This window comes from Topomyia yanbarensis, chromosome 3 (genome assembly GCF_030247195.1).
Source record: "Topomyia yanbarensis strain Yona2022 chromosome 3, ASM3024719v1, whole genome shotgun sequence".
In the NCBI taxonomy this organism is placed as follows: domain Eukaryota; kingdom Metazoa; phylum Arthropoda; class Insecta; order Diptera; family Culicidae; genus Topomyia; species Topomyia yanbarensis.
This window is the reverse complement of record NC_080672.1, coordinates 74,854,866-74,925,341: the sequence shown is the minus strand read 5'-3', so window position 1 is coordinate 74,925,341 and position 70,476 is coordinate 74,854,866. Positions and strand designations below refer to the sequence as shown.

Here is a 70,476-nt window from a genome sequence, read left to right as displayed (position 1 = left end):
TTTTCCTGATAGGAAGGATTGGGGAAATGGTAAGGTTAGGGGTAAGGAAAATAACGACAAAGAACAATTAACATAGATCATTCTACGCCCCCAATGGATGCTGAACGATCTGCATGTGCTACAATAGCAGGAATAAAACTTCCAACCTCCGGAGGGATTTAGAATTTTTATTTAAGCAGTGAGCGGATATCCCAAGTAACAATTGAAGTTTTATAGCACGCTACAACTGCAATCTAAGTTTTATGAGTGGCTATAAAACTATCGTAAAACCTCAATTGTTACTAGGGATATCAACACCCCCGTGCACAGTGGATCCATTCCATACAAGAGCTGGACAAAACCTCAAAAGTAGTTGAAAAAGACTGAAAATATCATCTAAGGGTAATTTTGGTGCGCTGAATTCGATTTTTATTATTAAATGGAAATTGGACTGCCTTGGGTGGCTATGAAAGTTTTTTTTTATTTTGAAAAAGTAAATTTTATTAACTTTTCAAAACAGATGCTTTGTAAGTGAACAGAAACATTTTGATTTGCTAGGGTAGTCCTTAGTAACGATTTAGCTATGGTGGTTCCGATTTATCGAAACCTGGTGAATAAAAAAAATGATGTAATTTTATACATTTGTTTGTAGATCTTCAGTCCAATCTGAATACCATCGTAAAAAAATCATCCCTTCATAGCTCTTTAAGAGATAATCCTCATGTACTAATTTATGAACGCTGCGTTTAGAATAGTTATAAAAGATAGCACACCTCAAGGTGATTGATGGAATGCCTTAAATTTTTGTTTTATTGGTTTATTTATTTATCGCCAAAACTATTGAAAGATGACAGGTTTGTTTGATTTTAATGAAGATCTCAACTCATGCCCTACTATGCTCTAGTCACAGTTGCTCATACGATGCATACTGCAGCTAAGCCGTTCAATACATTTCCATTGATTTTTAATTCCAATGATGATATGAATATCTCTCCTTATTGGTACTGACTTGGTTTTTCGTGCAAAAATATCTTGAGCATACTTTGCACTGCTTGTGTATTCTTTGAAATAGAGACGTGAACGTTTTTGCATGAATCTCTCGTCAATTTGGAAGTGAATTATTGAGGGAGGTTTTGAATTTGATCTTTGATTGTGATAGATTCAGTAGGGAGTTTCCACCTGAAAATAACCGTTGCATCACTGGCCAATAACTAAAAATCGGGTAGAAAAGAACACTTCACACACTCACGCATTTACCTTACATCGGTCATCAGTAAATCTAACGACCACTACCTACCAAAGAGATAGGATTCATGGAAAGATATAAAAATAGTTGCAGTTAGTTTGCATCGTTGGCTATTTATTCGAATATTTCTATATTGCAGATAACTTAAAATGTAGAAAGCCGAGCCATAGTTGCAAGACGGATAAGGCATACTTATATTTATATCGAGAAAATCGCCCCAAACCCTGAATTTACAAGCAGTGTTCAGAAAAATAAATCCACCGGAGAATAATAATGCAAAACTTCATGAAATCAAAAAATACCATGCGTCCCCATGAAAAAACTAATTTTACAAATGACCAAATATTAACCTTTGGCGCAAAACGGCGCAAGATGACACTATGATTTTTGAAAACTCGTTAACATTCTGCGTCAGTTCTACCAGATGAGATCCTTCAACACGCTTTTACCGATAAAGAGATAACACTCTGAATGTAAATATGTCCGCGTTAAACAACATAGTTATGTTGATTTCATTGGTAACTTTTTAAATGCTCATCATTTATAAAATCGCAAAACACCATTGAATTCCTGAGATGATTTTCTATTAGAAACGCCTATATGTGTTGCTAAATTATCATTTTAGTACCTATTAAAGCGAGATGAATTAGAATGAACAAAAACTTTTTGTCACTTAAATTCTTGCAGATTTCTAAGATCTTGCACGGCTAAAAAAAATGTAGCACTTATATTTTTCAAAAAATTGGCGGGTATAAATTTAGGTATGGTACGTTTAGGGGAAAATATAAAATGTATGAAAATCGATAATAAATTTTGGGGGTTTTGTCCGGCCCGGACCCACTGTGCCGTGATCCCCAGATAACAGAACGATAACACCCCCGAAGAGATATTGTCATTCAAATACGGCTAAAACTATAGCTCTTTACCACACTGGATTAGGAACAATTGCATATCCTTCAGTTTCAGCTCTCTGTACATAAGTTCATCTATATATGGAGAACCAAAAATCCGGATACAGAATTGCATTACTACAGGGCAGTTGCATATCAAATAATATGAAGTTCCGTAATCGGATTCACAATGATCACACGAATAATACTCAGCACGCTGAATAGTAGCCATGTGATAATTGAGTTTGCAATGTCCAGTCAGTGAGTAGGATACTGCAGTTGTGCTTGGAAAAATGCAACGAATTCGTTGACGTTTTCGGACTCACATCCGGCAGAAAAGTCTTTGTTTGAACGCAAGTTTGCAAGCTACGCCAATGATTGGCATGCAGCCCAAGAGCTAATCTTGTGCTTTATCCAACTTATCGACATTGGTAGAGCTGGTTCTGGACCAACGAAGTCAGTCGCAGCACCAGCTCTAGCCAATTCGTCCGCCCATTTATTTCCAATAATATCGGAATGAACGGGTACCCATGGAAGGATGATAGTATTTGTAAAGCTAAGTTCTTCGATTTGAGTTCGACATGCGATTACTAATTTCGATCTCGAATCTGTCGAACCAAGTGCTTTCAGGGCAGCTTAACTGTCAGAGTAAAAATAGATTGTTTTAGCACAAATTCTCTGTTTAAATGCCGATTGGACGTCACACAGAATCGCAACGATTTCTACTTGGAATACGGTACAGTCATCTCATTTCACGACAATGGACACCAGCACCGGCTCGGCCCTCCAACGAAGAACCGTCAGTATAACAAACTACGTATTCTTCAAGTTGGCGCTCCATCCAGCGAGACAGCCATTCCTCATGAGGAGGAATTCTCACACTGAAAGTTTTAAAAGGAAAACAGCGTGTAAGGTAACTGGTAAGGTCACTGAGAGAAAGTGTATACTCATCCCAAGTAACCATTTGGGGGCCACAGGCTTGTGTGGTTAGTTGCACGACCTATTGGGTTTCTGTTCCAGAGTCCTGTAATCTTGCATGGTATGTACAAGAAAGTGCTTCTTGTTTCAGAAACTCATGTAGTGGTTTTATGTTCAAGAGTGCCTCTAGAGCAGCAGTAGGTGTTGTCGAGAACGCGCCACTCATCGCCATCGAGGCCATCCTCTGTAGGTGGTTTATCTTTGATTGGATTGCCATGACTTCTCCCTTCTGTCACCAAACAAGCCACCCGTATACCAGTATTGCTCCAGCAATTGTTGTGTAGATCCCACTGTATGTACTTGGGTTTGAGTCCTCAACATTGGCCGAAGGTCATGCAAGCTTTTTGATTTTAGAGTAAAAGAACTGCAACGGACGAGCTCTGGTTATAATGCCTCGTAGTGCGAAAAGCACCATTGATGTTTTATTTGGATTTACTGAGAGGCTAACATAAAGACACCATTGCTCAACAACACATAAGGCTCGTTGCATCATATCAAAAAGTGTGTTAATACAAATACCGGTGATCATTACATGATAATCATCTACGAAACCATATGTCGAAAAACTGAGCTCATTAATTTTTCCAACAAGCCATCGGCGACAAGGTTCCACAGAAGTGATGACAGCACACCACCTAGAGGACATCCGCAGACACTCAGTTTCCTATCTCTACTTGTCTACCGACAATTGAATGTCAGATAACGACGGCTCGAGCCAGTTTTCCAACTCATGCTTAATACCATCAGAGCAGATAGTTACATCTAACACCTCTTCTCAGTCAGATCGTGCAAATCTTGAGAGATTTCCTACATTGAGTATATGCAGATTTGTACTGCTTAAGTAATCCATCAATTCGGTGCCTCTCAAGCTAGTTATTCGTAGAACATGTCTGTGTTATTATTTTTGGTATTTATTTCTTATCTAGTGTTTATTGAAACCATGATGTGGTACTCAGTCGTTGGTATGGAATACCTGAATTTAGTATTTCGTAGTTATTTTCTTGTGCTCGGGTACCGGCTTTGAGAGGATATCCATTTCTGCCACATTATGATACAACTCTTTTGAAATAATCAGAAGGTGCGTTCATTATGCGGCAAATATGCCGAATAATAAAAAAAATCCTGTTTATGTTATCAACAGTCATATTGATCGTGACAGCACAAATATCGCGAGTTAGGAGGTCGGTCATAAGACATGCGTTCCAACATAGAAGTTAACGTTCTGGAAATACGTTTCTTGAACCAAAGCTAGGGAAGCTTTTATTTATTTATATGAAGATTAATTTGTGCTACTCTAACCATACTTAATCGCAGCACTATACATTTCATCATCAGCACTTAGGGACCATCCATAAATGACGTATCATTATATGGGGGAGAGGGAGTTTTGTATTTTGTGATGATGTGTGACGACAGGGGGTAGGGGGTCACGCCATGCTACGTAATTACCAGGGGGTATTTAGAGTTTTGTGACGAAATGCTACTATGGGGGAGGGGGTGTTGTAAATCACTCAAAAATGCTACGATCCCTTATTGTACAGCAACTAGAATATACTAAACACGTTGGCTTTTAATAGCATATAGCGAAGTCCGTGTCAGAAATTCGCTTAATGTAGCCAGGGTGAGACCCACGACACACCGTGCGCAACTGACATATTTAGTCCTGGCAAGCATTCAGTCCTCGGCACGGAGAAACACCTTGACTTGAGGACTACTGTTTTCAGTCACTTCTTACGACAGAGAGAGGGACAATTCTTGGCTGAGGTACTTCAACCCGTCGGATTCCACACGGCTTCTAGGCTGTTTTTGTCAGCAGGAATATAATAGACTATTGTCGACTTCCTAGTAGACCACTGCCACAGCTGTAGTTAGTCGCCTCTTACGACATGGGTACAGAAACCCAGTGAGTCAATTCGTTGTTGAAATACTTCGAGAGATTTCAGCCGACGCATATCACACTTATCTGTGATCTCCCAAATTGCAAAAGCATGATATCGAAGCTTTATGGAAAGATATCCAAGCTCCCAGTTCCAAACCTCTGTTAAAGCTCGCGTCAAAGCTTATTCAAATGGATCGACTGGTCCATTTGTGATCTAATTACGGCTCATAGAAAACCCATTGAAAATTATGCAAATGGCGAGTGACTTGTCCAAACGGTATTCTGCCGTAATCGATTGAGATGAGGTTGTTCTTCCTTATCTCGTTTGTTTTTTGTAATCTGAAGCAAGCAAACGCGATTGTTCGAGATGAGCTCTTTACGCTATAGTACCGCGTATATGTACCTTCGCGGGATGTGGAGATTAACGGTGTTGTCACCGAATCGAGTCTGACTGTTGAGGGCAGGCTGAAATACGGTATTAGTCGTTTTAAATATTCCGCACTCCAGCTGGTAAAGATAATCAAATGCGAGCGATTGTGTTCGATATCATTCGAAGAGGATAAGACGGTATATTTCTCACAAAACTCCTTTCGGGTTACTGTTCGCCTTCTTCTATCAAATGCAAACAAGGATTTTGTTATCTTTAGTTGTAAGAAAATATCAAATAGGGTAGACGAGTCCTTATTCATCTCATTAGTCAGGATGTCTATTTCGTTGATAACTCGACTTATAGTGACTGGATTGCGCTTAAATATGTATCGCCATCGTTCCTAAGAAGCAGTACAGTTGCTATTTTTGCCTGGAAAATGTAAAATGGTAGCGTTTGATCTAAGCGAAAAGTCGAGTACAACGTACCCTTATTCATCCTACCATTTAAACTATTGCTTAAAATTGGGATAGCATATACTGCTCTAACTAATGTGTTCAAATGGGTGGGATGAATAGAGGAGCTAAGATGAATTAGGGAACAGTAACCCTAGTAAATCCTAAATTTATGGGGGCTTAGGAGTTTTCATTTCCTTAATCGAGTTCTTTCCTTTTATGTATATTGAAATATTATCATTTTTGGAATAAATTTGTAAAACTGTCCCAACTAGGCCTTCCTCCTAAAGTTGGAAAAATAATTATATTTTGGTTTAAACTCTTGTGAATACTTTCAAAGTTTTTTTTTCTCGAAACCCACTTCAAAGAGCCGGAGAGGAGTGGAGAGTTGCATTTTGCATACAACTAAAAATTTGTTCTACTGTATAGATTTTGTTGGTTATTCGGAAAATTTGAGACTAAGAGAAACGAAAGCAATGAAATTGAAAGACGGATAGGTATTCTAGAGCGAATTAGTTTTAAACTTAGAACGGAAAACTAGGACTATGCCGGCTTATATGGACATGATCGAAAGGAAATGTGAAGAATCCTTTGCCTTCTGCTAAGTAAGAGTTGGGCGTTGCACCCAAGTCTACCGCATGGTCTATGGTAGAACATAACTCATCATCATGTTTTACCGCCGATTGTTATTTAGGACTAAAATGTGTTTGATATTAAGAAAAAAACTCAATCTATTTTGCCTTCTCGTTTTCGAGATCAAAATTACGACCAATCAAAATTTTTGAAAATGTATTAGAAAACAGGGTAAAAAAATCCTTTACCCTCTGAAGAGAAGTGGAAAGGCGTATATTTCGGCATTTAAACACCCCAGTTTATAGAGACCATTTGCGCAAAGAGTGAAGTCAAAAAAAGTCTACCTATCGATCGAGCACAATTGGAATCCATCTCTGATACCTCTGCAGCAAAGCTGAATTTGCTCGATAGGTAAACTTTTTTTGGCTTCACTCTCTTTGCGAACCTTTCTACTAACACTAGTGTCGCGTCAAATAAACTAACTGAATAAAAAATACTTTTCATGCCACAAAGACGGCAACGCACATCAGTACTAGTGCCCACCGCTAGATGACATCTTCCTAATCATAACGTGGAAGTTAGTAGAGCAAAAAAAATGATAACACCGTATACTAATATTTCACTTGAAGACTATAAAAAGTCAAAGTCTCACCTGAGGTGATAACCCTACTCAATGAACTACGTAATTTCATTTTATAAATTCTTTATGGAAAATGTGATAATTTAAACGACTAATAACACAAGTATATGATCAATTTTTTACCCAAATATGTTATGTTTTTTGGTGCATCATTTCTCATGATATTCAAAAAATTGCGAAATTTTCAATCTCCAAGCAATTTTTGAAAAGTTTCACCAATGCTCAGTGCAATGTTTGCCGCTTGGACAGCACTGTAATAACAAAAGTTTCGGTTGGATAGGTAAATTAAAATAAAAAGCGATAAAATTAAAATTATTAAAAGATTTTTTTGAAGAAAGCTCATTTTGGTTTTGTTTTATAATTAGGGGGAACTTCTCATTCAAATGACCAAAAAGTAAACAAAATTTAGAATTTCTTTGTAAGTCAATGAAAAACATGGAAGGAAACAGTTTTAGGATCCAAAAAGCTTATATTTTCGTCGACATTTTTGGCGTCCGTGGTGACGTTCTGTCTAAGGTTAGGTGCGCGTGGAATTCCAAAACTGCCTACAGCCTACTACCTCAGGATCGATCTAACACAAAACTAATTATAAGGCTCTAAATAAAATTAAATTTATTGAAGGAATGACCCAAGAACAGGTAAACAACTTCAAACTGGACATAATGGTTCGATCTTTAACTTTGAGATCGATTTTTTAGCCCCTTTGCCCTTTAAGGGGTTATACTAAAAGTAAGCTAACATCGTGATTTTTAAAAGAGTTAGGGTAAGGTGGGGTAAATCCGACCATTGGGTAAACCCGATCCCCCTCTGTTACCGAAAATCAGAAGCACTACGCGAACTAATATCAATGTTGTCGTGTAGAGCATCGAAAATAATCATAATGGTGGTAAGACAGTATTTTATTAATCTACATTAAAATGCTCATGCGACAAAAAGTGTGTTTTTACAATTTTTTATTTGACTTTTGTGCATCATTGACTACAGGATATTTCTGATTCTTAAAGTGATTACATAATAAATGTAAGTGGATTTAAATTCTTTGATTTAAGTCCTACAAAGTGCATAGATGAATTTAGTTCAACCTTTTTCATATATTTTTTAATTGCATCGTAATGAAAAATGACGTGGTGAGGCAAATCCGACCTCAAAATATTGGGGTAAATTCGACCGCTTTTTGCTAAGAAAATTTTTATTTATCATATTGAAATATATTTTTTTTGTTATTATTTATTATTTTTTTGCAAAATGATTCATAATTACAAACGAAAGACACAAAAACGTGATGATTATAGTATTCGTCGAGCAATTGCTCCGAATGCAAATGGGAATATCATTACGTGCTACTGCTCGTGATTTTAGCATTCCAAGATTGATATTGAACTCCATTTTCTTCATGTTACAATTCAATAACACAACATTCATTGATTTATCATTGAAAATCCATAAAATTTGAGTAATATCTGCACTAAATCAACCAAAAACATAGGGGGTCGGGTTTACCCCACCATTTTTGAAAACAGCAAAAATAAACATTTTTGTAAAACGCTTATATCTCAAGATATTCCGAAGATTTAAATAAAATGCTATATATGGAAAGTTGTTCAGGAGTCTAATCTTTAATTTGGTATATAAAACGACTTGATCCGATGTAAAATGAGCATTTTACAGCCAAAACCATTTACTAGGTCGGATTTGCCCCACCTTACCCTACTATATTCAAATTCTCTTTGAAAAATTGAAAATCAATTTGTTGGTAGTACTATCGAAGAAAATAAAATCAAGATGTTTAAAAAATATATTGGAAATTGTCGTAGTTATTGCTCTTCCCCCGAAGCGCATTTTTTCGCAGACGCTTGGGGTGAACACTCTTCCAGCTAAACCAAAAAAGTAAAAAAAAATATTATTCCAAAAAAGTAAAAAAAAAAATTGAAGAAAAATACACTGTGGCGTATGTGAACGGTTCGGTTTCCCAAAAAGAAATTGTTTAAACAAAAAGCAATGTTGACAAAAAATTGTTGTTTAAGATATTCAAAATATTAAACAAAAATGCATTGCAAAGTAACAAAAACTTTTCAATGATAAATGGGCCATTCCAGTACACGAGAATATAAATATGAAGATTTTAAAACAAAAACTTATGAAAATCGGTTGAGTAGTTTTTGAGATATCATGTTCACTGCAATGGTCCTTTTCCTGTGGTTTGAAATCTACAGCACCGATCTGGATGAGATTTCACACAGATATTCCCGATAGTATGTACTTTCAGAATATGCAGTAACATTTTTTTCGATTTTTTGAGCCTTAACTTTGTATAAGTCATCACTAAAAATAGTGAATACGAAGAATTTTTAGATTTTATATGTAATTGCTCCAATGAAACTTTTTTGATGTGCGGATCGAAAAACCCATTTAACACAATATAGTATACAATATAGTATACCTTTCAAAAAATAAAAAGAAAAAAATCTAATTTTTTGAAAATTTAGAATGAGACCCTCCTCTTAATAAGTAAAAATGAGCGAACAAATATCTATTGTACTCGGTATTTTTCACGGTATCTTTTTTCGTCATTTTGCATCCTACAATCATTATTATACTGTATAGCTGTCTGTGGTATCACAAAAAACATAATTAATGTGATAATTTGTTACTAACTAACTAGCAACATCTAACGAGCCGGGGAAAATCCCTATTTCATGTATTCGTAAGAACAAATGAACAAAAATATAATTGCTTTGACACGGATCTTTTTCTTTATTATCACTATATGATTCGGCATCCAGGATGGCTTAGGTCGCATCTACCAGCACAACACATGCCAATGAATATTTTACACACTGTGTCAACTTTTTTCTCAACTAATTCACACTTCCCTTCCTCTTCAATTTTCAGGGTCATTATCAGCTACCGCGAAACAACAATATAGCAAGAGGATTTTCGTCTGTGACTCAGTCAGCAAGGCACAGCCACAGCTGGAACCGCCGGCTGTCGTGTGTGCCGATTCGACGGGACGAAGTCCCGAAAGAAACAATCATCGCCGCTCTAATCATGCCAAATGCAGCGCTATAGGATTACCGCGCCGCCCGGAATAACATGTGATAGTAATTATTGCTCGATGCCTCCGACTGTGATACAGGACAAACAGAAGAACTGTCCCGCAATCAGTAATTTGTCCGTGTGCGCTTCGTGTACGTGATTTCAACCGCCGCGATCAGCCGGCTGTTTAGTTTAGTGTTTGTTGTTAGTAATTGAGATAGTCTTCAGCACACAATGAAGCTATCAAAGTATATCGACTGGTTGCAGATCCGTGCTTTGCTCAAAAAGGATTATTTGGTGCGGATACGACAACCCGTAAGTATGCATAGTGGTTCCATTGTTTACAACAACAAGTAAAGATTGGATATCGGTCAAGGAAATATTTTTTAAAGCTGACACCCTAAGATGCATTTTGATATGTCGACCGGAATCTCGACAAGCCCGCAAAAGAGAGCCTCTCTTTGCTTACTTTCTCTTCAGGCAATAACTTTGTCGCTTTGATGTTTATTCGTTTCCTCTTTGCATAAAATCCTAGCCGAAACCATTTTTATTCAATAAATACTGAAAAATTGCAGAAAAGTTTCAAAATAGCATTAATGATCGAAAGAGAAATATACAAATACAAGCTCTCATTTACAATCAAATCGTTTTAGATTGGGTGTGGTAGATTTTACAAAGTTCAGAATGCTATCACCGAATTCTGGATCCAGCTAAAGCGAAGGATAATTTATATTCGCACATTCTCAGGGTTAAAACAGATTATCATAAAGCAATGCCATTTTATGGCCTTGCCGCGATCTTTGCGACGCGCGTGGCTTCTTTATATAGTATCAACAAACCATGGAATGCGCGTTTGTCTAAGCGCCTATCGCTATTAGAGGCCAATTAAAGTGATACCGTTCTTTCTAGACGCCAGTCTGATTAATCTACGCTGCATACAAAAGAATCTCAGATCAGTCAGCATGTGTTGTATTCGTTCGTATGACTGAACGGCTTGTGAATAAATAATAATATGTTTATTACCATCGAACGTTCAAGCCGCTCTCAGCTGATAACACGAGAACTGGGCCAGGATGTGATGAGCCTTTCTAAAAATGACTATACTTAACATTGACAGGTCTATGATTCGAAAGGTCATCATCTGTACACTCGTTGATACTGATATGTTGTTTTCTATGTTGCATTCAAATTAAAACTTTACTGATTAAATTATGAAACAATCTCGGAGAAAGGAGTGCTTCTGAACAATCGTATTTTTTCCAGCTAAACTCTATCACAGAGAACAGACGTCCATCTCGATGAGAAAGTTAAGTAAAAATTAAAGGCCTATTCAAAGGTAGTTGGGATATCATCACCACGTGCACTACTATCGCCATTTCGTTTTGTGGTGAATTGATCGCTGATCACATAGAGATTTCTAAATCGTCAATCTAATTATACCTCTAGTACCGACACGACGTACGGTACAATAAATGTTCATGATCTTCGTAAACCGTATGTGCGCAAAATTTTAAACATTTAGATTTTTTCCTTTTTTATTTCGACTATATGTAATCACAGTTTCTTTTTTACATTTAAACGACATTCAATTAGCTAAAGATTACTGGGTAGGGAAAGTTAGAGCCATAGTACTCAAGTGAGAGCAAGGATGTGAGGTATACAGATCGGAAAACTAGAAGTGGCAGGGTCATTAGAACTGGCTTAATACCTTATTGGCTTATTTTTTGTCTTCTGCTGATGGGGGTCGAGCTTAGGCAGCATAACTACGAATCACTCAAGTCCACCAGCATGTCTCCTGGTAAAGACAGACTTGTCCCTCTTTACCGTGAGAACGACTATATACTACACATTAGACTGGTTCAATTTTTGACTTTTAGCTCCACCAGGCTCTACTGAACCCTTTTATTGCCCCTAGTAATTGTGCAAATTTTGGTACCAATCGGTTGCGTCTACGGACCCTCCAAAAATTTCAAAGTTTATATGGAAATTAGTATGGAAAATCGGTTAAAATTGAAAATAAATTCTTAAAAAATTACCTCATTAATCAATTTATGAGAACACTATATATTTCTAAAGGTATTCTTCTACTAAACACATTCATGTAACATTGTAAGTTTGTAAGTTTGTAAGTTCGCTGAGAAAAGTTATTAACTAAAGAAGCATCATGACTTCAAAACAAGTGGATTTTATTATTAATCATAGCAACCCTGTTTGAATAGCTGTATCTGCCATACAGGAGCGGTGAGTGGTAAGCCTAGTTTACATTTTGTATAACGATGGAGCTTTTCAAACAGGGTTGCTATTAATAATAAAATCCACTTGTTTTGAAGTCATGCTGCTTCTTTAGTTAATAACTTTTCTCAGCGAATTTTCACAAACTTACAATGTTTCACGAATGTGTTCAGTAGAAGAATACCTTTAGAAATATATAGTGTTGTTACGAATTGATTAATAAGGTGATTTTTTATGAATTTATTTCCAATTTTAACCGATTTTCCATACTAATTTCCATATAAACTTTGAAATTTTTGGAGGATCCGTAGACACAACCGATCGGTACCAAAATTTGCACAATTACTTAGGGCCATAAAAGGAATCAGTAGAGCCTGGTGGAGCTAAAAGTCAAAAATTGAACCAGCCTACTACACATCCTTACTCTCACTTGACTACTATGGCTCTAACTTTCCATAAATTTCCCTACCCCGTAATCTCTAGCTAATTGAATGGCATTAAAATGTAAAAGAATAGACATTCAGATCGAACGTAAATTAACAGGAACCTGAAACTCACCGGAAGTAGCACACACACACAAATGATTTTTCAAAAGGTCAATTTGTTCTTCGATGTCCAAATTCAACTTACAATTTTTAAATGTGAATCAACGGATACGGTGCATCGGGTTTCTCTGTGAATTTTCCATACACTAAGGTTTATTTTCACATGTTTTTGCACAATTTTTTTACACGACTTTTTACAAGTTTTTCGCCTTTAAATGCGGTTTTTTGCACGGATTTCACAAATACCGCAGTTATAACAAAAATATTATAAGTTCCTTTGAAGGCAATAGACGCCAATATTTTGTTTTGACGTAGGACTACGTCTTTGTTTTCGATATGGGGGTGCACTTTGCAAATTCAACAAAAATGGTATGTAACGAAAAGTGGTCCAATTTTAAACGCTTATAATTCAGCCATCTTACGCTAAATTTTCATTTTTTTGCGCATATCGCTCAGAAATACTTCTAAGAATAGATTCCAATAGATAAACCCAAAGATTTTTGATATCATGGCATTAAAATTTTAAATAATGTTCAGCATAGTTAAAATACCACGCATTTGCACACAGAAGGCTGCGCTTCCCTAGTCTGGCACGACAGATTTATGTACCTAACGCGCAACGCTTCTATGAATGATGTCATCATCGAGTATTTAAAGAGCAGATTGGGTCGGGCAAGCTCAGTTGCCTCTTGGACAGCAGGCAGAGCAGAGCATTGCGCTGCATGCTCCCACAGCCAGTGTAGCAGAGGCTAGCGTCGTGGTACTAGTTGTCTCTTTCGCACCATCCATCATCACCAGCGTTGACTCATTTTGCTTGGTGCGTATCTTCCATCCGTGTACGAACACGATGTACTGGCACAACTTTTTGATTCAAGCACGGTACACCGTTCGCTTGGGTTTATTGTTTGAGGCGAATGTGTAGGTATATCCAAGTGTTGCGTGTATGATAGAAATCTGAGCTTTCGTTGCGCGAAGCGAAAGCTTTCGGTTTTTCTTTGCGTTGTCGTCTCCATGACAGGCTAAGGAGATGAAAACTTTCTTAGTAACAAATTCACGCGAATGGATAGAAGAAAGTGCAACGAAGGTTTATTATTTACGTTTCATCAATTTATTGATTCCATGAGATTCATTTCCACTCAACCTATCCCACTTTGATTCTACCAATACATAGGTACTACGAAGCCTATTTATGAATGGATGCACTGTTAGTTAAAAAATCGCTGAAGAATGCATCTAAGTCCATCCATAAAACTATTTTTGATTCTTGTATATGTTTTGCTTCGATATATGATTAAGATCACTACATTCGCTACATTTATGTGTACTTTAGGAAAATTACAATAACGGCAAAATAAAACTATAAAGCTTGTCCTATACAAGAACTGTGACTGTATTGTCTAAAACATGATTTTTAAGCATCGGTCTGGTTGTTTATCGCACACAATACAAAACTTTTTAAAATTTTAAAGCAGTTCCAGATATTAGTTCGGTTTTCCATCGCAGTTATCTGTCTGCTTTCTTTAATCGGATTCGATCGCTCATTTTAAAGCAGTTCCAGATATTAGTTCGGTTTTCCATCGCAGTTATCTGTCTGCTTTCTTTAATGGGATTCGATCGCTCATTGTAAATAAAATGACCTGATGAGCAAGACGGTTTGATTCATGAAGTGAACTGTAGAAAGAAATGTTTGATTAATTATTAATCCAAATGTGTAGAAAGAAATGTTTGATTAATTATTAATCCAAATGTAATAAGAAATTAAATATTTCACGTATTGCAGTCCTACGTCTGCAATTCGTACAACCCCATAGGGCTGTCCCTAGTAGTTTTTCTTGTACACATATGGTAAATAAAATCAACGGTCCCAAATAGCTTCCCTGCACTGGCAATATTCACTGATAACCATTATCTCTCGATCTGAGAGCTAGGATAAGAACAGCTGCAAAACCAACCGAATGATTCCAAATGTCTCCAGTTTATTGGGTGTTATATGAAAACTGCCGGATAGGTTGGTTTAAATAATATCAGTTTGATCGCGACATTCCATATTCCCTGTTATGTAGGATGCTAACTCGACAGGTTAGTCACTGTTTAGCGTCCAGGTATGAAGCTATGTTATTCGTGGATTAGAAACTTTTTAGTTTATTTATTTGACACGGCTCAATGCGTTAGCTTACCTGAGCCGTGGTTCTTATAATATTTACAATGTGTATTCGTAAAAATCTTCTTTCTTGCAGGAGATCCATTAGCTGCATTGCCTGTTGTTGCTTTGACGTCACTTGGTCTGCTTTCTCTCGGTTTATCGTCTTCGTCCATGCTGTCCTCGCTATTGGTGTTGTATGACTTTTCACGATTACTTGGTTTAAGTTGTTTGTGGGATCTACGGGTCACGATCGTGTGGCCATGTTTTTTTTGTCATTTAGGTGCATTGCGTGATTTCAGATTTGATTGCGTCTTTTGTATTGAAAGTTCGGGTATGAAGGAATAGGTTCCGTCGTTCGCATTCTCATGACAGGAACACCATAGGAAATACCTAAAAAATTCCCAAACTTTTAAACTTTATGGATTCCACCGTTACGTATTCCGACATAATAGTTGTAATGAATTAATTGGTAGTATAAATCGTACAGACGCACATCAATCTTATCATTGTCAATATAAACGGGTACCTTGATTCTAACATTGTCATGCACAACGACGTGTTGCACGTTGTTTTCCATGGCAAAACTTTCCACAAATTAGTACAACACTACGAGTGTGATGAAATCGCATGAAGACGACTTCCGTAAGTCTAATTGTTGCACTTCGCAAACACTAGGGCGGATCGGGCAGTGTTTAAAACAGACGGCCATTGTACTGTACCGAAGATTGTTCAAATTTCGCTGCTGAGTTTCAAACGTTTTGAAATACACCATCGATAACGCACCGATGAAAGTAACGGTGCTTTATTGTTCACACTGACTTGGGATAACTGTTATTTTTTGATTACTTTGCTTGCTTATAGCACCGGCACGGTGCATGGAATACCGACTGTAGGTAGAAACGTTCGTCTGATTCAATGCACTTTCAACAAGCAGAGCGATTTTAGCTTCCGATCCAATCAAGATGAAAAAGTAGACAAATTAGGACCGGTACTGACCGTGACCCGGATTCTATAATCACCAACTCGAGAGAGCGCTCAATGAAGTTATTCCACGATAGTTATAAATGTTTCGCCATTTCCTTTTTTATTGAATATAATTTCAGTAAGACAATATAATGCCACTAGCAAGTAAACGCAAGAAGGAGCACAGTCACCAAAACGTCGATGTGTCTTTTCAAAGGTACCAAAGCGAATTCTTCGGGTCTCGAATTGAAAGACGATTTAATGGGTTACATACCTTCTTATTTTTCAAAAAATCGAATTGAGAATATTTTCTCAATTTTTATAGAGATCCGAGAAATAGATCGATTTTCTTAATTTTTTTTTCAATTCATCGTTATTAATTTTTCTCGTACCTTAACGATTCCTTTTTTATGCATAAATTTTTGTTTTGTAGATAAGAATTATTAAATACAATTTTTAGAGCTTGAAACAGCGATTTTTAGGGAAAACGTTTCCGAATTCAGGAAAAAATATTATTTATTCAACTAATCGTTAAGGTACGAAGAATACTCATTAGACTGGTTCAATTTTTGACTTTTAGCTCCACCAGGCTTTACTGATTCCTTTTATGGCCCTTAGTAATTGTGCAAATTTTGGTACCGATCGGCTGTGTCTACGGGCCCTCCAAAAATTCCAAAGTTTATATGGAAATTAGTATGGAAAATCGGTTAAAATTAAAAATAAATTCTTAAAAAATCATCTCATCAATCAATTCATGAGAAAACTATATATTTCTAAAGGTATTCTTCTACTGAACACATTCGTGAAACATTGTAAGTTTGTGAAAATTCGCTGAGAAAAGTTATTAACTAAAGAAGCAGCATGGCTTCAAAACAAGTGGATTTTATTATTAATCATAGCAACCCTGTTTAAATAGCTTCATCGTTATACAAGTGTAAACTAGGCTTACCACCCACCGCTCCCGTGTGGCAGATGCAGTTATTGAAACAGGGTTGCTATGATTAATAATAAAATCTACTTGTTTTGAAGCCATGCTGCTTCTTTAGTTAATAACTTTTCTCAACGAATTTTCACAAACTTACAATGTTCCACGAATGTGTTCAGTAGAAGAATACCTTTAGAAATATATAATTTTCTCATGAATTTATTGATAAGGTGATTTTTCAAGAATTTATTTTTAATTTTAACCGATTTTCCATACTAATTTCCATATAAACTTTGGAATTTTTGGAGGGTACGTAGACACAACCGATCGGTACCAAAATTTGCACAATTTTCAGGAATCAGTAAAGCCTGGTGGAGCTAAAAGTCAAAAATTGAACCAGTCTAATACTCATATACTAATAGAATTTTTTGAGCTTTGGAATTTTAGTTGATCTATTGGTCTTTAATTGTGATCATCGCAAACCTCTTAAATAAAAAAAGGGTTTCGGGCAAAAAGTCATAACTCTACCTATTATCAAAATATTTTTATAAATTTATGCTTGTTTATTTAACTGAAAAATGTACTACCAAAATACTCTAAGTTTAATGCACTAAAACCATTACTTTACACCTTTACGTAAATTCAAACTTTCTTGACATTTTTCGCACAAAAAGGAACCCCTTAAGCCAAGTAGAAGCCGTTGGTATTCGGTCCATGAGTTGATGGGTCGAAATCTAGTCCAGATAGTGGCAGCCACCTCTCTGGTCTCGGTTTTTGGTTTCGTAGCAGAAATAGGCTGACGGAAAATAACTAGAACATGAAGAAACCCACCCCTAAACTTACTAACAAATATCCTCCTCCCGTGGTACTTGTGGAGTGCGCTATAGTATATACGGCAAGTATAGGACTAACATTCCTCTTCCCTTTCCTTCCGCGATCTACGTTCGGGCCTGGCCGGCTCCGGTATTGATCAATAAACACTTTAAGATTACCAGGAGTCGCACATTGAAAGATGTTTCGCTATTCACAAGCATAATTATCTACTGCTTCCTTGTGCAACTTGAGCTAGTCCAGATCAATAACGGAGTAGCAGCAAGGGGTGGTCACCTAATTATGGTTATTAAAGCTCAAGCTCACAGGTGAGTTTTAATAACCATAATTAGGTAAACAGTAATTCAATATGCATCCAGGTTAAGGTCTTCACATTCAAAATTTCCCAGTTCAAATTCGGTTTCACCATATTTGAAATTTTCGGGTTCCATCCTGGTCTTATCAGAATAAATAACCATCGACCATTTCTAAGTCCTATAGAAGCACCAGAGCTATAATGCCCAAACCTACATGCTGTCTCATTCCAGTGGATGACCATCGTCCAGTACGCGTGGCCCTGTTTGGTTTTCCTGTCGTTGTACATTCTGCGGAACCGGTTCCAAGCGGAAGAGATCGGCGACTGTCAGTTCCCGACCCGGCAGCTGCAGAGTAATGGAATCCTCCCGTTCTTCCAGTCGTACGTCTGTACCATCGAAAACGAGTGCAGTAGTCCGCAGAAGTTCGAGGAAGTCAGCCTCTTCGAGCGGGCCCCCGTAACACCCCTACTGGACATTATTCAGATTTTCCTGGATACCCCGCAAATCTACGATCCGGTGGTGAACTTAGCTCGGGAAAGGAATCTAATAGGAACGGTCACCGCTATCGTTACCAATCCGCGTTTCAAGGAGATTGAAAGTAAGTTGGTTTACAAATAATTTTCAGAACTTGTGAACTTATGTTGGCTTCTGCTTCCAGGGAATGCCGATAAGCTAGTCAACATGTTCCCCGAGATCCAAGCGATCGTCGGAGAGAGCTTCAACATCGAAAAACTGTTCGCCGACAATCAGATGTTTTCCAACTCCGGCAAAATATTGTGCGGCAAAGCATTTCCCCGAAGTGATAACATTCGGTTCATCAACAACGTACTGTACTCGCAGGACTTCAACGGGGCAGATCCGGACGAGCTGGCGGCAATGCCGACGCCATACTGTAAACAGCTGTACCTTGATGTTACCAACAGTAACAACGGGAAGATAACCTGGAAAACGTTGAAGCCGATTCTGCAGGGCAAGATTCTGTACGGACCGTCCAGCAAGAGAAATGATGAAATCGTTAAATTCGTAAGTTTTATTATGTTATTCACAAGTTCGTTTATATTATTTTCTGAAATTTAGGCTAATCAAACCTTCGTTGACATGGGTCGTCTGCGGGACTTCTTCAAAGGGCTGAACACTACAGTTGGCCTGCTGCACACGGACGAATCGTTCCGAGCGAGCTTCCAGAATCTGATCGAGCTAGCAAAGTCTCCGATTGTGCAGTTGATCACCGGCGGAAACGTCAACATTGAGCTGATAGAGTCTCTGTTGAATGGAATCATGAATGAAGAAACGGTTGCTACTATACTGAACACGATAGCAAGCATTTTCGAATGCTTCTCCACTGATCGCTTCGTACCGGTTGCAACGGAAGCTGACCTAGAGGAGGAAGCATTCAAATTGAATCAGAAGAAGTTATTTTTTGCTGGATTGGTTTTTGAAAATGGAACGAATCACAATGACATATTGTACAAGATTCGGATGCGAACGGACGATACTCCGGTGACGGAGGAGAACCGAAACCGATTCTGGTTTCCCGGACCGGAGGCTAGTTTCGAGCTAGATATGAGGTACCATCGTGGGTTTATCCAAATTCAGCATGCAGTAGATATGGGAATAATCAAAGCACTAAAGACAGAGAAGGTCGAAGCCGAAACAAGCATGGTTGCGGGTTTGGCTGCTGATTTAGGTCTTGCACTTGGTGGTGGTGAAGCAGTCGATGAGGAAGCTGATGATGACGACGACGACGTCGAAGAAAGCACAACAGCTGCATCGAACAGTACTACGGAGGAACTGGACTCGCTGTTCGCTAACCTGAGCAAAAAAGTAACCATTTCTCAGTCGGATCTGAACAAATTCAGCAACAAATCGGCCCTCGATGACTTTTTAGATTTTAACGACGACGACGACGAAGAGGAGGATGAGGTAGACGATGAGGTAGCTGGTGAGGAAGCGTTTAATTCAAACGATTCGTCGTCTACTACGGAAGCGACTCCTAGTCGCCGTAAGCGGGCACCACAGTTCAACTTTATGAGTCTCTTGCTGGGTGGTGGGTCTGGAAAGACGAACCAGGAAATCGTCTATAACGTTTCTAAAGAAAAGTTCTACACTAAAGAATTCCCATATCCGAAATACGTGAAGGACAAGTAGGTGGTTTTCGAGTTTTTTTTAAGGAAATAGATTGTAATTTAGGTTTTTTGTAGCTTCAAGAAAGGTCTGTACCTGGCTCAATCGATTCAGATGTGCTTCTTCATTGCCCTAATCGTGCACGTGTCATCGTCAGTACGGCAGAAGATCTGGATGAAGGAAAGTGGTAATATTATGGTAATACAGTTAACGATACGTATGTGACTAGTACATGGAGTTAACGAACCTTTTTTCCAGATTATGCGATCAATGGGTCTCAAGTCCAACTCCGACTCTATGTCATGGGCGATAACTACATTAATAGAACTATGCATTGTATTCGTACTATGCCTGATCATTCTTTATGGCGGTGGAATTCTAGTACATTCCAGTAAAATATTCTTGTTCGTGTACCTGCTAGTATTCGGCCTTTGTCTAATGGCTTTCTGCTACATGTGTTCAATGTTTTTTGCTTCCGCTAGTATCGGATCCGTTTCGACAGTAATTTTGTTCCTCGCGACATTCCTACCGTACATCATAATAATCTCACTAGGGGCTGTTCTTAATTCTGGGTGGCAATTTGTGGCGGTAAGTTGATGGTTGCTGCCAAGTTACACATTCGTAGATTACCGTACTAATTTCTGTTCATCATAGAGTTTATCATTTTCGACGGGCTTCTGTTACGCTTGGAGGTACATAATGCGAATGGAACTGCAGTATCGTGGTGCCGATTTTGTCTCCGCATTCAGTGGTTCAATGGAGGAGAATGATCTCATGTTTGGAATAGTGATGATGGTATTGGATACTGTAGTTTATTTCCTCATTGGACTGTTTTATGAAAAGATGACTCATGGTAGGAGGATGTTAGCCGCAATTCTATAGTCGTTCACTAATTTTGATCTGCATTCCAGAGGATACAACCTTCAACCAGGTTGTCAGAGCAAAACTGGATAAAAACGTTGGAGCGGAATTACGAAACGTTGACGTGATTTACGAAAACGATAAAAAGGCTTTGGATAACGTTTCGGTAACCTTCAAAAGGAGCGAGGTTACATGTCTCCTCGGTCGCAACGGCGCTGGAAAGAGTACAATTATGTAAATATTATCTGTCCCTCTAAAGAGTTCAAGTTTCTAATTCTTTTTCTTTTACGCAGAAAACTTCTAACCGGTCAGATTCTGCCAGCAGTTGGCGACGTTCATCTTCCACTGGACTACGATCTCATATCCGGTCTACGGAACAATGCGGAAAAAATCGGATTATGTTCGCAAAACAATATCCTCATTCCTAACCTCACCACCAAAGAGCATCTGCAGCTGTACGCACGCATCAAACTAACCAAAGGGTTTGAAACCGAAGTTCAGCGAACTCTAGATAACCTCAAGATGGGTAAGTACAAAAACTACCACGCGTCCGAACTGTCCGGAGGCTTCAAACGAAGGCTGTGCATTGCGATCGCATTCCTCGGATCGCCGAACTTGGTTATACTCGACGAACCGTGCAGTAGTGTCGATACCAAGGCCAGAAAGAACATTTGGGAGCTGATTCAGACGCTGCGCAAAGATCGTGCGGTCATTCTGGCAACGCATCACCTTGACGAAGCGGAATGTTTGAGCGATAAAGTTGTCGTTCTGGATGATGTAAGATGCTAATTGATACGAAGAGGTTTTTTTTACCAACCATGCGCTATGATTGATTACAGGGAAAGGCTATTCTGGAACAAAGCCACGAGGAACTAAAGAATCAATTTACGAATACGTTGTACGTGGATATAACGCTAAAAGCGCTAACAGAGAGCGAGCGTGCCGGGCTTATCGCCGAACTCAACGAAATCATCAACAAGCAAGCTAAGCTGCGGTACGAAGTAACGAAACTTCCCGGAAATAAATTGCAGTACAGACTCAACTACAAAGAAGCTAGTCCGTCCGATGTAGAGTAAGTTCGAATTTTTTCCATAGTTGTATTAACCGTTGTGTGTCCAACAAAAACATCCGGTGTTAAGCGAGTTTCGGATAAAAACACGGATATAAAAATCAAACTGTCTTCGTTCACGGGCACAGTTGAGTTGCTGCCTGGGCACAGCTGCCCCAGCTGATGAAATCCAGTTGCTGAGAGCAGATCAAATGGAGCGACAGATCAGAGAGCTGTTCGCAAGCGACGGTTAGATTTATATCAATAGGCTGAGGGAGATCGACAGTGTTGCTGTGGGGTAAAATTATTGGTTTCCGAACATACCGGCCTCCTTGAAATCACCTAAATTTCAATCGAAAGCCTTTCTAGTCACACAGACTCCTTCCCCTCTCTGATGTATGCTGTTTGGTGCTGTTATGGTGGACCATCGACGTCATGTACGGGAGACTTAAATTCGACTTTGCCAACTGCTATGCAGCCGGCGTCGATAAAACAAGACCCGAACGACTCCGCTGGCTCTACCACTTCTACTGCTACTGCTGCTACTGGATCAACTGCTTCGGCTGTCGTGAACCTTTGTTAACTCTGCTCGGGGCTTCCAGCAAAGTACCTGCGCAAACTGGATGAGTTTTGGGGTGACATGCTCAGATTTCGAAAACCAGGAAAGTACCAACCCGGGTTACTTTGTTGCTAGAACCCTGCTCACCACTTAAGACTTGTGGCTTAATGTAGTTTTTTTATTGTAAGTCTTAAAAGGCTTCAAAATCCCGGCACTTCGATTCACATTCGTGCCTAACCACTAGAAACACTTCTTTCTCTTTTATCGCCCTTCTTCCCACGGAACCACAACAAGGTATTAATTCGTGGTGGGGGGGGGCGTTGTTCTCTCGTCGCACCTCTTTCTTTTGCTATATCTCGGAGCCTCACTTAATTCATGAAATGGCTCGACCTTTGAACTTTGGTTTAACTCTCGACTCTTCTCGTGCTTCTTGTCTCCATCTATTACGTCACCATTTATCTCTCGTCCCCGTGAGCCGCTTAGATGCTGAATCCATGAGCCATTTAGCTTCTGTTTCCGTGAGTCATTCAGCTTCCGGCCTTACCACGATCTACTCGGATAGTCCCCTCCGGTGACATTACCCTACTCACCGACGGAGTAATTTCTCCCGACACCGATACCCGCTCCATCGACTCAAATATTATCCGGCGGTGAACTACCCTACTCCGACTGAGAGTTCCCCGGCAGCGGAATTTCTCTCGGTACCGGTGTTTGTTTTGTGAGCCAATTAGCTCCCATTTTGTCACGATATAGTCGGATAGTCCACAGCGGTGAATCTGTCCTACTGTGAATTCCCCGACGGTAGATTTCTCCCGATTCGTTTCCGTAAACCATTTAGCTCCCCGCGTCGTCCCGATCTACTCGATCTAGTTCCCGTCGGTGGACGTAGCCTACTCAACGGACCAGCCAGTAGGTGCTGAGGTCTGTCCAGAAGCTCCAGATGGAGCATAACTTCCGGTTCACTGGCGCCCCAATGGCCACTGCTCGCTATTCGACGCGATCTACTCGCTCCAATCCACGGAGGTGGATCTAGCCTACACATGATCTATCCGGTACACTAGAAAAACCCCTTCGAACCTAGGGCATTCCAAGACTACGTGTTCCTGTGTCTCTACACGTTTAGGCACTCCGGGCAAAGGGGTGACGAAGCATGTCCAAATTGATGCAGGTACTTCCGGAAACATCCGTGCCTGGACAAAAACTGCATCAAATGAAAGTACACCTCGCCATGCTTCCTACACACCGACACATTTGGGATGGATCGGTGAGTCCACCTTCCTTTCTCCGCGTTGTCCCACGCTTGCTGCCACTTAGCCAACGAGTCCGCTCTGACCAGTCTCTTTGCGTTTCGTGTATTCCACCGCTGGTAGCAATCCACGTCCTCAGCCAGAGTGATGCAGTTAGTGGGAATCATTTCGGCAATGACGCAACGACCTCCGACCATATAGTTCTGTATGCGCTTGCGACACAAACAGCCATTAAGCGAAACGTGCTTTTCAACTTTGTCCGGTTCCGTGTTGAGTTCAGTGCAGCAGCCCAGGCCGGTACACAATACCTCAGTATTGAGAATGAGACATCCGCTAGGAGTCGTCTTGTCCTGCATCTTGCTTCCCCAATATTATCCTCGCAGCCTTCTCACATACATAGTCAACATGGCTGTTGTAATGTAACCGATCATCGACTATAACACCCAGATATCTCAGCATACGCATGGATGAGATTGAGTGTCCGCCGCCGTTGATCACGACACGCTGGATTTTTTTACGGTTGCTGACCAACACTACCCCCGTCTTGTGGTGAGCCAACTGCAACTTGACATCAGCCATCCAGGTTTCCACAATACCTATTGTCTCTGCCATCAACATCTCCACTGCCTCGGGGGTCTCGCCAGTTATCTTTTGGACAACGTCATCTTCAAATCCGAAGGTTTCGACTCCTCTAGGCCGTTGCAGTGTTAATACACCGTTGTACATTATATTCCAGAGCGTTGTGCCGAATAAGGTGCCCTGTGGTACTCTCGCCGTTACCCTAATCAACCTGTGCCCTTTTGCTCGTCTCGTAGACCAGCACTTGGTTCTGAAAATAACTTCTCAGAACCTTGCACGTTCTTCTCGTCGATCGTAACCACGGCGCAGGAGCGATTACCCCTTCTCTTTTGCTGTGATGGTTCCTCCGCGCTCGCGATGACTGTGCGGATGGCGTCCACCGAGATCCCTTTCCGGAATCCGAACTGCCTTTGCGATAGTCCGTTCTCACTTTCAACGTAGTTTAGCAGCCTGTTGAAGATAACCCTTTTCAGAAGTTTACCAAGAGTGTCTAGCAGGCCTACAGACCGATACGACGCTGGATCTCCTGGTGGCTTCCCTGGTTTTGGCAGTAACACCAGCTTCTAGGTCTTCCATCTGCCATGAATGCTACTTTTATTCATCCAAGCATTTCGGTGGAACTATACTGAACATGTCCGGAAACACCAGGATCATTCTTCAGTGCCACATTAGGGAACCGGGAGCTTTCTTCGCTTTCAGCCCTTTAGCTTAATTTTCCTCGGCATTGTTACGTCACACGCTCTCGCTAATGTTTTTGATAGCTCATCAGCATTCGAAATTGGAGAGAGGCAGCTGGTACGAAGTTTTTTTTATTTTGATTATAGAGGTTTTAACCTTAAGGTCATTCGCCTCTTCGGGTTAGAAAAATCTCTTATGAAAAATTTCCAACCCTATGTGCGGGGTCGGGACTCCAACCCAGGTGCGCTGCGTACAAGGCAATCGATTTACCAACTACGCTACGCCCACCCCCTGGTACGAAGTGTTTCCACAAAAAGGTCGTTGTCAAAGTCCTTTATTTTCCACTTCTGCTCGCCAGTCCTCACTCTCCCCGTTACAATGTAATTCCGACGACCAATGGTGTAGTGGATCGCCTGGTGGTCGCTATGTGTGTACTACTGACAAACTCGCCAATTCATGTTATCCATCAGCGACGCGCTGCAGAACGTTACGTCGATGATGGATTGCTGTAGTGTGATGTTAGAACCGCTATGATCCGGCGTCTGACTATGGTGATAGTCATTGGAACGGAGGCCTTGTCTTCCGCGAGAACCGCTACTATTGAAACGCAGGCTAGACAGTGGCCTTGAGTTTACTCAACAGAAACAAACAAGTCTTCGATGAATTCATGCACTGTTGTTGACTGGTAGGACCTGTGGAAGAATAGACCGGAACTTGAGCGTGAACAGAGTACACGTAACCTAACGTTGGCTCGCTGGCTAGATAATGGAAGTAGCTTCCATTCAGAGGCCGTTGAATAGCTGAAAAATGGCGAAGGATGACGATTCTACGAAGCAATAATAAAGCCCACGAACGATTGACTAGCTTACGCTGGATGACACATAAAATCTGTTGCAGAATATAAATTAGTTGGAATCTAGAAAACAAACATGGCGGAATAGCGTAACTTAAGGGTCAGCCCCCGTAGAATACTCTCTAGGATGCAGCGCACGCTGCCGACAATTGCCACCATGGGGGCTTTGTAATTGATTTTGTTGCAGTTAGATGATGAAACTAGTTCGCGAGACTTCTTAGGTTGACACTATCCAGGATAGTGGATGTGGATTGGTGTTCACAACCCTAATGGAGCAAAGCAAAACAGTAGCAATCATTGATAGACTTGACTTGGGTTGAACAGAACTTGTAGTTCGCCCCCTGGTATTCACGGCTACAAAGTATCGTAGCTGTCTAATGCAGCCCAGTGGGGGCTTGCAATTAATCGTTGACGATGCTTGGTACCAAGGTTGCCGTTGGAACCCCGAACGATGTTGGAAACTCGGCGCAGTCGCCATTTCAGTGGTTGTAGGTTGTTCTTCTTTATTGGAACCATGATGCCTACAAAGATATTGTCCCGTTGGCGAGTCCATTTTGTTCGGTTGTGAAGATCGAACAGATATTGCGTAGACCATTTCTTCCACGGCGAATCGCTTAAAGGAAGCGAGGAACGCTGCACTCGTTAGGTCTTCAACGTGCTCTAGGAGAACAGCGAAAATCGCGACAGTTTTTTCTGGAAGTAGTCCTTCGGATGGGGTAAATTTCCTGAAACGGCCTGCAATAGTTGACGCCTACTTTCAGAAACGAAGGTGCAAGAGTAACTCCTTCAGATGGCAAATCGGCCATCAGCTAGAAAACGCGATACGCATTGGCAGATAACTGTGTTAACCAAACGTTTGATTCGAGTAGGTCAATACTTTTCACGAACGCTCGCATGCAGGAGCTGCGAGTCCGCGTGGTAATGCTTCAGATAATAATGTATTACAATGAGTGAGGGGGTGATGTTGACTGAGGTCGAACGAATGGAGGCTTGTGAGATATCGATATTGGTGCGAAGCGAAAAGCGAGGATCGCAGTGTAAAGATATTACTCGGAGGATCTGTCGTCGCCGGCAGTACAGTCAACCTTTACTCCAACAATGAATGGTCTATGTCTTCGACGGGCGTATCTACCTTCCAACTACTGCGATCTTGGAGCACCCATAACGGATCCTCACACTCTTTGATACCGCAGTTGTGCCGGAGTCATCCCGCGCGAGATAATGTTAGCAGGGTTCTCCACACCTGACACGAGATTCCACGAACTAACATTAGTATTATGCTGAATCTCCGACATCCGATTTGCAATGAACCATTGCCATCTGGATGGTAGTAACGGAAACCAGTACAACCCAATCGTCGAATCGATCCAGAAGTATGGTCTAGTTTGCATCTTTTTCTTTCGCTTCAAATCCTCTAGTGGCGCGACTCTGGACTTGGCTGCTAACAATCGAACAGATATCTTAGCCCCCCCCCTCCTTTATAGCGTAAATATAGGCAGGCACCGTAGGTCTCTGAAGCGTCGCAGAAGCCTTGGAGCTCGACCCACATCAAATCTGCTCGAAACGTCACCCACCGAGAAACCGAAAGCGAAGACAAGGCAATGAGGTTCCTCCTATGCGTCTGCCAGAAGGACTGACCCAACACACAATGTTGCTGGATATTGGCTTGAACAATTCTTGTTCAGCGTATTCTCTCGGATCAAAGGCTTGTTCAGCTTGCGGCATTTCACCCGGCAGTGGGTCATCCCAAACACATTGCTGTTTCCACAACGTTTCGAGAAAGATTTTTGCTATGACAACAACTGGTCCAACTAGACCAAGTGGTTCAAACAAACGAGCTGCTTCGGCAAAAACCGTTCGTTTAGTGAACACAGTGATATTGCTCCAGATCGGCGAATGAAATCAGAATTTCTCGAATTTAGGTTACCACAACAAACCTAGCGTTTTGACTTAGGAACTCGAAAAATTCAACTCAAGTGTCACACGATCATCCAATAGAGGGGGATAAATCAGCCAGAAGTGCGGGGCAATTCGAATCCCACTTCCGCAATGTAAAACTTCGTTAACTCGATCATCACCTTCGTTAACTGTCTACCGTCTTCTATGTTATCTGCTCCAGTTAGTATATCGTAGACATAGAAATCTTTCTTCAGTGCACGAGCAGCGCGGGGAAACGATTGCAACCCATCTTCGACCAACCGCTGCAAACATTTCGTCGGATGCTGTACCATATGTAACCGTCGTTAACTCAAGCACTGGTTCGTTGACTGAATCCCTCCATACTATACGTTGGAGGTGTTGATCGAGTGGCTGCACCCGTATCATCCCATACATTTTTACGATATCGACAACGATAGCGACTGGATGAAGACGGAGACGGATTATGATCGATAGATCTTTTTGAATTAAAGGACCGGCCCTTTAATGCGTCATTCAACGAAACACCAGATAACGACTTGCAAGATGCATCAAACACGACTCGGAGTTTGGTCGTTGTGCTGTCCGGTTTCAAAACTGCATAGTGTGGAAGGTACAATACGAGATGCTCATCAGTTTGACTCATAACCTCCTTCATGTGACCTAGTTGTTGAAACTCACGAATAAACTCAGTGTAACGTAACCTCAACTCGGGATTCGAATGGAACCGCCTTTCTAACCCAGCAAATCGACGGAAAGCTATGTCATTCGAATCACCGATCTGCTGAACGATGAAGGCTCTCTTCGACAAACGAATCATACGCTGGTTCAAAAAAACTGCGGGTCTTCAAGAATTATATTCTCAACAAGAGTCCACTGAGTTACGTTGTGCCAATTACAGGGGGATATCTCTCCTGAACTCGGCGTACAAAATACTGTCGCATATCCTGTTTAGCTTGAGGAATCCTTCGTCGGCGAATACCAGGCTGGTTTTCGTGAGGGCCGATCAACGAAGGATCAGATGTTCAGTCTGCGGATGATCCTAGACGAATTCCGGGAGTACAACTTGCAGACCCGCCATCTGTTCAGTGATTTTAAGGCGGCATACGACTCAGTGAAAAGAAATGACCTGTGGCAGATTATGTCAGAAACCGGTTTTTCGGCAAAACTGTTTCGTGCGACATTGGATGGTTCAAAATCAAGTATTCGGATTACAGATGAGATCTTAAACTCATTTGTGACATTAGATGGATTGAAGCAAGGCGACGCACTTTCAAATTTGCTACTCAATATTGGTCTTGAAGGAGCTATTCAGGAGAGCTGGCATGCAATGGAACGGAACTATCATCACTAGGTCGCATATGCTTGGAATCGGTTTTAGAACAGTGGAAGAGGCCATCGTGCCTTTTAAGAGGGAGACAGCGAGGATAGACTTAGTCATCACCACAGCCAAGTTAAAGTACATGGTCGCAGGTATAGAGAGAGGCAGATCTAGTGGTATTGGTTCCGAGGTAGTACATGATGCTAACGTGTTTGAAGTGGTCGAAGAATTCGTTTATCTTGGTACACTTGTGACTTGCGACAATGATGATTCCCGTGAGATAAAAAGGCGTATTTTAGCTGCCAACAGGGCATTTTACGGTCTACGTAACCAGCTTAGGACCCGCAACCTGCAAACATCAACAAAATTCGCCTTATACAAGACACTGATCCTCCCTGTCGCTCTTTATTTATCTTTATGGCGAAGCGTGGACGTTGAGGGAGGCAGATAGGAGTCCTCGAGCGTAAAGTGCTGCGGACAATACTCGGCGGGATATGCGAAAATAGAGTGTGGTACGAATGTCGGAAGAAAGAATTGCAAAAACAGTATTCAGCAGGGAGCCAGGAAGAGGATGCCGACTTCGCGGAAGGCCACGTATACGTTGGCAGTGAAAGAGGGCAGGAGATCCCTGAACATGCTGCGAAATGGAAGGACGCCACCCAAAACCGACAAAGATGGAACTCTATGATACGCCCGGCATTGGCGAGATGACACTGTAGCCAACAAGGTAACAGGGTAAGGTATTCATCGCCTCTGCTGAAAAAACGATTCCAAGTGAGCCTCGGTAATAAGCTTCGTATTTTCGTAACGTTTCTCCAGTATACTCCAGGCCACATCATAATTCACGGATGACATCTCCACCGAACAAATATCCAGCACAGCTTCGCCCCTAAGCAACGACTTCAAATAAGTAAATCTGTTCATGGTCATCTAATTGTTTTGGATCAGACTTCTGAACGTGTCGCGAAAGGTGTGGCCTGCGAGGTCGAATAACGAATGGCTGTTGTATCCCCGAAAATATCCAACTTCCAACGCATAACTTCACTCTTCAAGTAACAATACTGATCCTTCATTACCATTATTATAGGTGCATTCTCGACATCTCTAGCTTCGGCCATTACTTTAATTCGCACTGAACGTTCTTCATCCGACTCTTTCGTGTCAACCTCTACTAGGTCTGTAACATGATCCGTTAACAGCAATGCTTAGCAACCGACATCTGTACTCATCGCTAAGAGAAGTAAAGATAAGGAAACTGACCACAGACTCAAGTAATCAATCCCAGTCTTTTGAAGGAATTAAAGAAAACTAGTATTCTTATTTCATTTCTGTCCCACCGGTGGATTCATACAAACCCACCACAAACATGCAAGTACTTCCCCGGTTTTTCTTTCGGACGATACTGACGTTGCACAAACTTGCTGCCAATTGAATCCGCACCACTGGGAACTTCCATGAACAATTATTAGTACCCGGGTACCCTGTCGGACTCATAACGGTCGATTTGATCGCCCCATAATCATCAAATCATTCGCTTCCTTCCACAGCTTACAACCCCTGTTCGACCAGCTGAACCTGTCCCAAGAAAAGACCCTCATCCTGAGCTATGATCTTAAGAATGAAAATCTCCTGAATATATTCAACGCTGTGCACGCTCGTGAACCTCCTCCAGTCGAAAAGGCAGAGCCCGAAATTGTACCTGCCAACGGAACTCAGGAATCGAAACCAATCGAACACCGACAAAGCACCTTCCAGATACTCCGGTTCCTTTTGCGCAAGCGATACCTACATTTCTGTCGCAGCTATCGACTTCTGATATGCATGCTGGTTCTTCCGACACTGTTCGAAATCATCGCCATGCTCTTTATGACCATCCGACCACCGGGTGAGTACGATAAAGCTCTAGACCTGACCGACCGATTGTACGAAGGAGCTGCGGAATTCTACACCAAGACCGGTAACGGTACCGCCTTCGAGCTAGACGTCGACAGCAATATCTTAGCACACTGCAATGAGGCAGACTGTTATCTATTCAATAGCTCAGAACAAGCCTTCCGGTGGATTTTACGAACAAACGCAGAGTTCGAAGAACGACGCTACGGTGGCTTGACAAACCGCAAGGATAAGCACTTTGTTTGGTATAACAACAAGGGATACCATTCAATGCCGATTTGGTTGAACATGCTAGATTCGGCGATTCTAAAATCAGAGTTGGAGAACGATACCTACAACATTCACACAATCAACCATCCATTGAAGATAGAGGAAGATGAGTTGACGGTATCGTCTATGTAAGTTTAATGATCCAAGCTTTTTTGGTATTTCTAAATCCACTCTTTTCTCTCTACGCAGACTTCAACAAGTTGCCGACGCTGGAATATCCTTGATTATTCTGCTATCGTTCAGTTTAGTGCTAGCTGGAGCCTCCGTTTATATAGTAAATGAACGAACTCGTGGAGAGAAGATGCAGCAAAGGCTAGCTGGAGTGAAGCTTCGTCATTACTGGGGAGTCGCCTACCTTTGGGATGCCATGGTAACGAGAACAAATCGCCAACTGCGTTTGATTCATCTAATCAAACTATTTCTTCTCTATCGTAGATATTCCTGATCGCTGTGGCCCTAGCCGTTGTCGTCTTTCTAGCCTTTGGCATCCCTGTTTTCGTAGATAAAGACCAATTGGGCGGAATTTGTCTGCTACTAGTGTTCTACGGCTTTGCCTCCATTCCAGCCATACATCTGTTCGAGAAGTTATTCAACGACGCCAGTTTTGCCAACATGTCCCTTTTCTGTTTGAACGTTATCACCGCTTTGGGAACACTGACTATAATCATCCTGTTCGACATTCTCGGCGAATCGGAGATGACAGAGCACATCCGAAACGTTCTGAACCGTGTGTTCCTGATCCTTCCACAGCACGCTCTCGCGGACGGGTTGATTGAACTCTCGAAGAACTATATCCAGGCCGAGATCTTCAAGCGATATTACATCAACACGTACAAATCTCCGCTGGATTTACTTCAACCACATTTGATTGTTTTGGCAGCGATGGGAGTTTTGTTTATGGCCATCAACTCGGCTGTCGAAAGGAAAGTTCTTCAGAGATTCTTCCTCGCAGTTGAAGCTTCACAAATGCCGGTTTACGAGCTTCAAACCGTAGATTCGGAGGAAATTGTTATGAATGGCAATGGGAAGAAGAAATCTTTCACAGCAGATCAGATCCTGTCGGTGGATCGGCTGACCAAACGTTACCGACAGGGTGATACAGTGGTCAATGATGTTTCCTTTCAGATACACTACGGGGAATGCTTCGGGTTGCTGGGAACGAATGGAGCTGGTAAATCTACGATATTCTCAATTCTGACTAGGGAAAAGCTGCAAAGCAGCGGCAGTTTCAGTTTCTTTACTTTCGTAAGTCGTAGTTTTTGGTTAAGGAATATCAAATCTCATAAAGTTCGCTTTTCTATCAGAATGGCCTGTCCTACTGCCCGCAGAATGATTTTCTGGACCCTTTGCTCACCGTCGAAGAAGTCATAGAATTCTATGGCAAGCTGCGGAATGTCGAGAACGTCGATAAGGTAGGTATTTCTATACTTCAAAACAACGCTGAAGACTGACCAAAACTCCTATTTCAGTTGGTGATCGAAACTCTACGGGAATATCACCTCGAACCTTACAAACGTATTCTAGTGAAAAACTTGAGCGGCGGCAATCGTCGCAAACTGTGCGTAGCTGTTGCCTGCTTTGGCAACACCGATATCATCCTGATGGATGAACCTACCAGCGATATGGATCCGGTAACTCGATCTATTGTGTACCACACAATAGAGCGGCTAAACAGCCAGAATCGCTCGATCCTGCTCACATCGCACAGCATTTCTGAGATCGATCACATCTGCCAGCGGATAGCGATCCTGAAGGATGGCCACCTGCTGACGGTGGATACGCCGGAAAGCTTGACCGAGCTGTACGGCAACAATTACCTGATCACCCTTTACCTGGAGGAGAATCGGGAGGTGGATCTTATTAGGGTAGGTTGGCAAGATTCCAGCTATATTCAGCTCTAGCTTATCATTTCTTTGTAGTCCATCAAACGCGAGTTCAACATCAGCCAGGAACTGATTCAGAATAAAAACACGCTGCAGTTTGTATGCAAGGTACAACCGGAGCGGAAACAGGTCGGTGCAGAAAAGCTGCACGCGAATAGCCAGGTTACCATCAACCTGAATAACAATACAATCGATTCGGGCCCGGCACTGGCAAGTAGCATCAGTGTCTTAGTTTTAAAATTGCACCAATTTGCCCAAAACAATCGGTTACGATACACGATAACCAGGTGTTTGTTGGATCTGGTAAGATGCACCAAGATGTAATTTGAACGCTAATTTAAAATTGTTTTCATTTAAACAGGTGTTCGAAACAGTCCTGCAAAAACACGATGAGGAGCACACCAATCCTAGTTTCGTGGAACAGTAAAGTAGAACCGTCCAAATTTCATAAAATTCCTTCGTGAGGTTAAGTTACATAGTGTTAAGTTGGTTTTAGAATAAAACAATGGACATCAACCAGGGGTAAATTTCCTTTACGATCCGAAACACCTTCCAAGGCAAAGAGTATTTTTTCGAAATATGTCCTACTGGAGCTGTAGAGCTAGGTTCTCGGCAGGGCTCCCAGTCAGAATCACTCACTACAATTGAAGAGGAGACGGGAAATGTCACCCACTAAAACACTGCTTAAGGCCAATTGCAGCAAGCCATAATTCTGAATGTGATATTCATTGTGCGGTTCAGATATACGCGGGCGTAGGGACATCACGATCACGTGAATCATCGCGAAGGACTCGAGTTTTTGTACTTTAACGTGCTCGATCGCGTGGGCGTTAGTATTTCGCATGTGCTAGCGTGTATGTAACTTCGCGTGTATAAATGCGATTTAATAGCTGTGTGTATCATCGCATATTCGCGTGTGTTCTTGGATGATCGCGCGAATCTGATACTTAATTTCCGGTGTACGGTCCAGATGCTAGAAGAGAGTGAGTTATTCCATATCAATAGAATTCCCGGTTATGTCACCAGTCACTATGAGCGTCATTTTTTAATTGTTCCAACTGAAGGCATGGGCTTAGGCTGCTAGGGCCGAGTGGAGGAACTACCAAACGTAACCGATTCAGGATCGCGCGAACACGGGCGTTTGTTTGGTTCACTATTGGGACCACGTTTGTAAATTTATAAATGCTGAACCGTTCACTTAGTCATCGTTATACCGTTTGTGATTCGAGCGTTTGTATTTTAACGGCTTTGTCGCGTGTGCGTATTAAGTTTGCGAGATCGCGGACGTAGTTGTGCGTAGACAAAGCTCAAGCGTATGTATGTTAACGTGTTTGTCGCGTCTACTAGCGTGACAAATTTTATTTTATAAGCTGTGACTAATCGCATATTCGCGGGTATTCTTGAATAATCGCGCGGACTGTAACTTAATGCTTAATTTTCAGCGTACGGTCGCTAGCTTCCAATCATATCGCCGTGTTTCAACGTGTTGTCCAGTGAATATGAGCGTAATTTTTTGATTAATCCAACTGAAGGCATGGGTCTAGGTTGCTAGGTCCGAAGGTAAAGACTTCCGAACGTGACCGCGATGAATTAAGGCTTGAGACCACGTTTGTAAATTTCGCGTCTGTGACCAGGTTTGTATTATAGCGAAGAACACGAGCGTTTGTACAATTAGAATGGGAGAGATTGTGAGTATATATGAGCGAATATGCTATTGATTGTGTTAGTGAGTGTTAGTATGAGTCTAATTTAAGATATAGTAAAAAAATAACATTCCGAATAAAGAAAAAAAGCAAAAAAAAAAGTGAAATCGTATAACTTGGTCGATAATACACCGGGAATGGATGATTCACGTGCATCAGTAAACTAATCGTACCTAAATTTATCCAATTTATACAATCCGATCTTCCCGAATGTATCGAATCAAATGCACGATTTAAATACCGGAAAGAGGTGGCCAACGAACCGTAGGAAGGATTACCCATTATTGTATCATATACGCAAGTTCTGCGTCCATTCCCTGACCCAGCTGTCATACATATTCAGACGCACACATACACAGATAGACACGCGACTAACACAACAATTGTACACTAGTACAAAAACTACAACTATTGCTACAGTAACACCTATCGGCTCTTATTTTTAAATTTCTTTAATTAATTGGCCTGTGCACAATAAATCGACCGATCAATCGACACACACTGCACTGCGAGCCGCGTCCGCCAACACCGCCATTAAGCTGTGGAACAATGTTTGCAAACACGGCCCGCAGCAAAAGTCAATCCACGTCGACTCGCCAGTCGGCCACGCCTGTGCGCACAAGCTGGTGATTGATCGTTAGTTTTTGACAGGTGCAGAGTATGAAAAAACATATAACTCAAAAGTGCCATAGCCCTCTCGGTATCCTCGATGCACCACTATCGTGACATAATGCAATAACCATCTCGAAGGAATTGTCTAGCAGAAATTCTTTAAAACTGATGCACGAAATATGCCTGATGATGTTTGCAATACCTTCAAACCCATCCAACTAGGGGAGGGTCCAATGCTAACAGTATTTATTGCGAGAAAATTCACACAAAAAACGCTTTTAATCCACCTAACAGTGTGATGAGACATTTCTTATAACTTTTATAACTCTCTTCGGATATTATATCGTTTGAGAACATTTAGAACTTGATGTTTCGCTATTTTTTTTGATAACACATACTACATGGGATAGTGGCAGGACTCAGAGAATCGCTCAAATCAGCATAGGACAACATCAGTGCTAGAAATCTCAAACCAAATCAATGGGAAAGCGAAAAAATGGCCCATAAAATAGACATACCAACGAATTATTGTTAATGCTCTGTTAATAAAATATCCAAATTGTGGTATTCCTATTGAATTGAATTTTCCTAAAGGGGTTATATATTGTACTGAGCCAAAAAAATCGATTTTTTTAATCGATTTGAAGTTTAGACTTTACTCAAATTTCCAACGCGACTGAGAACTAAGACATCAACGCTTTTTCTTGAAAAGGGCGATACTAGCAGTGATACAATTCAAAGAAAATCAACAGTGAATATTTCCAGACTTGGTTTTATATCCTATTTAGGAGCTATTGTGTTTTTTTACATCCTAGATTGCATAATTCAGTGATCGAAACCCAAAACTTCATGAAGTATTTGAAATTATTAAATTAAAATTTGTGTTTGCTATTGAAATTGACAAAATGGTAGTATCGCCCCTTTGGCGATTGTTTACTTTTTCGGTCCCACCTATCAGCATTGAAGTATCGTCCTTACGTTTTTTACAATACCAATTTTACAATTGGTGGGGGTTTGGTGAAAATCGATCTTACTGTCCAAACGGCATAATTCCGAAACCGTATGTTGTCCGATAACAATATTCCGTCTCTTGTAATTTATTCTTTCGTGAAAAGGTTACAAAATCCTAAATATATATATATTATAAATTAGTTTTTAGTTCAATTTTAGTATATAAGTGCATCTTACTTTAGTGGATTTGTTACCGGTTGACTCAACAATATTCGCGAAGAAATGGTTTCTGTCAGCATGGACCGGATTCTAATTTTCTACCTAGTATAAGTGTTCATTTATTTTTAAGACAACTCAATTTTGATAGTTCATTTTTTCTCACCTTTGCATAAGCTAGAATTAGGTAGCGTGGTTTTAGGTTAAGTATTACAATAATTCACCGATTCACCTCTATATAAAATATTTAGATTTAACTTTAATTTTGATTAGGATTTCAATGTATAGTATACCTGACTTATAGTAGTGTTCCAATTAGATGGGATATTAGTTATTAAATTAATTTTAAGTTTAGCTAACAACGGATCAATTTATCTGCTTCACTTGCAATCCTAATATGCTTCTTCGATGGCCTATTTGTCTCCCCTTTGACCTTTGGATTGCTGCTGACAATCCTCGCACAATGCAAAGGGTGTGACTGCGTTTACGATACAGGGGCGTCGTACTGATAAGGAGTAATTGTGCAAATTCTCGATGTGGCGGAAACAACACTCCCCCGGGAATACGCCAATGGTTTCCCTAAAGCGTATTAAGTCTAACGCCTACGTCGAGGATAGCTAGCTTCACGGCGGGTCTCTCATATATACCATTTACCGTTTGTACAGTTGCCGATCTTACCTGCCCATCTTTAGCTTGTTTAGTAGCAATTATTCTACCTTTTGGCCAACAACTGCGAGGAAGTTTTGGGTCGACTATGATGACTATATCATTTACTTCGAGAGGTTTTACTGGAGCAAACCATTTCGTCCTACGAGTAATTGTTGGTAGGTAATCGCGAAGCCACTGTCGCCAGAAGTCGTTCGCCATATTCTACGACTGTTGCCAGCTGTTCCTTAGCACGATTGGATTGTCAATGTAAGGTACCCATGACTTGAGGCCATTCGATGATCCTAAGAGGAAGTGATTCGGAGTCAATACTGGGGATTCATCGTCATCAACAGGAATGTCGGTCAGAGGACGCGAATTGATGATATTTTCGACCTCCAACAGCATGTTTTCCAAAACTTCATCGGTAGGCAGCCTACTGGTTTTAATTTTGTGCAGATTCTGTTTGACGGAGCGGATCAAACGTTCCCAAGCGCCACCCATATGCGGAGATGCGGGAGGAATGAAGTACCATTGAGTATGGCTTGAGGTAAATTCCTTAGCTAGTTGATCATGGTTGAGATTTAGGATTGCGGTCTGAAGTTCCTTGCTTGTTCCCTGGAAATTCGTTCCTCGATCACTGGTATTCCCCTTCTGCTCATAATTTTCGAATAGCCATAATGCAGGAATCCGTAGATAATGTGTGAGCGAGTTGTACGTAGATAGCACGAGTTGTGAGACACGTGGCTAAGACTCCCCACCGCTTCTCCGTGCGGCGTCCTACTGATACCAGCATTGGACCAAAATAGTCTATGCCCATGTGTGTGAATGGACGAGCGAATACAGCCAGACGCTGCGGCGGTAGGTCGCACATTGCAGGAGGTTGAGGATTTGCACCGTCGATTTTGCACTGCTGGCACTCCCTCCGGATGTTATTGTATGTAGCCTTTAGTCGAGGGATTCTGTAGCGCTGTCGCAACTCATTGATGATGGTCTGATGATTTTGGTGGTTGAATCGATTATGTACATCAGCAATAATAAGCCGTGTGATGTGATGATCTCGTGGTAGGACTATAGGATTAGCAGCATCATGGTGAATGAATGGGCTATTTTGTGCTCTACGACGGATTCGAAGGACATCGTTCTCGTCTAACACAACACACTTGTTGAACAAAGCGCTGTTCCTAGAAATTTCTCGTTTTGGTCCTTCTAAAGAGCGATTCCTCATGAGAATAGCAATTTCATCGGCGTAAGCAAAACTTTGAGCGAGACGAAACAAATAGTATTCGGCTTTCACAAACTCTTGCTTGATCAATGGACCGCAAATTAGATTCTTCTTCTTCACGCTTCGCTTTAGGTTTCCGATGTAGCGCAATACGTAGGCTACTCGGCGCAAGAGTATTTTCCATCCAGAGAAATCCAGCGGTTCGATTACTGGCTCACATGAAGCAACATGAAGTAGCAGGTGAGGACGAAGTTCTTCAACTGTTGACGATTCGACGAGTTTTGGAGATTTTGGCCATTCTCTTTCCGGAAACCAGAGAAACTCTGGACCTCGAAACCAGCGGTTAGACGCGTCGAGATTGGGAGTTCCTTTCCACTTAGTTCCCTCGTCCGCAACATTCAGTTTTGTCCCAATCCAGTACCATTCGGCTGCATTCGTTGCATCCAGGATCTCGCTGACACGAAATGCAACAAATTGGCTGTATCGTCGATGATCCGAGTTCAACCAATATATCACATCTCTAGAATCAGTCCAAAAGAATCGCTTTATCACTTCGAATGAGAGCGATTTAGTGATGGTTTCCGCGAGGCGCATGCCGATCACTGCGGTCTGTAGCTCGGATCGCGGAATAGAGAGGAACTTTAGAGGTGCCACTTTCGTTTTGGCACCGACCTGCGCGCACTCTATAATGTCCCCTTGACGAAATCGTAAATAAATTACCGCAGCAAAGCCATTTTCGCTAGCGTCTACGAAGGCATGCATTTGTACTTCTGTATCCGCTGCTAAAGATGTTTGAACCCGATAACACCGAGGGATTCTGACTGAAGTAACTTGAGGTAAAACTGACAGCCACAGTAACCACTTCTCGGAGTGTACATCTTCAATCGGGTCATCCCAGCCGATCCCGGATCTCCAGATCTCCTGTAAAGGACTTTAAGGAACATCAGAAAGTGTGCAATGATGCCCAACGGATCGAAGATCATCATAAGCATTCTAAGCACTTCCCGCTTGGTCGGTCGTTGATGGCCTGAGAGGAGGTCTTGAGCATATCGTGCAGACAGCTTGTATGTGAAATGATCCGTCACAGTGTCCCACCACATCCCAAGGACCTTTTCAGTGGCATTTTCATCGCCGATACTTAGGTTCTTCTCGTCGGCGGTGGCTCCGTGTAGTTCTGCCTGTACATTGACTGAGTTTGAAATCCAATTTCTCATCTCAAATCCAGCTTTTGCGTGGATCATTCAAACATCGTTTGCTATCTGCAAGGCTTCCTTTTCTGATTCGACGCTAACAAGCATGTCGTCGACATAGTGCTGCTTCGTGATGGCATGGACTGCGGCTGGGTAGTCCTGCTGAAATCTTTCCGCGTTGTGGTTTTTTATGTACTGTGCAGTACTCGGCGAACATCTAGCACCGAACGTCATTACCATCATAATATATACACTGGGATGGAGATCTTCTGGCTTATCTTTCCAAAAGAATCGTTGGCAATGCTGATCATCCTCACGAATCTGTACCTGATGGTACATTTCACGAATGTCTCCACACACCGCCGTTTTGTATTCCCGGAATTGTATTAGTACTGTTAGCAAAGAAGTTAGCTGGTCCGGACCTTTTAGTAGTACCGAGTTTAGAGAAATTCCGTGAGCAGTTGCAGCTGCATCCCACACCAGCCTTGTCTTACCCGGTTTGTTCGGGTTATCCACTGGGAAGATTGGAAGATACCACACTCTTGTGTGAGGTAAACGCAGTTCTTCAACAGTTAATTTCCGAACATAACCTTTGGTGATGTAGTCGTCGATTTTCGTGGTAAGAGTTTTTGCCAAAATTGGATCCTTCCGCAGTCGGCTATCTAGACATCGCCATCGCCTTAATGCCACTCCTTCACTATCTGGTAGTCGTACATTATCGTACTTTCACAAGAGGCCAGATTCAAAACGACCATTTTTTGGTCTTGTTAATGTTTCAAGTAGCGTTTGTGCTCGTTGATCCTCTGTTGACAACATTGGCTTGCCCGGGGTATGGATTCCGAGACTATAGAGTGTAAAATAGTTTTTTACTGCTTTGTATAGCGCTCCATCGATCTCCAGATTGCACTGGCATACTTGAAGGCTATGATAGTTCACATAGCGAAAGGCCTTCTCCTCTCCTACACAGCTTCCGTATACGGCCCATCCGAGGCGCGTTTTAACGGCTATTGGTTCCTTCGGTTTACCTTCTCGACTCTCTTTAGCATATCCGAGGCCTGCGTGATCTAATCCTATAAGCAGCCTTGGACTGACATTGTGGTATGATTCTAGTGGTAGCCCGCGTAAATACTGGAATCTCTCCTGCATGTTTTCTACCAGCAACGTTTGCGGTCGAATTTGCAGCGCTCCAATTGTTTGTATTGAGGACAGGTTGTACTTTTTTGTCGAATCTACGTTTCCGGAAATTTGTAAGCTTACCCTTTGTGAAGAGCTTTCTGTCCTCCGCGCACCACCCGTCCATTTTAAGCATAACGATTTTGCTGGTCCTTTCAATTCCAGCTCATCCGCAAGGGATTGTTCTATCAACGTAAGCTCAGATCCATCATCGATAAATGCGTGTGTTCGAATTGTTTTCGAAGGTCCATACAGAATAACAGGAACAACTCTAAAGAGAACTTCCGATTGTCCTTGGTGCACGTTACACGTCGGTTCGTTGTTTTGCCCCACTACAGTCGATGGCTCGTTCGATGAGGCTGATTTTTTATTATACTGACCTTTACTAGTGTGCAGAAGAGGGTGATGTAGGTACGAACAACCATCAGTACCACATATTTTTTGCTTGTTACACGATCCGTTGTGCTTCCTGAGGCATTTTCGGCATAGTTTACGTTCCCTCACCACTGCCCACCTAGACTCACAGCTGAATTCCGCGAAGCGTTTACAGTTAGTTAGTGATGAACAGCTCCCTTTGCATACTATGCACTGAACGCTGGACGATTTTTCGAGAACAAATGTCGCTTTCTGGACAGGTCTCGTGGGCCTTATGCCCTCGCTATCCGTTGCTGAATGATAGTTGAGAAACGTATCCTTTCTGCTTGTTCGCGGCCGTTGATCCTGACTGGGAGTTGTCATAATGGCACTTGCATCCTCTGCCGTGGAGTATAACCACGAGCTGAAATCAAGGAGATTCGGTGTAGGGTTACTTCTAGAAAACTTGGCCCAGTCTAGCTTCAGGGTCGGTGGTAATCTTTCCACCAGCTCATATCGCAAGGAGACATTGTATACGAAGTCACTCACTTCGCAGGCCTGAATCGTTGCAACCAGGTTCTCGACCGTCAATGCGAAATTGACAACCGTTTCTAGTTTTTCTATATTCAGCGATGGTAAGCCTCGTACCTTGCCAATTATTGCCTGGACAATGGCTTCTGGCCTTCCATACAGCATCTTCAGAGTGGATAATACTCCAGAAACGTTCGATGGATGAAGTAATCGGCACCTAACTGCCTCCAATGCCTTACCTCGCAAGCACTTACGAAGCCGCAGCATGTTTTCTTCGTTAGAGAAACCGCACATCTGAGTGGAGGTGTTAAACATTGAATAAAATAGAGGCCAGTCCTCAGGGCTACCGCTAAACTCCGGAAGGTCTTTGGAGATAGCCTGACGCGCAGCAATTTGACTGCGGTTCAATATGCACACAGTTTCATCGTTCACATTTTCTGTTAGCTGAGGCAGCCTTGGTGGTACTGACTGCTTTGGCGTGGACCGTTGACCGGGAACGAACTCGTTTACTTGTAGGGTTGGTGGTTGATCTATGTGCCGTTGAGAATTTGAAACATGGCTCTCTAATGGCCCTTCCGAGTGGTTCGGTGCGCTTCTATTATGGTTTTCTCCAGCAGTCTCGGATAGATTCAACTCACCAACGCGTTCAGTAGCAGCTATCCAGTCTTGTATTTTCAACATTTTGTTGGAATCGGTTTCGCTCACAACTGAGACAGCGTCCGTTTCATCTTCTAGTGGAATGTCGTACATACGTTCAATATAGCGTTTTTCTAGCATAAACTCAGCCTCCAGCTTCTGCAATGCCAGATCTCTTCGTCTTTTTGACTCACTCTTCGAGCTACCCATCTTGCTCTGGGACAGCGATTTCCTGTCCTTTGGCAGTCTATCCTTACCAAAATTACTAAGAATCTGGTCACCGGCAGTATTTTGTTCCGATGGAGTGATTGGGTCCTTTATGACATCGCACATGGGACAAATCCAACTCACATCTGCAATTCCTGCCGATACCTCCACACAGGAGAAATGATGCCCTAGGTCACAAGTATCACACTGCACCATTCTACTGGTGTCAGGTTCATCACAGGACTGACAATGGTTTCTTCTAACCTTGCGCGGAGGGTTCCGTCTCACATTATCGTTGGATAAAATCTCGACCTGCTTCTTGGCCTCTCCACTACTGAGATTATCTGTTCTCTTCGGTATAGTTCCAGTTCGAAGGTATGACCTTTTATCGTCAACATCTTCCTTCGAGGTCTTACTACCGGTAGTGGCTGGTGTAGTACCCAGACCATCTGATGTCTCCGCGATGGATTTCTTCTCTGAATCGTTCTTCGATTTCTTCGACGGCATCTTTAGAACCCTTAAAGATTTTGTAAAATGTTGTCCGATAACAATATTCCGTCTCTTGTAATTTATTCTTTCGTGAAAAGGTTACAAAATCCTAAATATATATATATTATAAATTAGTTTTTAGTTCAATTTTAGTATATAAGTGCATCTTACTTTAGTGGATTTGTTACCGGTTGACTCAACAATATTCGCGAAGAAATGGTTTCTGTCAGCATGGACCGGATTCTAATTTTCTACCTAGTATAAGTGTTCATTTATTTTTAAGACAACTCAATTTTGATAGTTCATTTTTTCTCACCTTTGCATAAGCTAGAATTAGGTAGCGTGGTTTTAGGTTAAGTATTACAATAATTCACCGATTCACCTCTATATAAAATATTTAGATTTAACTTTAATTTTGATTAGGATTTCAATGTATAGTATACCTGACTTATAGTAGTGTTCCAATTAGATGGGATATTAGTTATTAAATTAATTTTAAGTTTAGCTAACAACGGATCAATTTATCTGCTTCACTTGCAATCCTAATATGCTTCTTCGATGGCCTATTTGTCTCCCCTTTGACCTTTGGATTGCTGCTGACAATCCTCGCACAATGCAAAGGGTGTGACTGCGTTTACGATACAGGGGCGTCGTACTGATAAGGAGTAATTGTGCAAATTCTCGATGTGGCGGAAACAACACCGAAATTTTTGAAGTTTTAAACTTATGCAGAATTAATTTTTCAGAAAATAGTAACAGAGTTCGTGTCTTTATCGAATTTGTTGAGACTTTATTGTAGTCATGAATATTAACCTGAGAAAATTCACCATAAATACTTCTTGGACGATATACCGTTAAAATTATTTTATCAAATGATGCGCTGTTTAACGTTTGTAAAACTCATCGAAGATACTAAACCTCCGAAATTGGCGGTTTCAAAATGATGTTATCTTGACCTTAAATTACTGTTTTTGAACATTTGACCTATACATATAATTGGTCATACAACAAAAATCAAATGCTCATCAAAATCGATCAGGACCTGCTAGAGTCGAATGGAAATCGTCATTTTTCATAAATTTCTCTCTACATTGGGAAAGTGTTATCCTCGTTATTAATCATATTGCTTAATCCAACGGTGACCAAAGCTGAAAACATATTAATCATATTACGTTTTCATCTCAACTCGACGCATTACCAAAATAAAAACCTGTTTTAATCCACCTAGTGGTGTAATTGTGCTTTTCTCATTTGTCCAAACTACGATTCCATGGCTGGTTATGTTCAATACAATGGTGGAAATGAATATTACATGTTCAGTACGATTTGCACATACGTACAATGGATAGCCACGATCTTGAGATACTATGTGATACTGAAACATCGCTTGAAACCAGCGGCGGATCATGGAAAAAGATCCGGGAGGTCCGGGTCCTGCCGAAAATTTTCAACTTAAGAAATTTTAAACTAGTTTTTATTTTAAAGTAGCAACCCCTCACTGCATACTCCCTCCGGGCCGGTATGACTGATGATTTTTAGAGTGATTGCATTACCTTTCTATATGAGAAAGGCAAAAATGTACCAAAGTCCAAAAAAATCAATTTTTGTCAAACATTTTTTTCGAGTTTACATCAAATCTCAATGTTTCATGCATTTAAAGTCATTTGGCATCAAAAATATAAATTTGATTTTGAAAATTTTTCATTTCAGTTTATATGGGAATTTGCTGTGTGATTGCACTCTTCAACTCGTAACTCCGGAACAGAAATCAATAAAAAAAAATTCAATAGCAGCCGATGGGAAGGTTGTACCTTTCATTTGAGACTAACTTTGTGCAAATCGGTCCAGCCATCTCTGAGAAACAGAGGTCACATTCTTTCCACATACACACATACCCACACACAGACATTTTCCGATCTCGACGAACTGAGTCGATTGGCATATGACACTCGGCCCTCCCGGTCGGGATTAGATTGACGAATTTTAGGGTGAATGAAAAAGGCAAAGACATTTTTAGCAAATGTTGAAAGTTATGCATTTTTTTGGTGAGCAGTTCTATGTTTCATAGACATTAAATCAATTTTAACTTAGCTTTCTATTAAATAAAGACCCTTATTACGGTACATCTCTACAAAAGCGAGCTCAATTTGAAAAGAAATCTGAGGATTATGATTGATTACAGAACTCTGGAATTTTCTATTGGAATGTTTTCAGGCAGGAATTGATATTGATGCAATTAGACAACTGTGAAATCAAAACCAATACATCAGTTACATATCAGGACCCCGACAATTTATCAAAAGTCCTCATGATGTTTACAACAACAAGTTATCAATCTACGGATCAGATAATTGTTATTATAATATTGAATTAAATCAGTCTGCATCAATAAATTTTCAACTTCAATCCAAAATTTGTTTTTGGGTGGGGGGGGGGGTGTGTTGTATGGTGTTAAACCCCAAAACCTTCTCTAGGCTACGCCGTTGCTTGGAGTTATTTATTTCGCTTTTCATTTTCTGATATGTTTCAGATCGATCCGATGGTTATAAGTTAGAAAAATTGCAGTCAGAAAGTTCGTACAAATGAACATTTTTGTACTGATAAGTTATCAAGTTCCTTCCAGACAACTTGGAAGTGTTCGGTGATTATTTCTAGCGGTTGTAGATAGTAAAATGAAATACAAAATTCGTTTTATCGAAATAATGTTTAGCTCATTTCAATGGATTTTTACTATATTGAACAATAAATAGGCGACAAAGAGTAATTCACAAACAATAAGCCATAACTTTTAAAGTATTCAAAATAGATATTTAAAGTCTTTAGTAAAGTTATTCGCAAAAGTAAGAGCTACAAATTTGCTGAAGACATCATTTCGATATAATCACTTCCAAGAAAATTTGTGAAAATATCTCACTCATAGGGGGATTAATCAGCAAAAGCACAATACCAAAAGAAAGGGCATATTACCTTCATTAAATTCTCCGAAGATACTATTGACCTAAAATAAGCCGTTTTGGCGTTAATAATAGATTACATGTTTTTGGTCATATTTCTGGTAATGGGAAATGATAAAAATCTTTCGTCCGCATTTAATGTTAAATATCTCTTTTGATAATAGTCCGATTTCAACAATCTATAGCTTGTTCGAAAGGTATTCGTTGAAGCTGTTTAAAAACATATAAATTGTTAATCTATATTGTCGATTTCGGCAGATAATTTAAAAAAAACTGCGAAAAACGCCATTTTTACGCATTCAACCATTCATATCTTGGAAACTAAACACCAGAATCAAAAACAAATTAATAGCGTTCATACTGTTTTTTAGTTCTTTCATTTAAAATTGGTTTGGATAAGATCGGTTCAGCCATTGCTGAGAAACACGAATGAGAATTTGTCCGTTACATACACACACACACAGACACACACAGACACACACAGACATTGTCCCAAATCGTCGAGCTGAGTCGATTGGTATATAAGACTCGGCCCTCCGGGCCTCGGAAAAAATCTTGAAAGTTTGAGCGAATTCTATACATTTCTTTTATAAGAAATGTAAAACTACGCAGATTATAATCATCTAGTATGATAACTCGTAGAACGGCGTCGCATCGAAGATATTTAGAGAAAACCGAGCTGTAGAGTGTTTCAGCTTACAGCTAAACTGTTCGTTGGAAACCGAGTTTCCCACATAATACGGGGCTAGATTTGGTGAAGAAATAATTTTTTTCCGGGACAAAGAGTGCTTCCAGGAAGCCATCAGTGCGCGAAAACTATCGGCGTCGGTACAGTACTCACGTTAGGTACTTTTGGTTCGAGTTGCTAGACAGCACACGGCTGCGATAGTGTACGTGTATTTTTTCGAGTTAAGTTTTTTTCGTTCTCGTGTGCTTCCTGTGTAATAGAAGAGCAAAAATTAGTGAGAAATTTCTTTTTACTCGCCTGAACAACCAGAACTTTCCTGTGTGGAGAACAGGTATGAAAATGTGTCTGAAGCGCGAAAAACTGTGGAAAGTGCTACTGGGTGTGACGCCCGATCCAGACGAGCTGGAGAAGCTAGATGAGAAAGTGCTGGCTACTATTGTTTTGTGCGTGGATGACAGTCAGCTTAATCTCGTGCGCGATGCTGAGTCAGCGTTAGCGTAGTATTTGCAGTCTGAATATGACCGAAGGTGACGATATTGAGAAGCATTTGTTCGAGCTTGATGAAATCGTGATGATTTATTAGAGCTTGCCTGTCTTTTTTCACCAGTTTGGCCACCGGGATCCAGCGGCATTGGATGAGCTCTGAAAGAACGAGCTAACCGACGACTTCAAGATTCAAAACTGCGGGATCCGACAGGTTCAACCTTGCCATTAAAGTAAATCAGCTAGAATTCCATTTCCTAAAAGAGCGAGCAATCGAACCCAACGTGTTCTAGATGTTATCCACACTGATGTGTGCGGGCCGATGTCAAATGTAATACCCGGTATTTCATAACAATCATTCACGATTATATTAGATACACTGTCGTGTGTCTGCTGAAACGGAAAAGCGATAGAGCAGATTGCATTAAAAGATGTGTCGCGCATGTCAAGAAAATGTTTGGTCGGGTTGTTGTAAGATCAGATGGTGGAGGTGAGTACCCCGGTCATGACCTGAAGGTTTTATGAACAAGAAGGCATACATGCGCAGTATACTTCGGCCAGGTACCCTCAGCAAAACGGACTGGCCACCGAAAGAATCGCTTCCTCCAAGAGATGGCCAGTTGTATGTTGCTGGATGCAAGGCGTGATAAAAAGTGGAGGTGGTGACTGTTGTGACTCTTTGTAGCCATATTAGATGGTTGACCACCAACTCACAAACACGTCCAGTCGTGCTAACTTTCGCCAATAGAATAACGCTCGAGATCCATCTCAGCGGCTGCAACCCTCCGCTCTAGCTCAGTTACGCTCTCATCGATTCGTATGATCTATACCCCGAAGCTCAATAACCGCTGCGACAGCAACTTTCTTCGTCTCTCGTACACTGGAACCGATCGTACGTTCATTCTCGCTATCTCTCTCAACCGCCGCGCGTCCCAAATACACACACACTGACGTAACCTCGGTCGCTGCAGTCACTCATTTGCACGATATACGGGAACTCAACAACAGCTTTCCTGACTCTCCTTGGCGTTCGTGTAAGGTGAACTCACATCCATCACCAGTTCGGGCAATTTCTATCAGGCTCACTACAGTTATTTCCTATCATCTCTCTACCGTCTCTATAGAAACGTTTATTGCATATCGCACGCCGTCTCTTGCTCTCACCAATACAGTCGAGCCGCTTCCGGCTAGGTAGTTTTTTCTATGTTTGTTAATACACTGCGAAATCGATTTACAAATTCTATGTTACTTAATTACCCAAACTGTCATCTACTACAGTGACCACAACTGCGTACTTACAGAATAGATTACCATCTCGTACCGTAGATAGAACACCATACGAAACCAACACTAGCTCATTTAAAGGTATTTGATTGTACAGCATTCATTCACATGACCGATGTCAAGCTGTCTAAGTTAGACAGTAAGGCGAAGAAACTGTTGTTCATGGGTTACTGCAATGATAGAAAGGTCTATAGATTCTTTGACACGAATACACATGAAATTACAATTAGTGGTCGATTTGCGGAGTTTCAGGAGTCACCAGAGTCGGGTGAACTACCCCTAGCGGAAGAACCTGTTGAAGTTGTAATCACGACCGATGTAACAAAAAATCGAAGCAAGGCGACTGGTTCTGTGCAGCCAACAGACCAGGATGATTCGGAGAAAGCAGATTTCTTAGGGTGAGATGACGAACAGCAATCGGACGCGACAGTGCAAGATCAAAAGCGAAGCATCAGAGGCATTCTGTCAAGGCAGTAGGAAGACTACGTTGTCAGTGCCGCTATGCTAGCACATGAGGAGCCAGCAACTTAAGAAGAAGACTTTATTGGTGCCGAACAAGGACTGTGGAAGGAAGCTGTGGCAGAGGAATACCAGTCACTTAGGGTTAACAAAACGTGGAAGCTCGTTTAACTGCCGGGAGACCACACACCATTTAGAAGCAAGTGGGTGTAAAAGCATGACAGTGTTGGCAATGTGTGCCGTTTGAAATCCCGCCTTGTAGCGAAAGGGTTCTTGCAGAAATTCGGGGCGACTCAGACGACGTTACGGATTCTCCTAAGCTGAAGGCAGAAGTGTAGCAACCTAAAGGTTTTGTTATACCTGGAAATGAGAAGTTCGTGTATCGGCTCGAGCGTAGCCTTTATTGTATGAAGCATTATAGGGATGGGCGATACTGAAAAAAGTATCGATACTTCGGTATCGCGATACTTTGGATTATTACGATACTGAGTATCGATGTATCGGAGGAAAAGTATCGATACTTTCGATACTATCGATCGGTAATAAACAAATGCATATTTAAAATTTGTTAAAATCTGTAATTTAAAAAAAAAATAAGTTGTGTTTATCTATGAATGTTATTTGGAGAAACCTACAGTAATCCAAAATGATAATTTATTCTGAAATTTAAAAAAATGGGAAACTGCAAAATTAGAAAATGAAATGAGGAAAAACAAACATTAAAAACTGTAAAGAATGCATGGTGTCATCAACAGAAAAGATGTACCCGTTTTAGTTTACTTACTATGCAATAGTGCCTTTCACTAGGATTCCATGGTTGGCTATGTTTACTATAACTTTAAAATATTTGTATTGGACTGTCACAATTTTTTTAACCATCAGTAATCGTGGGCTGCAAAGCCAAGCAATATAATATTAATTTCAAATGGTTTAATTTTAAAAGAATAAATTGCCACCCTGGGTCGGTGGTGTTCCTCGTGCTGTTTCCATAAAACAATTTTCTGATGTCCGTGCCTCATAAGGGAAGAGCAATAGTATCGTAGAGATCAGTCTGCTTCCTTATCTCATTTTCGCACAGATCTGAAGTCAAAAAGCGCACCGCTTGCTAATAGCATACAAACAAACAATACTACCCGCGCCGCTCTAACGTGTACGCGTAACATATATATAATTCTCCCATTACGAGAAAACACAATCGCTATTGACTTTTGGCAGACCCGTCTTAGAGCTACAGTGCGCGAGGTGGAACAGTTAATCAAGGTGAAAATGGAACTTGTTCTTACAGAAATTTCACACATACAACTATATCATACGAGACAAGTAGGGCTAATAACGTTTAACTCCTTAGCCGAGGCAGAAAGCTTCGTAGCGAAGAACAACATGCAACACGACGGAGAATATCAAAACGTCAAAAACAAAATGCCCGTGTATATGGACCTTAATCTGACAGAAATTCGCCTTCACGATTTGCCACCTCGCACTAGTACTGATTATATTAAAAGATTCATATCCGTCACAAATGGCCCTTTGGAGAAACTTTTTTCCCTGGCATTCTCAACGGTGTTCGGGTGGTGCGAATGCGGCTGAACCAACCTATACCGTCTTACTGGACTTTCGAGGGTGGATCATATCCTATGCACATATTCTAAGCAGACGCCCACGTGTCAGTTCTGTAATCAGACGGCACACTACGGTAAGCCATGTACCAAAATAATTAAAGAATTCATATCTTCTGAATATCTGACACGCGACTAACACAACAATTGTACACTAGTACAAAAACTACAACTATTGCTACAGTAACACCTATCGGCTCTTATTTTTAAATTTCTTTAATTAATTGGCCTGTGCACAATAAATCGACCGATCAATCGACACACACTGCACTGCGAGCCGCGTCCGCCAACACCGCCATTAAGCTGTGGAACAATGTTTGCAAACACGGCCCGCAGCAAAAGTCAATCCACGTCGACTCGCCAGTCGGCCACGCCTGTGCGCACAAGCTGGTGGTTGATCGTTAGTTTTTAACAGGTGCAGAGTATGAAAAAACATATAACTCAAAACTGCCATAGCCCTCTCGGTCTCCAAGATGCACCACTATCCAACTAGGGGAGGGTCCAATACTAACAGTATTTATTGCGAGAAAATTCACACAAAAAACTACGCAGATTATAATCATCTAGTATGATAACTCGTCGAACGGCGTCGCATCGAAGATATTTAGAGAAAACCGAGCTGTAGAGTGTTTCAGCTTACAGCTAAACTGTTCGTTGGAAACCGAGTTTCCCACATAATACGGGGCCAGATTTGGTGAAGAAATAATTTTTTTCCGAGACAAAGAGTGCTTCCAGGAAGCCATCAGTGCGCGAAAACTATCGGCGTCGGTACAGTACTCACGTTAGGTACTTTTGGTTCGAGTTGCTAGACAGCGCACGGCTGCGATAGTGTACGTGTATTTTTTCGAGTTAAGTTTTTTTCGTTCTCGTGTGCTTCCTGTGTAATAGAAGAGCAAAAATTAGTGAGAAATTTCTTTTTACTCGCCTGAACAACCAGAACTTTCCTGTGTAGAGAACAGGTATGAAAATGTGTCTGAAGCGCGAAAAACTGTGGAAAGTGCTAATGGGTGTGACGCCCGATCCAGACGAGCTGGACGAAGCTAGATGAGAAAGTGCTGGCTACTATTGTTTTGTGCGTGGATGACAGTCAGCTTAATCTCGTGCGCGATGCTGAGTCAGTGTTAGCGTAGTATTTGCAGTCTGAATATGACCGAAGGTGACGATATTGAGAAGCATTTGTTCGAGCTTGATGAAATCGTGATGATTTATTAGAGCTTGCCTGTCTTTTTTCACCAGTTTGGCCACCGGGATCCAGCGGCATTGGATGAGCTCTGAAAGAACGAGCTAACCGACGACTTCAAGATTCAAAACTGCGGGATCCGACAGGTTTGTCAACCTTGCCATTAAAGTAAATCAGCTAGAATTCCATTTCCTAAAAGAGCGAGCAATCGAACCCAACGTGTTCTAGATGTTATCCACACTGATGTGTGCGGGCCGATGTCAAATGTAATACCCGGTATTTCATAGCAATCATTCACGATTATATTAGATACACTGTCGTGTGTCTGCTGAAACGGAAAAGCGATATAGCAGATTGCATTAAAAGATGTGTCGCGCATGTCAAGAAAATGTTTGGTCGGGTTGTTGTAAGATCAGATGGTGGAGGTGAGTACCCCGGTCATGACCTGAAGGTTTTATGAACAAGAAGGCATACATGCGCAGTATACTTCGGCCAGATCCCCTCAGCAAAACGGACTGGCCACCGAAAGAATCGCTTCCTCCAAGAGATGGCCAGTTGTATGTTGCTGGATGCAAGGCGTGATAAAAAGTGGAGGTGGTGACTGTTGTGACTCTTTGTAGCCATATTAGATGGTTGACCACCAACTCACAAACACGTCCAGTCGTGCTAACTTTCGCCAATAGAATAACGCTCGAGATCCATCTCAGCGGCTGCAACCCTCCGCTCTAGCTCAGTTACGCTCTCATCGATTCGTATGATCTATACCCCGAAGCTCAATAACCGCTGCGACAGCAACTTTCTTCGTCTCTCGTACACTGGAACCGATCGTACGTTCATTATCGCTATCTCTCTCAACCGCCGCGCGTTCCAAATACACACACACACTGACGTAACCTCGGTCGCTGCAGTCACTCATTTGCACGATATACGGGAACTCAACAACAGCTTTCCTGACTCTCCTTGGCGTTCGTGTTAGGTGAACTCACATCCATCACCAGTTCGGGCAATTCAAGAGAAAATTTTCAATAGGACGTAAGTAACATTGAGAGCCTCTCTTTGTTTACTTTCTCTTTCGTTTATTACGACGTCATTACAACACTTTGCACTAATTTTCCAGTACATATCGAAAGCCAATGGTTTTTACTAGAATATTATGCAAAGAGTAGAGTAGTAAATGTTGAAATGGCCGAGTAATGAACAGAAGAGAGACTCCAAAGAGAATCTCTCATTGTTACTTACGTCCTATTGAAAATTTTCTCTAGAATTTCTATCAGGCTCACTACAGTTATTTCCTATCATCTCTCTACCGTCTCTATAGAAACGTTTATTGCATATCGCACGCCGTCTCTTGCTCTCACCAATACAGTCGAGCATGAACGCTTCCGGCTAGGTAGTTTCTTCTATGTTTGTTAATACACTGCGAAATCGATTTACAAATTCTATGTTACTTAATTACCCAAACTGTCATCTACTACAGTGACCACAACTGCGTACATACAGAATAGATTACCATCTCGTACCGTAGATAGAACACCATACGAAACCAACACTAGCTCATTTAAAGGTATTTGATTGTACAGCATTCATTCACATGACCGATGTCAAGCTGTCTAAGTTAGACAGTAAGGCGAAGAAACTGTTGTTCATGGGTAACTGCAATGATAGAAAGGTCTATAGATTCTTTGACTCGAATACACATGAAATTACAATTAGCAGCGATGCTCGATTTGCGGAGTTTCAGGAGTCACCAGAGTCGGGTGAACTACCCCTAGCGGAAGAACCTGTTGAAGTTGTAATCACGACCGATGTAACAAAAAATCGAAGCAAGGCGACTGGTTCTATGCAGCCAACAGACCAGGATGATTCGGAGAAAGAAGATTTCTTAGGGTGAGATGACAAACAGCAATCGGACGCGACAGTGCAAGATCAAAAGCGAAGCATCAGAGGCATTCTGTCAAGGCAGTTGGAAGACTACGTTGTCAGTGCCGCTATGCTAGCACATGAGGAGCCAGCAATTTATGAAGAAGCCTTTATTGGTGCCGAACAAGGACTATGGAAGGAAGCTGTGGCAGAGGAATACCAGTCACTTCGGGTTAACAAAACGTGGAAGCTCGTTTAACTGCCGGTAGACCACACACCATTTAGAAACAAGTGGGTGTAAAAGCATGACAGTGTTGGCAATGTGCGCCGTTTGAAATCCCGCCTTGTAGCGAAAGGGTTCTTGCAGAAATTCGGGGCGACTCAGACGACGTTACGGATTCTCCTAAGCTGAAGGCAGAAGTGTAGCAACCTAAAGGTTTTGTTATACCTGGAAATGAGAAGTTCGTGTATCGGCTCGAGCGTAGCCTTTATTGTATGAAGCATTATAGGGATGGGCGATACTGAAAAAAGTATCGATACTTCGGTATCGCGATACTTTGGATTATTACGATACTGAGTATCGATGTATCGGAGGAAAAGTATCGATACTTTCGATACTATCGATCGGTAATAAACAAATGCATATTTAAAATTTGTTAAAATCTGTAATTTAAAAAAAAAATAAGTTGTGTTTATCTATGAATGTTATTTGGAGAAACCTACAGTAATCCAAAATGATAATTTATTCTGAAATTTAAAAAAATGGGAAACTGCAAAATTAGAAAATGAAATGAGGAAAAACAAACATTAAAAACTGTAAAGAATGCATGGTGTCATCAACAGAAAAGATGTACCCGTTTTAGTTTACTTACTATGCAATAGTGCCTTTCACTAGGATTCCATGGTTGGCTATGTTTACTATAACTTTAAAATATTTGTATTGGACTGTCACAATTTTTTTAACCATCAGTAATCGTGGGCTGCAAAGCCAAGCAATATAATATTAATTTCAAATGGTTTAATTTTAAAAGAATAAATTGCCACCCTGGGTCGGTGGTGTTCCTCGTGCTGTTTCCATAAAACAATTTTCTGATGTCCGTGCCTCATAAGGGAAGAGCAATAGTATCGTAGAGATCAGTCTGCTTCCTTATCTCATTTTCGCACAGATCTGAAGTCAAAAAGCGCACCGCTTGCTAATAGCATACAAACAAACAATACTACCCGCGCCGCTCTAACGTGTACGCGTAACATATATATAATTCTCCCATTACGAGAAAACACAATCGCTATTGACTTTTGGCAGACCCGTCTTAGAGCTACAGTGCGCGAGGTGGAACAGTTAATCAAGGTGAAAATGGAACTTGTTCTTACAGAAATTTCACACATACAACTATATCATACGAGACAAGTAGGGCTAATAACGTTTAACTCCTTAGCCGAGGCAGAAAGCTTCGTAGCGAAGAACAACATGCAACACGACGGAGAATATCAAAACGTCAAAAACAAAATGCCCGTGTATATGGACCTTAATCTGACAGAAATTCGCCTTCACGATTTGCCACCTCGCACTAGTACTGATTATATTAAAAGATTCATATCCGTCACAAATGGCCCTTTGGAGAAACTTTTTTCCCTGGCATTCTCAACGGTGTTCGGGTGGTGCGAATGCGGCTGAACCAACCTATACCGTCTTACTGGACTTTCGAGGGTGGATCATATCCTATGCACATATTCTAAGCAGACGCCCACGTGTCAGTTCTGTAATCAGACGGTACACTACGGTAAGCCATGTACCAAAATAATTAAAGAATTCATATCTTCTGAAACCAACACCGCCAAACAGCCTTCGACATCTGCTGATACACCACAGACAGCTGGCCAACAAATTAATACTGGACGAACAATATTCCACGATATCGCCAAGCTAATAGTTAACATACCTAGGGAAGAAATAAACAAGAAATAAGACGGCTATGCAAAGTGTGTGTGTGTATGTGTGTGTGAAACCTATCCCATCTCCCACTGGCTGGCAGCGGTTTACAGAAAAAAGATACATGCATGCAAATAATTTGATTCCAGGGTTTGGGTAGGTGCTAGCTCAATTGATTTGCTGAATCCATTAACCATTTCGTATACAGGGCAAACCGTTTTCCGAGGCAATCGTTCCATCAACCAGCCCCGCCTTAATGTAATGTTTGTATCAAATGGATTTTAACATTACAATAAGACTTTCGATTCCTTACATAACGTAAGAAATTGACACGTATTTAGTGTATTTAATTGAATATAATATAATTCATATATAAATTAGTTTATATGTATAGAAAAATATACCAGTTTATCTATTTTACCAATGATACACAGAGAACTTCATGCAGTCGTCGACAGATCTCTCCATCCTCACCGCACGCATTGGATATACTCGGTCCATCCACCCGACGAATACTCACCTGAAGTATACTCCAGAAAATACATAAAAATCACAGCAGAATAAGAGGCCGAAATAGAAAACATGGAAGGTCTGCATATGTCTGTTTCAATATGCACCGAGGAACAAAAACACGCAGAGCCCACACAGCCCCTACTCACGTCGCTCACACTTCGCCGCGATTCCCATGCACCCCACAGAATACACCTCCAGCAAGCACCCAACGAGTTAACAGGCTGAATACGCCCAACGCACAAATTCTACAGCGGAAAGAACGAGACAGTGAAAAAACTGCCATCGATGATCAAATAAAGCTCTCCGTGTAGTGTGCATACTACCCACTTTTCAGTGGGTTCGTCTCGCTTTTGTAATAGCTTGGTTCTTCTCACTCTCTCGTTCGCAGCAACAGCGTTCGTACAGAAGTGATGAGCGGCGGACGTGGAGGTGTATTCGTGATATTCGTACGTTCCGTTTGTCTCCCCTCCTGATGATGCTTCTGCGAGGAAGAAAAACCTTCGAAAAACGCTTTTACGAGTCGTCCCACGTCAGGAATCTATTTTCTTCAACGTATCCCATATTGTCCGACGATCCTTTGGTACTTTTTCCCAGCTAATAAACACTCAGAAACGTCCCGAAATGGCAGCAATTTATGAAAGAGTTTTTCACTTCACACGCGACGAACCGACCGACTGAAGTTTCGAAATTTTTTCAATAAGACGGCTATGCCAAAGTCATCCAAAAACGCAAAAAGTACCAAACATGTAACAGCGAAAATCAAAGCTCCAGCGACGGCGACATGGACGTAAACACGAGCGAGAGAGAAGGCAAATGGAATAATCAGCAAGCTGCAGAGGGCCAATCTGACCATTGCTCCTAACCAAGAAAGAAATTAATTCAAGAAACGGAAAGCGTGCGCTCGCAATAGACGGCAGCAACAATATATGGCTTTTTGTTCTATTAGTTTTGATGAATTGTAATTTATTTCCTGAATTGTATATTATATTCAGAAAAGTCGAATGGTCGTTGGAGTTAAAACCTTAATAAATAAATAAACAAACAAACAAAAAATTAATAAATAAACAAATAAATCATTTATCAAAATCAATGGCTGTGGGTTCAGACTTGGGTTGGCCATCATGGTGTTGCACGTAACTCGTAGGAAGAATTCTTATTGCCAAGTATTGTGCCTATGATTGCTTCAAACACCAAAACTCGTTGGCGCTCAATATTTTCAATATGGTTTTAATATTGGCCTTGGGAAAATTTACGGATCTGACTTATATAGATATTCCATAATTGACCAAGACAACACAGTTCATTTTTCCGGAATATAAAATTATGAAATTCGATAGGAGTCTATGGTGAAATGGTATAATGCGACTTTATTTTTGCCATAAGGTCATTTCCACCGGAACTTCCGGCATTGTCGATACATTGTGTCCAAAACCTGTTTTAATCCACCTAGTGGTGCAATTGTGCCTTTCTCATTTGTCCAAACTACGATTCCATGGCTGGTTATGTTCAATAAATGGTGGAAATGTATATTACACATTCAGTACGATTTGCACATACATACCATGGATCGACAGCCACGATCTTGAGATGCTATGTGTCAACACTGAAACATCGCTTGAAACCAGCGGCGGATCAAAGAAGAGGATCCGGGGGGTCCGGACCCTGCCGAAAATATTCAACTTGTTAAGAAATTTTAAACTAGTTTCAATTTTTAAGTAGCAACCCCTCACTGGATACTCCTACCTACGCCTAAAAAATAAAAAAAGAATCGACCGGCATTAGCTTGACGATTTTTAGAGTAATTGCATAACCTTTCTATATAAGAAAGGCAAAAAGCTGCCAAAGTCCAAAAAAGTCAATTTTCGCCAAAAAAAATTTTTCGAGATTATATCAAATCTCGACGTTTCATTTATTTTAAAGACATTTGGCATCAAAAATACAAATTCGATTTGGAAATTTTCCCCTATTCCCACCTTAGAGAATTTTTCATTTCAGTTTATATGGGAATTTGCTGTGTGGTCGCACTCTTCAACCGGTAATTCCGGAACCAGAAGTCCAATCAACAAAAAATTCAATAGCAGCCGATGGGAAGGTTGTACCTTTCGTTTGAGACCAGATTTGTGCAAAGCGGTCCAGCCATCTCTGAGAAACAGAGGTGACATTTTTTTCCACATACACACATAGGCACACACATGCACTCACACATACATTTTCCGATCTCGACGAGCTGAGTCGAATGGCATATGACATTCGGCACTCCGGGCCGGAATTAGGTTGACGATTTTTAGAGTGATTGCATAACCTTTCTATATGAGAAAGGCAAAAATACCTATTTTAATTGGTTTTGTACCAATTATGTAGCTACCATGCCGTTTATATGAGAAATGCCTATATGACTGCCAACCTGTGACCAGAATCAAAGCTGAGTTCGGAATGGAATCTAATATAAATTTTATGGTAATATTGAATCTTTTATTTGAATTCAAGTTTGTGAAAATCGGACGTAAATAACATGAGAAATAGGTGCGACATTAACTCAGGTATTTGGAACCAAATCATTGGTTTTATCTGGTTGGACGTCCTGGAAAGTGTCCTGGATAGACATTCTGGAAAGTATTCTTTATTTTCCAGTATGTTGACGTTTGTTTTAAAATATACTACGAACATATTGTAGAAAGAATTCATAAAAGGATTGAGTCGTGGTACCTAGTTTCCGAATAACGCGAGGAATGCAAACATTGAGCCAATTTATTCTTATTCCAACGGTACCTTTCTCGACTACTCTTGAATCATCTTTGCGCAATGTTTCCCAGTTAGTGACGGAAAAGGGAGTAAACACAGAGAGGCTCTCATTTGCGTTATACCCATTTCACATATTTATCCAGAATTTACTGTTTGACCGCAGGCTTCAACTCGAAAGTCCGGAATGGAAACTTTGATTCAACGACCGAAAATAAAAGACGCAGGGACAGAACTTGCTTCGTTACACTTTAAATATAATATAATGTAAAAATCGGAAATAAACTTCAAACGTAAAAATCGGACTTAGATCTTTCCGCATAAGAATCACTTAAAAAGTTCTCAACCGCAAAACTAGGCTGACTTGAACCTCTAGTATAAGAACCGGTTAAAATAAATAACACGTAGGCAGGGGCTTGCATATATTTTGACGTTCACGATTAAACAATACTTCTTTGTAAGAATCGGATATAATTTTGTGGTTTTGATACTGAAGTTTTTTTTATCCGACGTTTACAGAGGAGAGCCCCAGTTTGATTTTTATGCTCGAAAGAGAAAAAAAATCAAGCGATACCACGCGCAAGTATCGTTCAGAAAGTATCGATACCGATACTTTATGGCACATGGAAGTATCGATACAAAAATACTCGATACTTAGTAGAAAAGTATCGATACCGTCAGTATCGATACTAGTATCGCCCATCCAAGCAAACCGCGCGGGAGTGGAACGAGACTATCAGCACTATGTTGAAGCACCGACGTGCCACGTGGAACAAAAAATGCGTCAGATGTTGTCCTAATTGTTTAAATTAAAATATATTGTTACACTGATGACATCTGTATAATGGTTCGCGTGGTAGTCTTCGTCAATTACACAACAGTACGCAAAAACCAAGGTGTCTCGACGTTGTACCTGGTATGCTGAAACGAACAAACTTTCTTTTAGCATGTTGAAGATCGTTTTTACAGCTTTTTATTATCCTCTATATGTACTATTTAATAAAACTGTCCGTTACAAGCAAAAAATTAATAGAATACATGCATTTTCAATGAGTTATGAATACTATTTTGATGCATATTACCACTACATACGCAGCTGAGGGAATTGCACACCTTCTGTAATATCAATATACTTATCGAGAAGCCTGTCCAGATTCATACATGGTGGAGCGATCTGTCGTAGTTTGACAGTAGTGATCGCTTCATTTCAAAACAATCGTTATTTTGTATGGAACACTTTTCGAATGCCTCTGTCATGTTGATTCGTCGCTGGTTGACGACCTTGGATTAACACAGTCAATATCAAATTCGTGTCTGTATGTGAAAAGACTGCCCGATGGTGAATTTGTCTACCTCTTAATCTATGTCGATGACATGATCGTGGCAAGCATAACTCAGTAGATCAGGCTGATAAAAGAATCACTGGAAAAGAGAATTTCGACGACGTCATTGGGAGAAGCTAGTAAGTTTCTCGGTTTAAGAGTAACCAAGGATGAGGAAGTATATTTAAGCCTGGATAAGAACGTGTTTATTAATGTACTCAGACTCACACAACGATTTGGTCTAGTAAATGCAAAGGTTCAAATACTCCTCTCGATCCTGGATACTACCGTAGTCGAGTGAACAGTCCGTTGATGAATATGAACGAGCCATAGTATAGTGGGTGCGCTGCTGTATATCGCAGTGGTATTGGATATTGCAACGAGTGTGTCGATTCTAAGCAGACAGGTCAGTAAGCCAACGCAAACCGACTGGGTTGAACTAAAATGTGTGGTGCGATACTTGCTTAACACTCGTAACTACAAGTTGAAGCTGATGGCTAAGAAGAGCTACGGTTTAGTGCTTACTGGGTACTGCGACGCTGACTGGAGTGGCAATCCGTCGGACTGCAAGTCAATCTGCAGGTATCTGTTCCAACTAGGAAAGGCTACAATTTGCTGGGCCGGCCACAAACAAACCAGTGTTTCTTTGTCCAAATCCGTCAGCGTCCAGTAAAGTGTATAGCGTTGCCGTAGCGTAAAGTCTTGTCGTCACACATCTCTAAACATTCGTTAGGGCCAGCAAATGCTGAAATACAAGAACCGGGTTTAAGCAACATAAATTAGCGAATGAATTTGCGCTGACTTTAGTATGTTTAGTCCCGTGCTAACGGACAGTGCTCGAGAGTGCAGAGAAGACATCCAAACAGAAGCGAAGATGAGATCGATACTGCGCTGTGATCATGATACATGTGAAGAAAGCATTTAACAGCACTAGCTGGGAATCCATCGCTCCACAGAATGAGGGTTTCCGACTATCTATACCAGATCCTGAAGAGCTACTTCAAGAGCAGAGAGCTGCTGTACGAGACCAGCGAAAGGCAGAAGTCAATGTGAGTCACAGCAAGCCTGCCTTAGGCCTCCATTCTCAGGTGCACGGTGGGGTCTTGACACTGTGGCTGCCCAGGAACGTGAAAATCGTAAGCTTCGCAAACGACGTGCCACTAACGGTTATGGGTGAGACACTTGAAGAAATGGTGGTGTCGGTGACGGAGACAATAGACGCGATCGAGAGCTGGATGAACGGGATCCAGCTGCAAAAAGCTCACCACAAGACGGAGGTATTGTTGATCAGCAACTGCAAAGCGTTTCAGTGGACGTAGATTGACCGTGGATGCATTATCGCCGGGATGATCCCCATCTGCATCACCAAGAAACACCAGAAACGTGAGGAAGATGGTGAGAATCAATTCGATGGCGAGGTGGCAACGGGAATGAAACAGTAGGGGAGCCCGGGGCTAGTTGGCGGTTGGGGTAAGTTGGCGGAACCCCCTTTTCTTCGTTTCTATTAGACATAAAGCGCTGTCTCTCGTTGTGTACCTCAAGTAATGTGAAACGCATTATCGAATGTGTTTTTGTTGTGAAACATTATGTTTTGTAGAAGCTTTGGGCGATATTATGTTTTTGAGCAAACTCTGTAAATTTTCTTAATTTTAAACATTTTGTGTTGTTTAAGGTGGTTTTCAATCTATTCCCCGAACGATTATACTTTTCGATAGTGCGTGAAAAGAGCTTTCAGCATCCGTATAGATGTTATAACCAAAAGTAATTTTTTAAATCCTTTTTAATAAAATATGCGGTTGGGGTAAGTTGGCGGTAACGCACACGGGGCAAGTTGGCGGTACTATTTATAGTGCAAAAATAGTCATCATATATTTTTATTTCTGGAATTAACTCCAAAGTAAGAGAAACTTTTTCTTGTGTCTCTCGTCAACGCAGAGGACAATTATTTCAGCCAATCGCCTGAAGAATTTCGAAAATTTGCTTTTGAATATGGTGTACGCGTCGAAGTCAAAATGGCGGGGTATTGAGACTGAAATTTTTCTTAAGAGATTTTTCTAACCCGAAGGGGCGAATGACCTTACGGGTAAAGTCTTTATAATCGAAATAAAAAAAACCACAACAGAAATCATCGAATAACTACCCGTGCGAAGTGGTTTATTGGGTACTTTAACCTCAACCGGACATTCGCCCTTCCTTGCGAAGTTCTACCCCAAAGACAATTCTTTTCGATTCTATAAAAAAAACCTACGGCATAGTGTCATTGACGGATTTTTTTATGCAGTCAAATTACTTACATCTGCTGTATGTCATAACTATTAGGAGCCGGCATCATTGCTGCCGAATTGGGAATGTGCGAAATAGCTTGGCTAGTCACCGAGGCAGTTCCGGTGACATCGGCTGAATTTCCGACATCGGAGATGGCTGTTCTAGTGATTTTTGATTCTCCGAAGCCAGCGGGTGCATATCTAGGTGCCGTTTCAGGGCAGTCTTCTGGCCGAAGGTGCGGTTACACATCTCGCACCGGTACGGTTTTATTCCTAACCAAGTGAGGGGGTATTACTGAAAGCGTTTGAACGTAAAACTAAATATTCTACCTGTGTGCGTGCTTTCGTGTTCAATTTGATATCGTCTACGGATGAATGACTTGTCGCAGTATGAACATTTGTAGGGTTTTATACCTAGAAATAAAGTTAATATTCATAGTGATAATAATTACAGTACCTTTTCTATTGATTTGTATCCACCTGTATGAGAAATCTCATGCCTTGCACGATTTGCATGGTCCGCGAACGATTTGTCACAATATCGACAGGGCCACGGCTTGTGACCCGTGTGTATCCGCATGTGATACTGAAGGTGGTATTTTCCCTGAAACAATTGATAAATTATTACATACAAGTATTATTGATTACATAAAAAATGACATGTGGTAAAATAGCAAAACAATGTAATATTTAAATAAATGGTTCATTAGGCAATACAATCCCGTTAAAGTACCTTGAAAGTTTTTTGACATATATTGCACTGAAAGGGCGTATCCGCGCTGTGTTTCGACGCATGCTTCGTTAGATTGCACTTCCGCCGAAACCTCCAACCACAGATCTCACACGAAAATGGCTTACTATCGGAATGGATCAGCATGTGGACCCGCACAGCTTCCTTCGAGTTAAACCGCTTCGCGCAGATCTCACAAGAGTACGGCTTGATGTTGTCGTGATTCCGCTCATGCACTAACATTTCGTAACGATTCTTGAACTCCTTCCCACAGATGGCACACTGGTGCGTTGTCCGGTACATTCGATGACGATGGCGAGTTAGAGCTTCCCTCTTTTCAAACCTCTTGTAGCACACTGGGCACTCATATCGTCGTAGTGGATCATCCGTATCCACTTTATGGCCAATGTGGGTTTCCTTGCCGTGTACAAGTAACAACTCTTCGGTAACGTAGGACGCAGAACAGTCTTTGGCACAACAAAGCTGCTCTCGCTGGGATTTGTCCAAATCCGTTTCCGGTTCTCGATATCTCAGGTGTGTACGTGCATGCTGCCTGCGGTTTTGTTTAGTGACACGTGTTAAACAGCGAATACATTCGTACACGAGATCGAGTCCGACGAAGCTTTGTTTGTGAACTTCCAAGGGTCCCGGTTTTGAGTAGCGACGGAAACAGACATCGCAAATGTGCGTTTTCGATTCGTTTATGTACTTTTTCTTGGTGTGAGCTATATGGCCGTGCTCTACGAGCTCCTTCCGATTGCTGTAAAGTTTGAGACAGGCACAACATACGTGAGCCGTACCTTCAACTGGAACAGTTTGATATAATGATAGAAGTTTCGCTTCAGAAAAGTTTTCATCGTCCGAATCGTCAATGTCAACATGGTTCATCCGTTTTTTTGTACATTTTTTTCTTACTTTTCTTTTAGGTGGATCTTGATCGGAGTCTGATTCAGTAGGTTGACATTCACCAATAGCTCGTTGTTTCTGTTTGCTTCTCGTTAACTTCCTACTTATTGTGCTTGGAAATTTTTCAACTATTTTCATAAGATGTTCCCGCTCCCCATCTGACTTGTATTCTCTCGATTCATTCCAACTTATGGAGTCATGATCGCTTCCGCACGCAACCTCTTGCGAGGTTGCCTCATCTTTCAATTTGTCCCCATCAACTTCTTCCTCTTTTACTTCGGTCAGATGAATCTGGATCATTTGCCATGATAGATCATCATCATCCATTGAATTGTGGTTGGCACTTTCATCGTTCGTTATCCTATTCCCAGCTGAGCATTTCAAAGATTTTCTCAATTTCTGATCAGAAAAGCGTACTGTCCGTACGAACGTGTTGGATTGTTTAAGATCTGCTAAACAGGTGAGGCAAATTTGGGCCGGTAGCCCATCGTCTTCCACGATCTATTGGGAAAGAGGTATTCGAGTATTTTTGGTTTTACTTCAGCAAATTATCCGGAGTTTTGTGTTGAATTTGGAAGTTTTTAGAAAAGTTTTAAGACCCGATTTCTTCACCCACACTGAACGTTTCTAACTAGATTTAACGCACCGTTTTACATGGGTTACTATTGAAAAAATTGCCCGTCTCCTATTTTTTTCTTACAAAATCCAATAACCACATAAAAGGTAAACTTTAAAGGCCCTAGTATAAAGTGAAGCCGAAAAAGTCTACCTATCGAGCAAAATTAGAATCCAACTTTGCTGTAGAGGTATCAGAGATGGATTCCAATTGTGCTCGATAGGTAGGCTTTTTTTGACTTCACTCTTTGCGCAACTGTTCTCTATAGACTGTGGTAAACTTTAATTCAGTATTCATTTAAATTTTAAACATTTCTTCCTTGACCTGACATAAGGTATACAAATGTAACCAACAGGGTATCGTAAGCTAATAAATTTACAATTACAAAAAAAAATTGCGGTGTATAGTTATTTGGAAAACAAATTTTTTAAATACTATTCAACTAGCAATGAGCAATTTGCTCTAATCAAGTAATTTATATCGTCCCAAGCAAATTGTCTAGCAATTTGTAAATTTTATTGAAAACTAGGTATAACCTGCTACTACAGACTCTGAATCAAAGGAAATTACTTGGATGGCTATGAGAAATTTATTTTCCTTCAAATTTCTAGTATGTGAACTACATATCCCAATAATCCTGTCATGGTTTATACCACAGTCTATAGAGAACTAGGGCCTTTAGTTTATACCATTCTACATTGCAAATATACCCATTCTAGACTCTGGCGTTTTAGGTCTCCGTAACCTACGGTATCGGTCGTGAAGTTCATCTGGACCTATTCAATTCGTCTTAATTGCAACAAACCAAAATAAACAGCAAAGCTCCGTATATATAAATTTTCGATTCAGAACATCACCTCTACACCAGCGCATTCAATGATAAGACTTGCGACAAATTCATTACCGATCTTGGAGAAAATTGGCACTACTTGCTCACCACTTGAAGTGTTATGCATACAAATGCGACAAATCAGCATCGTAACGTTAGTTTAACAATCACTGATAAATCCTATAACATTTTGGCAGTTTTTACGACACAAGTAACTTTCAGATCACTTTTTTCGTCTTGCAATCAGAAAAAAATACTAAATTCCTTGCACAATCTTTGTTTTGTTTTGAAGAAGCCTGACAAACTGAAATCAGGGCTGCCACATTTCAGGATTTTCGTAACTTTGACTTTACCTAAAAGATCAAAATTAACCCATTCATGCCCATGTTGTTTGTGGACAACAATGTTTTTAAACAGCTATAACTTTTGATTGAGGCGAGATTTGCTCACAAAAACAAGTATGGCTCATTAATGTTATTATTGCCTTTAATTTGAGCATTAACAGTTACAAGGATCAGCGCTAGAACTGAAGTTATTGCAATTAGTGTGATTGGATTCCGATGGAGCAGTGCTGCCAGGGACAGTTTACGTTGACGACGGAAAATTATTTTTTCATATATCTTCATTATGGTGCAATATCATTGAAAATTAATAAAACTTATCAATTTAGACTGTCGTTGGCTACGTTTTCCACGTAATTAGATCATTGTAATTATACTAGGAGAATTGTATTGAGCATTAGAAGGTAAAAATTGACCAGCTTCTAGCATTGCCATAGAAGCACCTATCTTTATGAAAATAGGCTTTTCGTGTTTCTTTACCCAACCGTTTTCAAGGAAAAATAGTTTTGAAACCCTACATGCACTAGAAAAAAGTGGGGCATGAAAGGGTTAAATACCCTTTAACAGATTATATTATTCTGAAAAATTTTAAGTTTTTTCAGTATTCCAATATTAGAATAATTTAAGTTTCTCTACTGTTGATGTACACCAGTTGCCTTCTTCAAGCGAGGTATAAGAAACGCCGATATTTCTTGAGCGTTTTTTCAAAACGTCATATCTGCAATGAGTTACTCTCTTTGTTTACTTTCTCTTCTGTTAATAATTCGGTCACTTTAACATTTATCCCTCAGCTCTTTGCATAATATGCTAGCTAAAACCACCGTCTTTCGATCTGTACTGTAAAATAAGTGAAAAGTGTTATAGTGACGCCGTAAAAATCGAAAGAGAAAGTATAAACAGAGAGTAACTCATTGCAGATATGACGTTTTGAAAAAACGCTCAAGATTTCTGAGCCTCACACTATTCGTCTCTCTTTGTATTCTCTCTGGCAATGAAAAGAGTCGGTGTACACGGAGCTGAACTTTGTGGACAAACGTCAAAGAAAAAACCGGCTTTCACAGCTAACAGTTTTTCCAAAAGGGCGAAGAGGGTTTACACACACATGTCAATGTCATTGTGCTCAACTAGCTCAGTTTCGAACCTATTTGCTTTCAAACCGTTTGTTTGAAGCCAATTTCGAACCTATATTATTCGCCACTGAGCTGAAAACAGAGATGGTTTCTAACCTAAAATATATTTCGGATTCGCTCGCACCACCGCTGTTTGTCGAGAACCCAACTCAGTTTCATTGAAAACGTTTGTTTGATGCAACCTAACCTAGGTTAGTTTCTAAAAAACGACATTAAAAATATTACCGTATTAGCTTTCAAAGGGATAATACGATTTGTAAACAGCCTTTTTTGCAGATTTTGTTGTAAATTGCTTCTACGAAGGGTAAAAATGTGGATTAAGATATTATATATGTTAAGATCGATTCAATAATAAAAATATTAGGAAGATCCAAGCAATAGAAGTCAAGTTACAGCGTTTTTCATCTTGCTCCCTTACGACAGCCTAGGTATATACTTGAAACCTTAGACGCGAATATCTCGAAATCATGTTTTTATCCAAAAACGTCTGCAGTGACTACGATTACCGAAATAGTTTTCAACCGGTTTAAAATTTTTTTTTGGATTGTTCGTAATTTATCTGTCTTGTCCTTGAACAATTCCATTATTTCGTAAAAAATTTCATATCAATGTTATGAATTTTTAATATTTTTGACCAAGTGACAATAGTGAATTTTTGTAGAATCGTCCTCGTTCGCATAAATAAACAAAAATATTCACAATGCATCGTTCAAGGACACAACACATGCCCCTGTATTAATGATTGTTTTTGTTTTTATGATGATTACGGATTAAAATCCAACTGTAAATTCTCTTTGAAAGAAAATTCCGGGCAAACCGTTTCTGGTCAAATATATACGGGTGTTTGCTCCGAGCCTTGGGAATTATCTTCTTCTCCCAAATCCTCCAAGAAATTGTTCCATTTTGCAACTTCTGGAATGAGTTTTCGCCAGAACGAACGGTCGTATTTGTCTCTTCCTCATTCTTTTCGGTGTTTGGATGTGTCTTTGTCTTTCCGGGTACTTAGGGTCACTTGCTTCGTGTTGAAGTTTGTAGTTCGGGCATTTAGCATTCGTGTTGCAATCCGCGGTTGGGTGATTACTTCCACAGACAGCACATCTTGCTCAGGCTGTGCAGAGCTGCACTCCATGACTGGATCAGCAGCAGTTTTTGCATTGGTATATTGGGAAGATGTACAGCTCAGGCATGTACTGTAGCCGAAACTCTTAACGTATTTTGGCAACTTCAACTGTTCACAGTCTCCTAGAGTTTGCCATAACATCCCTTGATTCGCTGAATCTTCATTACCCGTTGTTCCGCTTCTGTGTTCTTTATAATTTTCTCCTCCTCGAAGCTTTTGGGGAACCCTCTAATGAACATAATGGTGTTGTTTTTGTTTTTGTGGTCACACTGTTGGCTTCTGTCAGATTTGAGCGTCTTAGTTCGGTTTTGAAGTTGATATCGACTTTGAATCGGAACCTCCCCAGTGTGGTGATTCCCGAGAATTTGACAAAGCCTTTGTCTCTAAAAAACTTTCCAAGAAGTATTTGCTATGTAGTCTCTCCAGTTGTCGTCATTTCTGTTTCTATTTGGATTTCGTAGATACAGAGCATGCGTAAGGTTCCTTACTGATATCGCTTGTTCTATTTCAGATGTAATCCAGGGTGTTCATCTTTCACTTCGATCATCCGTTCTGGAACATGTCGCCGCATGGGATTTTGCAGCTGCGTTTTTGTATCGATATCAACGGTATTCATAGCCTGACGATGCACTTGGAAGCCTACTTGAAGGCTAACTATTTTAGCATTCCGGAAATCTTTGAGTCTGGTATGCTAGGATACTGCTCTTTGGATTCGAACATCTGATTTTAGGTAGATGGTTCCGTGGTCTGAGATGCAGATGGTACTAGTTTTGGCAGCGGGGATGAAAACTTGGCTGTCGGTAATTAGGTATGATTGTAGAGCTTCTTTCAGCTATTCTTGTTGGTGTTGTTAGTAGAATGGAGAGGTTGAATGCATCATGTATACGCCACAGCCACGAAATTTTCGGCTGTGTTGCGTCGATTTTACGTTTATATTGAAATCTCCTAAAACAAACAGTCTGTCAAAACAAGTTCCTGGATATCGAAGATAACTTTCGTATTCTTGTGGGAAGTTTCGGTTGGGCACTATAGGATTGTACATGATACCAAGGCCGGTGTTGAGCTCGTTTATTTTAACCTGGATCGCCAAGTACTCGAACCGTTGCGACATGTGGACATCTGCATTGAGCGCAGGTTGGAGAACTTTCTTTCAGTCCTTTGTGCATTTAGGCTCCAATTCTGGCACATAATTGCTACCGCGACCTCTTCTAGACGGTAGAGAGTTTCTGATGAAGTTGTACCCTGGAACACGGATGGGTTCCATTGGAGCTGACGATTTCAGCTTTGTTTCGGAAACATCAAAGAGATAATATTTAGTCTTATGTAGAAGCAGCGTTACTTCCTCCCCGTGGGCCTTTAGTCTACGAACGTTGAGGTGTCCGATTCTGAGATTGGTAAAGTAGTTGTTCAACATGGTTTTTGTTTATAGTTTCAGCAAACACAGCATCAAAAAATACGGATGATTCATCATGGAGTGTATCCGCGCAACTGTTGACGAGTCGGAGCAGTGCGCCAGAATCCTCAACAGGTACATAACTCTTTTGACCGGGAAGCTTAACGAAGACATGAGCATTGCGCACGAATACAGGCTGAGCAGCTCGTCGCTGTTTAAGCCTCAAAGTTAGATTACGGACGTGAAAAGTTTGTAATGACATCATTTCGTTAACTGTAAAGCGGTATTCGAGTAGTGCTGCTGATTTCAGATTGCACAGTTTCGCTTCCGTATGCTTCTCGGAGTAGCGTCTGAGTAGGGGAAAGATGGTAACAGTGGAACTATGAAAACAATACTGTTACCCTCTTTCCCCTACCGGTTTTCAGATCTCTGCTGTCGAAAGCTACCAGGATAGTAGGGATTGTGATTGTGAATGCCAAGGAAATCTATCTGCAGTCGATTTCGCTGTTTCTTCACGTTGCGTTGAAGCGATGCTAGTTCTGCTTCCAGATTAGCACCAACACTCGCAAGCTCGTCTATTCGCTTTTGGGCCTCCTCGTTTCGGTTTTGCTCAACAACTGCGTTAGTTTTAGAGAGCAAACTGCCAACGATGCCGCATTTTTCGCAAAAATAGAAGTAGTTCTCCACGTTTGACATACCTCGCCAATCCGTGCACATACAGTGTGAGACTATAAGCCACATCCGTCGCAGCAAACCCATCCTATGCCAGAAAATTTCTTCTTCGCGAATTTCTTCTTTTTTTTGTTGGCCACAGATATTGTGCTGGTAGTTTTCCTTCATTATGGTGGTTGTGATAGCAACACGACGCCAACAACATTACAGTTAACTCTCTCTATGTCGATATTCCCTATGTCGATATTTTTCTCTATCTCGATTATTTCGTAGGTCCCTTCAGATCGCACGTATAAAAACTCCT

The 70,476-nt window shown here is 41.0% G+C and overlaps 3 protein-coding genes across 4 annotated transcripts in view; 1 reads left to right on the top strand and 2 right to left on the bottom strand.

Moving 5' to 3' along the window:
* Positions 1 to 9,881: 9,881 nt before the first annotated feature.
* On the top strand, positions 9,882 to 33,727 carry LOC131688794 (glucosylceramide transporter ABCA12-like). Its single transcript, XM_058973321.1, has 17 exons — positions 9,882 to 10,358; positions 18,210 to 18,576; positions 18,637 to 19,001; positions 19,056 to 20,122; positions 20,180 to 20,300; positions 20,361 to 20,690; positions 20,757 to 20,955; positions 21,014 to 21,197; positions 21,257 to 21,740; positions 21,803 to 22,035; positions 30,713 to 31,456; positions 31,518 to 31,698; positions 31,764 to 32,573; positions 32,633 to 32,740; positions 32,798 to 33,193; positions 33,248 to 33,514; positions 33,573 to 33,727. The coding sequence occupies exons 1-17, from the start codon at positions 10,278 to 10,280 to the stop codon at positions 33,636 to 33,638; spliced, it is 6,003 nt and encodes a 2,000-aa protein (XP_058829304.1). The 5' UTR covers positions 9,882 to 10,277; the 3' UTR covers positions 33,639 to 33,727.
* A 3,836-nt stretch (positions 33,728 to 37,563) lies between these two features.
* On the bottom strand, positions 37,564 to 43,161 carry LOC131687005 (uncharacterized). The gene is made up of 5 exons (XM_058971040.1): positions 40,624 to 43,161; positions 39,811 to 40,476; positions 39,411 to 39,741; positions 38,123 to 39,345; positions 37,564 to 37,992 (listed from the first exon to the last, which is right to left on the bottom strand). The coding sequence occupies exons 1-5, from the start codon at positions 43,159 to 43,161 to the stop codon at positions 37,564 to 37,566; spliced, it is 5,187 nt and encodes a 1,728-aa protein (XP_058827023.1).
* Positions 43,162 to 62,423: 19,262 nt separating this feature from the next.
* LOC131690171 (zinc finger protein 25-like) overlaps positions 62,424 to 70,476 on the bottom strand; it is a 16,767-nt gene continuing 8,714 nt past the window's right edge. The window contains exons 1-5 of one of the 2 annotated variants that reach the window (XM_058975733.1): positions 65,545 to 65,807; positions 63,169 to 64,572; positions 62,916 to 63,039; positions 62,766 to 62,849; positions 62,424 to 62,708 (exon numbers count right to left, since the gene is read on the bottom strand). In XM_058975733.1, coding sequence (XP_058831716.1) covers positions 62,542 to 62,708; positions 62,766 to 62,849; positions 62,916 to 63,039; positions 63,169 to 64,572; positions 65,545 to 65,664 — 1,899 coding nt within the window. In that variant the 5' untranslated portion in view covers positions 65,665 to 65,807 and the 3' untranslated portion in view covers positions 62,424 to 62,541. Of the gene's footprint in view, positions 62,709 to 62,765; positions 62,850 to 62,915; positions 63,040 to 63,168; positions 64,573 to 65,544; positions 65,808 to 70,476 lie in introns of those variants that run through there. The other variant, XM_058975734.1, reaches the window with a different exon arrangement.

Excerpts from the sequence above, each read along its gene's own strand:
- LOC131687005 (XM_058971040.1), bottom strand. The coding sequence starts at position 43,161 with ATGCCGTCGAAGAAATCGAAGAACGATTCAGAGAAGAAATCCATCGCG. Across the intron at positions 39,346-39,410 it reads GAGAAGTGGTTACTGTGGCT|CAGCGGATACAGAAGTACAA; the intron begins GTCAGTTTTACC and ends AAACATCTTTAG. Across the intron at positions 37,993-38,122 it reads TTGGTCCAATGCTGGTATCA|AAGGGGAATACCAGTGATCG; the intron begins GTAGGACGCCGC and ends AATTATGAGCAG.
- LOC131688794 (XM_058973321.1), top strand. The coding sequence starts at position 10,278 with ATGAAGCTATCAAAGTATATCGACTGGTTGCAGATCCGTGCTTTGCTC. Across the intron at positions 10,359-18,209 it reads TGGTGCGGATACGACAACCC|TGGATGACCATCGTCCAGTA; the intron begins GTAAGTATGCAT and ends GTCTCATTCCAG. Across the intron at positions 20,123-20,179 it reads CCGAAATACGTGAAGGACAA|CTTCAAGAAAGGTCTGTACC; the intron begins GTAGGTGGTTTT and ends GGTTTTTTGTAG.